Source organism: Scomber japonicus, chromosome 8 (genome assembly GCF_027409825.1).
Source record: "Scomber japonicus isolate fScoJap1 chromosome 8, fScoJap1.pri, whole genome shotgun sequence".
NCBI classification, from domain to species: domain Eukaryota; kingdom Metazoa; phylum Chordata; class Actinopteri; order Scombriformes; family Scombridae; genus Scomber; species Scomber japonicus.
The window spans coordinates 16,117,584-16,189,672 of record NC_070585.1 but is presented as its reverse complement, the minus strand read 5'-3'; the positions used below and the strand labels follow the sequence as shown (position 1 = coordinate 16,189,672).

General features: G+C 41.5%; 3 protein-coding genes across 5 annotated transcripts; 1 reads left to right on the top strand and 2 right to left on the bottom strand.

Annotated features, from left to right (window-relative positions):
* Positions 1-21,747: 21,747 nt before the first annotated feature.
* On the top strand, positions 21,748-28,075 carry fgf18a (fibroblast growth factor 18a). Its single transcript, XM_053323891.1, has 5 exons — positions 21,748-21,779; positions 25,336-25,375; positions 25,577-25,754; positions 27,419-27,525; positions 27,681-28,075. Exons 1-5 carry the CDS (start codon positions 21,748-21,750, stop codon positions 27,951-27,953), a joined length of 630 nt encoding a protein of 209 aa, XP_053179866.1. The 3' UTR covers positions 27,954-28,075.
* A 4,581-nt stretch (positions 28,076-32,656) lies between these two features.
* fbxw11a (F-box and WD repeat domain containing 11a) lies at positions 32,657-48,081 on the bottom strand. Its single transcript, XM_053324029.1, has 13 exons — positions 47,964-48,081; positions 42,707-42,775; positions 41,066-41,285; positions 40,426-40,612; positions 40,053-40,143; positions 39,510-39,647; positions 38,211-38,329; positions 36,372-36,621; positions 35,821-35,939; positions 34,950-35,060; positions 34,769-34,847; positions 34,101-34,265; positions 32,657-33,952 (listed from the first exon to the last, which is right to left on the bottom strand). The coding sequence occupies exons 1-12, from the start codon at positions 48,000-48,002 to the stop codon at positions 34,104-34,106; spliced, it is 1,584 nt and encodes a 527-aa protein (XP_053180004.1). The 5' UTR covers positions 48,003-48,081; the 3' UTR covers positions 32,657-33,952; positions 34,101-34,103.
* A 1,484-nt stretch (positions 48,082-49,565) lies between these two features.
* On the bottom strand, positions 49,566-58,101 carry etf1a (eukaryotic translation termination factor 1a). Of its 3 annotated transcripts, none has more exons than XM_053323898.1 (11): positions 57,972-58,101; positions 57,460-57,570; positions 55,954-56,129; positions 55,091-55,230; positions 54,837-54,975; positions 54,488-54,678; positions 53,064-53,193; positions 52,754-52,927; positions 52,593-52,657; positions 52,359-52,506; positions 49,566-50,312 (listed from the first exon to the last, which is right to left on the bottom strand). In XM_053323898.1, exons 2-11 carry the CDS (start codon positions 57,543-57,545, stop codon positions 50,230-50,232), a joined length of 1,332 nt encoding a protein of 443 aa, XP_053179873.1. In that variant the 5' UTR covers positions 57,546-57,570; positions 57,972-58,101; the 3' UTR covers positions 49,566-50,229. The 3 variants fall into 3 exon arrangements, with proteins under 3 accessions (XP_053179873.1, XP_053179874.1, XP_053179872.1); XM_053323899.1 differs by having other exon boundaries at positions 57,976-58,058; XM_053323897.1 differs by lacking the exon at positions 57,972-58,101 and adding an exon at positions 57,698-57,903.
* Between the last annotated feature and the right edge of the window lie 13,988 nt (positions 58,102-72,089).

The window sequence follows — 72,089 nt, the reverse complement described above, 5'->3', positions numbered from 1 at the left end:
CCCACCCCATTTTGTTGTCTCTCACTCTGTTTATCTCTCCCATTTTATTTTCATAATCTCCTGTTTCCTTCCTCATCCTCCCTGCCTCTCCTGTGCAAGCTTATTGCTGATTGCTGTATCACCCCCCCCCCCCCCCATGATCTATGTGTGAAGAGCAGACTCCAAATGTCACCATGAAAACATGATACCAACTTAGTAGGTCAGCATTGTCCAGAGAAAGGTCAGAGTGTTTCTTGGGCTTGGACAGAGTTTGGCACTGGTTGGATGACGACGTGTGTGAAGTGGCTGAACCAAAGGTAGGGACATTCTTAAAAAGCCTCTCCCCCTGTCTTCCTCCCTCTCTAACTCAGACCTATGTCTTCAGGCTGATACAGCATCTGTGCTTTGTTAAACATATTACTGTTACGCAAGAATCTGGGGCGAAGAACAACACTTGCTAAATATTTTGTTTATTGAAGTTAAAAATGCATTCAATTGCGGTCATGAATTCTGCTTTAGAACCTTCATTCGGATTAATCATGAAAACAAAGCAGCACTGAAAAGGATAATAAACTCAGGGCAGGCACTGGTGGCAAAATCTCCTTTGGTGTGTACCTGACTAGGTTTGGACTTGGGCCAGAACCAGACCAGGAAAGCAGGTCAGGGGGTGCTGTTCTGCAGGAGATCTGTTTGGAGTCTGCTCTGTGTGTGTTGTGTTTAGCACGGTTTAGTCAGTCTCCGATTTACAAACATTTAAGGCCCCGCTGCTGTGCTGTTTCATTTTTCATTTAGTCGCAGCCCAAGGCCATGTCCCAGATTGGAGACTGCTACACAGCACACTGCTGCACTCTGCACCGCACCAAGCCGCTCCCCTCCTCATCGTCTGGTCTGGTCTGAGGAGATGAGGACCCGCCGGTGACCCCAAGCCATGCAACACACACACAGCACACATTCTTCCTATACGCACGCTCACACACACAAACCTGAGCAGAAAGCAGACATATTTCTACTCATGCACACAAACACACACAAGCAAGCCAAGAAAACACAGACAGATAGGCAGACAGAACACACACGCAGACAACATGCGGAACAAGCCGTCTAATGCCACTAATACGAAAAAATCTACAGAGACAGACAGGTATGACACAGCAGCCTAAAAACACAAAGAGAGACATTACACACTCTGCAGAGCACAGTGAAGTGTTTAGTAAGGTCTAACTCTCTCACTCTATTTTCACTGAAACAATTGAACTGCTTTAACTCCATATAATGTAAGTTATATGTAAGATCTCTTCAGAGTTGCTAACATTCTGTGTTTTCCTCAAAAAAGTGTGCTATTATGGTAAAGAGTGGAAGAGGAGGATATGGGAGATACTCAACCTGATTGTCTGGCAACCTTTAACTTCCAGCAATTAATAATATACTATTTATATATTAATAATATAAGCTACTTTAACAGCACAATATTAGTACCAAATACATGACTACAATGGGTGTCATACAAACTAAACATTTTACTTGCCAATATACTGCAGTTTTATGCAAAACAAAGTAGACAAAAGGCTTTGCACACAATTATCAGTTTTAAGCATCCACAAAGCACAGTGTGTGTTATTTCATTGAAACTTCAAAATAAAAGCATCTCTGTATGTTACTCCAAAATGTATTTTCAGAATCATGTCCCTAGTAATGTTTGGTCACCGGTTACCCAGTTTCCTATAAAGTCTCACATTTTCTGTAAGTACTACTTGTAAAATAAAGAGTGTGCAACAGAAGACATAGACAGAGCTGCAATTTTCTCACACATTTCTCGAAATTATGCTTAATTTCCCAACACTCTAAACACAAATGCATAACTGCACATGCATCTTCACAAACTTCAAACTTCCATGTCCAAACCAAATTCTCCACTCAAATCTATTTAATCTTACATTTAAACCAAACTTTGCCTTCAGACATCACATAAAAGCCATCAAATACACACACACACACACACACACACACACACACTACAAAACAGCCATTAATGAGATGAATTCAAAACACTTAAGTAAAAACCTGTTACTGCAATGAATAATGGAGATATGATTTTCCCCCAGAACAATCTCTTCTACATTATGAACACAATATAAAGACACAAAAGACACAAATGTTTAATTCCTCAATGTACTGTAATAAAATAAACTGAAATTGAGAGAAAAAAAGTAAATGTACTGTATGCAAATACATACTCTGTACATATGCAAATGCTAATGATAAAGAACGAAGACTACAGTCAAATAATTTCCATGTATTTACCAGTGTAAACTAATGACAAAAAAGTTTGTACATAAAGAAATAAATCGCATTTATTCTGCCTCAGGTCTTTCTGAGGCTTTCTGAAATTAGTGAACTGACCCACAATAACCCTGTTATGTGTCTATCCCAAGGCTGATTGGTGTGTGAACAATTTTGACTCTGCCTCTGTTTCCACCTGGAGAATTGTGTGTTAATTAGGTTCCAGCTGTGATGACTTGAGTTAATGATATTGAATGCCAGTGCTTTCTAAATGAGCACATGAGTGAATACAGGGGAATAGTGTTTACAGTTTTGGGAAATGGCTCTTTGTCTTTTGAGAGATTGCGTCATGGTTTGGGATGATTAATTAATAGGCCCATTTATAGTGTGTAAGCAATCAAGAAAAACTATAACACTGAGTCACAATGCTTTATTGGCATTAGCCTGTAGCTAACTCAACTAATATTGGTGCAGTACGGTAACTCTGTAGGAATAGACAGAAGCCAACTACAGAAACCTACACAAGTCACATAGAAGTCTCACAAAACACTACTTTTTACTACTTTTTTATGTGGCTTCTATTAAAACAACTACATATGAATGGCCTTATTAAATTGCTTTAAACCAAACAAGTCACAGCTGCGTTGTCACTGCTGTGTGCAGCTCTTGAAAACAACAGGGGGCATGCCTTGCATCTTCTTCTGTGGTTTTAAAAGCAGGCAACAACAAAAAAACTGTCCTGAGAGCAAAGCCTGCACCAGAACTATCCTCACAGGAGGCCTACATGCAGACCTCTCTTGCAGCAGTAGTTGGTGATGTGGACTATCTGAAGTGGTTAGTATTTATAGTTCAAACTTCACTGGACAAAACTCATTCACTTGGTATTATATTAATTTCAGGTGATAGGTGTTGTTAGCTAATTTGTGGTTGCTGCTCAGACATGCTCTTTAATTAAACAACTTTATTACTGTTGGCAAAAATGTATCCCAAATGTAAATCAAGAAATCTGGTCCTTTTTAATAAAGAACAAAGTGTCAGTAACAGTTGAGCTTTATAAGAATGTTCTGTAATCAATCTAAACTTTAATCTTTGAAATTAGTGGGAAGAATATTTACTATTTAATGCCATCTCTCCTCTTTTCCAAGAGTGGATCAAGAGCAGAGTTATTATTGCATATGTGTCATTAAGAGATCATTATTTATAAATTATCCACAGCTTGTCCAACTGATCTAATTGTGACTGTCAAGCATCACTTTCATGAAAATCCTGTAATCAGCAACCTGAGCAGCGCAGAGACACACAGACAGGTTAGCTGTAGCCTCTCAGGTAAACTCTGATGTCATGGTGTAAGATCTATTCATAGGGTCACAAGTTGAATGAAAAATAACACAAACTGAAGATTTTAGATGATTTAAAGACAGGTTTGAGCATCACTGTGGATCTGCCATGAAACTCTTGAGTTGTGTTTCCCAAATCCACAAACTGAAAAGACAGAATCTCAGATGAGGTTTAAAAACCTTCAAGAAGCTAGTTACAGAGCAGCGCTTTACCTATAGGTTTCTATACATTTATTGTGACAGTCTGTAATGTGTTTTTCTTTTTATATTAATTATGGTCTCAGACTTATAGTAAAGTGGCCTATCAATAAAATAAAACATAAAAATCTGAGAAAAAAACAAGATAGAAGTCAAATTTCAGGCAAGTCAGCAAATGTATATTCAGTGACATACACATTTTGCAGAGTCAGCCTCTTTATGAGTGTATGTGTGCGCACATTTACCTATGACAGAGAAAAGAGGATAGAGAGCAAGCACACATACACAATTATTTTGGCCAATCCGACAAAAAATGTCCTTACCAAAGTTACAGCCAAACCTACGCCCTTGACTCTCACACATAAGTATGCAAAGGTGCCAGTTACACATACACATCAACACACCTGATAACCAATCAAATGCATGCTGTACACTCCTCCATGCACACATCCACACATTATAGAGAAACACAAATACACATTTGGATCTGCTCACAACAAAACAGAAATACATGTGCACACATATACAGTAGATACAAGTGTGTGTGCACACACACACACACACACACACCTGTGGTTTCAGGCCAGAGCACAGAGAACTCTAGTCTTTGAGCTGTCTGTCCCACTTAAAGTGAGCGCTGCTTGTGAAGAGGACCTGACAGACAGAGAAAACACACACATACACACACGCGCACACACACACACACTGCAATGAGTACACTGCTGGAGCAGAAGACCTGACTAAGCTGAATTTCCCCCTGCTCCCCTTTCCTATTTTCCATCTGCCTCAGCGTAGGAGAACCTGCGTGGGGAAAAATAATGCCCACCATACACACGCCACTCTTCACTTTAGCTACTCTCACTGTGACACTTGAAACACACACACACTGCTAATCCACTCTGTCAATCTCTACAGTTTCACTCCTTCTGCTTTCTATTTTCAGATTTCTTTCCATGCAGCCTCTCAGTATTCTTTCTCCACTCTTCTTCTTCCAACTTCCCAACTTTAGCCTTATCTCTTTTCGGTACCCTAACTCCTCCACCTCTTCCCCTGCCTTCCTTCATCCCTTTGTCATTTCTGTGGTGCTGTGTGGTTGACCAACAGCCAGGGAGAGACAAGTGCAGGAGTGCCGGCCAAACTTGCCTGCCTCTCCGCCCAAATTACATGGGACAGTCCCAATTACCCTGTGGCCAACCAAAGCATTTCCTGGGTTAGCGCTGGTGACGCGTGCCCCCCCTTTGCTGTGGTTACAGGGGGTGTCATTAGACGCTTGTTTTACTGCAACCCCAAGAACGTGCCCGCCGGCCGCATCCACGCCACAGGAAGTGCAACTGCAACGTTCCAATAACTCTGCCGGGTCTGATGTATGACAAATAGGAGAACGTTAGGGGTAACGTTGGAGCTTGTAGTAAATTCCAGCTGGCCTGGAGGGAGATGCAAAGGGAACGTTGCAGGGAAAATAAGAAATTCTAGACAAGCTGCTGTGATTTCTTGGAAGCAGATAAATGTGAGCTGTACTGTTTTGTGGGATTTAAAACACTGGGATTAAATAAGGAGAGTTTTTTGGACAGGTTATCTCCAATACTATGCAAGGTGTAAAGCACAGATGTGGAGGGAATAAATCATCTACTTTGATTTTGACAGCAGTGGTGGAGGTTGGAAATTAGTAAAAGAGTTTGCAATAAAACACGCAGTCGGTACAAATACAGAAAAAAGAAAAAAAATGAAATATACAGTATATGTTTTTTAGGATATGTTTTTTAGGATATGATTTTCATGCTCACACACTGTATGTGGCTACAGACACATGTTTGTGTGTACAGGTCCATGAGTGAGGGTGCAATTTGCAGAAACATTTACTCAAGTACTGACTTTAAGTACAATTTTGAGGTACTTACACTTAACTTTCCATATTATGCTACTTAACTATGTTAATGCATCAATAATAATACTACATAGACAATGATGTTATGCTTAGAAAGTAGCTTAAGTACATTATGCCTATGTGCCTTTACAAACAGCACCAGTCTAAGGTTTGGACACACCTTTCCATTCCCTCAAATATGAAAGTGGGTCCAAACTTTTGACAGTAAGTAAAACTTTGAAAGCAGGTGTTTATATTGGTAACGGATACTTCTTCAACCACTGCACGTGACACAACGCAGAGTCAACAGTATGTCATAGAAAAAAATGAAAGTAAAAACGTGAGAATTAAAAGCTAACAATGGGGAGTGGGAGTATAGGGGATGGAGTGAAAAAGAGAGAAAGAGATGGATCTCATGGAGGAAAGTAGGCAAGCGGAGAAGGGAAAGAGTAAGCGACTGACGCACAGAGTGGGATGTGGGTTTTGGGGGGGGGGTGGCTGGCAAAAGGCAGAGTGACGTAATAGATGAGAGGAGAGAGGGATTAGCCGAGTGACAGAGATGAAGGGATGCTCTCTGGTGTCACCCGTCCTCACTCTCACTCCGTCCATCATTCATCTGCAACATCATGGGGCTCCGGAGAGTGTGGCAGCTGTGCATGTCAGCTGTGCACAAGTGTACGTGTGTGTAATCAATTTGTTTGCATACATTTCAAAGTCTGTTTATGCACGCGTATTGTATGTATTAATATTCCTTCTGTCAATCTGTCAGCATTAATGTGCACCATGTGTCTGTGTACAAAGTGTGTATTTTTTTGTATGTATGCTGTGTGTGTGCACGTGTATGTGTGTGTGTTTGTATGTGTGTAGTGTGCCTCTACATGCTATGTGTCTACTTCTAGTTGCCCATCTGGTGCTGCTATGCTGTGCTGCTCAGCCAGCTCTCTAATAGCTCCAATAAGCCTGTGGTTTGCCGCCTCATACACACATGCACACATACACACACATATACACAGATATGTACACACTGGCGCATGAATACACACACACACACATACTTACACACTTAACACAAACCTTTACACACATGCTCCTCTCGCTGTTATTCTTCTTCCAAGAGAAAGAGGCCGAAAAATGACCATTTATTTACTTTGAGTTCTAGGGCTGCGGCAACACAGCCTGCCAGTAGACAGAAAAAAAAGAAATAGTCAGAGAGCGAGACAGAGGGAGTAGGAAGGCAAAAGGTAGGCGAACATCAGAGGAGGACAGAGGGAGGAGCGGTGGAGGAACAAGTAAAGAATGAGCCAGAAAGAGCTACAGGTTGAGCGAGAGGGAAAGAGTTTGCTGGTGGATGTGGAGTAGCAAGCTGTGGTTTGGTCCGGTGCAGCGTTTGGTTGTGTTACAGTCTGGCTGTGGCTTATGTGGGTTGGGCTGAAATGAGCAGGGAAACAAACCCAGGCAAAAAAAGTAGATGAATTCGCTCAGAGCACTTGAAAACACATTACAAGTGCTTAATAAACTTATCTTCCAAGGGATTCTTGTCCATGTTGAGGTTGTGTAAGCATCTAATGAGATGAATTAAGGTTCACCTCAAGTATTTCAAATATTTTGAGCCGTATTTATGTTTGTCCATGTCTGCTGGAGGGAGCACTGCCCTGCCAGCCTGCTCCTGGCCCGGCTGTTGGGGCTTCGTTCAGTAGCAGAGTGTCTTTCCAGCTAGTAGGGCCATGCTGGTTCCAGTTCCAACAAACTGAGAACTTATTTACATTTGGGGGAAAAATATGCCTTTTCAAATATGCCTTACAAGTCATTTCTAGCCAAAGAAATATTTCTACACATGTAAACAGGACAAATTGTCAACTTAACTTTGACGTGATTCCCCTGGATGTGGTGGATTATGCTCACATTCAAAGGAAGGTTGTTCCAGTTTATCCAACAAAACAGGTCTCTCTTCAACTAGATGTTTATTTGAATTCCCCTGGGAAAAGCCAGGTGTTGCCAGTGTACACAGGCCTAATGTGGTTTTGGGGAGTTTACCTCAGAGTGCAGACTACAGGTGCTTGTAGGAGTGTGCTGCAGTGCTCGGAAGATAAGATGCTGCTGAGATGGGAGGAGAGCATGTGTCCCACGAGCCCAGAGCAATATAGTCCAAGTCAGCATGGAGATAGAGAAGGCCAGATTCACTGACTGACAGATACTCAAACACACAAACACACACATACACACACACACACACACACACACACACACACACACTGCCTGTCTACTCTAAAGGCCAAGGTTGCCACAGTTACCTGCTCTCTCTGTCTGTTCCTCCCCTGTTCTCTCTTCTGCTCTTTTTCATCCCTCTCTCTCCCTCCCTCGTCTTCTGTTAATCTGTTCCAGAGCATTGTGATCACATGGAAAAAAAACATAGCAAGTGCACATATTTCCCCCTTAGCCAAGAGTGAAAAAAACACACACACAGGGGTAGGGTGGGGTGTGGGGTGAGGGAGGGGGGGTTGTATGATGGGGAGAAAAAAAAGCGAAATAAACTGTTTATTCAAAGGCAGCGCTGAGTCCTTTTGTTGTGGTGGGGACCTGTCTTTTATTAGCAGCCTGAAAAGCCTTCAAAGGCTGGAAAGACAGAGGACATGCCAACAGACGAGTGTATACAAGGCAGGGGAGAGAGGAGGGGGAGGGAAGGAGGGAGGGAGGGGGAGACAGGAGAGAAAGGGGGTCGGGAAAGGGGACAGGGCGAAAAGGTTTTAGAGAGAGGCAAGCGAATAGGGTCTTGGGACATGAATGGGTAGAAAGGTCTCGGGAGGCGGTGATGGAGGGTTGAGAACTTGAGATTGTGCCACTGGCAGTGAGGACACAGAGCTAAGGCCAGCGGAGAAGGAAAAGGGGGGTGCTGGGACAACTCCAGATGGACCATAATATGGGGAAACTGTTCAGGCCTGTTCTCATATGTTTGCAGCTTTTTACACAAGCAGGACTTTCACAGAGCCTTGTTACTGATTTTGTCAGTGTGTATGTGTGCATGTGTGTCTGTTGGGGAGGTTAAGAGGAGAGTGATGTTTTATATCAGATCTTGATAGTTTAAAAAAAGTTCTGACAAAGACTATTTGGTGTGTGTTGCTCTGTACCTAAATGTGCACACAGTTATGAGTGTGTGTTTGTGTGCATAAACTTAAGTGTGTACAGAAGAAGGATGTATTTGGGGATAGTTTGGAGAGACAAAGGAGACATTCCCTCATTGCGTAACTTCATCGCTCTTATCTCTGCTCTCAAAGCAAACTGTCAATGCTGCCTTCCCACCTCTCTGTCTCTCTCTTTCTCCCTCTTTCTCTCTCTCTCTTTCGTTTTCTGGATCATGTCTTGAGGGGCACAACCTTTTCGCTTTCCCTCCCTCTCATCCTGCTTTCCATCTCATCTCCTGAGTATTCAATCTGTTTGTCTACTTTAGAAAAGTGCTGTGAAAGTGATGTGGCCTCTATGATCCAACCTTAACGTGCGCGCGTGTGTGTGTGTATGTATGTGTGTGCGTGTGTGCATGTGTGTGTGCATGTGTGTATGTGCTTAAAATATGCTGATGGTATGAACCATGTGTGTGGGTATGCACATAAAGCAAGCAATCTATTTTAGTGTTTGTGCACCGTGTGTATGCATGTGCACATCTGTGCACTGTGACCACTCTTGAAGGCGAATCAAAGTGCTCTGCTTTCAATAAGAGTCACAATCAGCAAAGTGGCAGCAAGCAATGACATCACTGCAGCTGGGTCCCCAGCTGGAGCACAGAAAGGACTTTGGCAAGTGTGTGTTTTGTGTGTGTGCGTGTGTGTGTGACTCAGTGTATGTGGATGTGTGTGTATAACAGAGTCAAAGACCAGTGTATGCATAGTTTATTTGTAATATGCATATTTCATGCAATTCGTAAACGCTGTGGCAGAGCAAAACTCAAGCAGGTCCATGCCAATGTAGAACCTTTTCTTGCAGAGTTTATGAGTGTGTGTGTGTGTGTGTGTGTGTGTGTGTGTGTCTGAGTGTGTGTGTATGGTGGCTGAGAGCGTAAGTGAGATTTCCAACCTCAGTCGTCCCCATCAGTCTCTCTGCACATTCTGTGCCTTGTTTCTATTGGAGCAGACAGTGCTGCGGTGAGAAAAACAACAGGAATTTCATCTGTCATTGATTAAGCCCATTAACGGTGGTGTCTGATGTCTTTTACACTCATTCCACACACACCGACATGCAGCTGCACTGACAAACACACGAAGTTACACACACACACCCATGCTCCCGCCATACTGCAGGCTACCAAGACTACCATACAGTAACGGACACACCATGGAATATCATCAAGATCCACACGTGTGTGTTAGTGTGTGTGTGTGTGTGTGTGTGTGTGTGTGTGTGTGTGTGTGTGTGTGTGTGTGTGTGTGTGTGTGTGTGTGTGTGTGTGTGTGTGTGTGTGTGTGTGCGTGTGTGTGTGTGTTTGTGTTGGGTGTGAATGGATTTTCACACGCTAAGTCATGCAAGCCGGAAAATACTGATCATAAACTTCCAACCAGCATGAGCAATCGACAACCCCACAGAACAAAACACACACACACACACACACACACACACACACACACACACATACATACACCACACCATGCTACTGGACGCACAAGCTACTGACGGGGTTTACACACACATACACACATCATGCTACTGGACACACAGACTACTGACGCGGTTTACACACATGTATGTGTTCATTTACACACACACACACACACACACACACACACACACACAGTTAACTGCTCACACATACAAGCCACTCTTTCAAACACACACACGACACAGCCGCTGAAAACACACTGCTACTGAGCATACCACGCAACCAGACACTCCAAACTCACTAAACAAATGTCTGATGTTGTCACTCTGGTATTTACCACTCCACCACTGTCATTTTATAAGCCAGCCTCAGTACGTTGAATGTGCAAGCATTGTGATTTTAGCTGCGCGCTGAAAGTGAAGCTCACATAATGTGACAGTTATTGGTTGAAAACAGAGCTGAATGGCTACAGTTCCACTACGTCAACACAGTTTACATCTCTGTTTCACTGCAGAATAAAATGTTTAGTGATCTACTTGAACACCTGATGTGAAGATTTAGTGATATCCCTCACAGTAGACACTGTACTCTGCACAGCCTGTTGTTTAACACAACTCCAAAATCCATCTGGTAAAAACATATCCGTCCAGCCTGTCTCATTCTCAGTCCAAACACTGAGAATCTGATGTAACAAAACCATTTGTCCATTTACAAACGTTCTTAAACTTTCAACTGAATTCTACAGTCATCTTCAGCAGATGTAGTCATGGGGAAAGGTCACTTGATATCATGTGACCTCAGTGTGGAAGCGTGTGATATTAAGTGGAGGGGACATTGCAACACCTGTCTCTGTTAGAACACAATCTTTGTCAATGACAACTATTTCCATGACAACTGCGCAAAGTCCATCCACTGAGGAAGACCATGGTGATGCAGTTGAAAGCTTTGGAAATAACCAGCAAGAGGACATTGAGTTTCGATTTCATGAACTGGGAATATTATCTGTCATACACATTACAGGAAACTGTGTATAAAATGATGTATATGTGTTATGTATTATGTATATTGTTCCACTTGAGCTAATGTTTCGGCCACAGATCTGCATCTTCAGTTAAATATTTTATTCAGAAATGTTTGTACATAGTTTGTTTATAATGCTGAATCATGTTGTGACTTGGTCATAATGTGACCAAAAGAAATTTTAATTTTAGAGGAGTATCAGAATCAGGATATATGTATATATAGAAGAAAATAGTGTTGGATATACAGATTGGTGAAACAAATTGAAGAAAAAACAACATAAAATGTCTTCATAAGGTGTCTGTAAGATTCACAACAAACCTCAAGAACAACCTCAGTGCTCCGTGGCATAGACTCTCTAAACTGGACGGATGAACACTGTTCTTCCAAATGATATTCCCTCATTTAGTGTCTTGATGATAGTGGTGCAGAGTACTGTCTAACATGTTTTTATAATGTTTATATGTTGTTCTTTTTATATTTTGCTTTATTTCTCTATGTTTGCCCACTCCTTGAAATCCCTGTTTTTATTGTACTGTCTGTGTATGTTGTTCCATAAAATCTTGTTTTATTTTTCTATGCTCTCTATCACTCTATGTTGAAATTTGTATGCTGAAACTGCACCTATATTTTATGGTATTGTATTTTGTGACCTACCTTAACTCTGGTTTTGAAAGCCACTAGAGAACTATAATGTACCTACTTACTTATGTCTGTTCAGAATCTCCTGTAGTTGTGTTGAGATCTGGTGACTGTGAAGGCCATCAAATATGATTGACATCATTTTCATACTCATCAAACCATTTAGACAGTCCTCATGCACTGTACGGAGGCACCAGCAGAGTTATTTAATTTGTCACCTATCTGTGGATGGAAAACATCAAATATCAGTTTCATAGTCTTGTTCATACAGATAGGTTTCAGTGATATGCAACATTTAAAAAATTTGCAGGAAATTGTATTTGCTCAAAACAAAATAAATTAAATGAAAATAATTCAGTTGTGTATAGCTTTTCTATTCTTTTCCATTTTTTAAATGTTTTGTCCAATATGTAGTTTTGTGGTTTATAGTCTCTGAAGTTTCCTTTCACTTCAGTCAGCCCAGTTCTCACCAGATCATTAGAGTCTAAAAAAGTTCCTCCATAATAAAAATAATTTTCCTCCAACTGAGCTGAATACAGGCTATTGAGTTGAGGAGAATAATTTAACCAAATGGTTATCCACCAGCTGTCACTACTTGATTCATTCATTTTTTTACTGCAGAAGCAAAAGGGAGTCATGACTTGCATGATATAAAAATAGAGCTTTCAAAACTCACAAATTTATTATGACTGCAGTTTAATCCTCCAACAATCCAACTTTGAGTTTCAAACAGGTCAAAGCCAAACATTATTATCTGTATCATAAAATACACTGAATGTACACTGGCAAAGCCCTTTACAAGTGCTCCAGTTTGTCATCCTCAGCAATAGAATAGAATAGAATAGAATAGTAAAAGTGATCTGCGCACAAAGCATACTGCAGCACAACTGAACAGGAGAGGAGAGTGAAGCCAACAGCAGAGACCTGAGGGAACAGAGCAGTGATGAGGGACAGCTACCAGAGACACCTAGCAGCTCACACTGTGCACAGCAACCCACACACACTAAGACACATGGGCCATAAAAAACACACATGACTATACACATACATATACAGACCAGAGTAGGGGCACGCACGCACACACACACGTGCACAATACTCACAAGTCCCGACACACATAAGTAACCACACAGACAACACACCTGTAGTGCACATGCATACACATCTTTGTTTCAGTACTCAATGAACACATGAACTCTGCTCTGAATTACAGCTTGTAATCATGAATCCATTGTCATCTGCATGTCTCTTCTTATCTTACTCTCTGTGCTTCCCCTCTCCAGCTTTATCCTCCTTCTTCTCCTTTTTCTTCTTCTTTTTCTATCAAATTCCAGGGATCCGTCACATTCCATATTTCCATCACAGGAGACAGCCCTGTGGCCCTACCATTCTCCAGAAGTCCATAGCTCTGTCCAACACACCAGTCTGACTCCAGAATCCTGTCATGTGCTATAATTTAGCTCTTTACAGAAACGCTTTACTTTCTCTCTGACTGTCACTTCCCATATATCACTGTCATTCAGTTCATCTGTCGGGGGTCTGGGAAAAAGGCTACGGGTGAGCGGAGGTGCCATCAGAATCCTGTCCGAATGTTTCTTGAATGTTTCCTACACTCTGTGCACACACACACACACACACACACACACACACACACACACACACACACACACACACACACACACACATATCACCTATGTCTGAATGACAAAGGGCAGAGGAGAAAGGCAGGTGGGTTTGCACAGAGTGAAGGGTTGAAGAGAGTAGGAGAGAGTGACAGAAGCCAACAGAGAGAGTGTGAGTGAGGGGGAAAGAGCGTGAGAGAAAGCGAAAGAATGAGAGGAAAAAGGAGAATAAAACAACAGGCAAAGTGGAGAGAAAAGGAGAGGGAGAAAGCCTCCAGAGTGCTTTTTTTGCTCCAACGGGACAAAAGGTTACAGCATGACGGGGGTAGGTGTCAGGTGATGTGTGACAAGTTCAAATTAAAGATGACATAATGGCGGGGGCCCAGATGGGGTCCAAACTGGGGGTTGACTGAGACTTAGGGTAGGGGCAGACCGTGGCAACCAAGTCGAGCTGGGCCATGCTGGGCTGGGGTAGGCTGGGGCTGGGCAGCAGGGGGCTACCCTGCAGGCTCCTCCATATGGAACGCGTTAGCCTAGCGATTGCTAATGAAATGCAGACTGACGTCAGGCAGACACCCACCCATTGTTTTGCTGCTTAATTTGTTATAATATTTGTCTTACAAATGAGGATTTTGCCAGGACAGAGGAAGAATGAGAGGCTACAGCCCCTCATGAACAGAAGGTGGGCGAAAGGTTTTACAGCAAGAGTCCAATGTTAAGACGTCAAAGAGGGTTTGAGCATTGACAGTGGAAGTAGAGAAAAGCTATGGGACTTAGCATAAGTGCTAACATAAGAAGGGCAAGGCCCTCAGCTGTCTAAGTGGGAGGTATAGTGACCGGAGGACTAACATGGGTGGGTGAGCTGGAAAGGGAGGGACCGCTTTAAGAGGCTGGGAGTATGTGTTAATTGCATATGGAAGTTTTTAGCATAAACAAACCTTTCTGCATTACTCACAACAATTGTTTTAGGAATGCATCATTCAGACTGCTTCTGCAGCTGCCTGCCTGTTTTATGCATCCTCATTTACACTCTTTTAGTAATTGTTTTTCTTTTATTTATAATTCTCTCTCTCTCTCTCTCTCTCTCTCTCTCTCTCTCTCTCTCTCTCTCTCTCTCTCTCTCTCTCTCTCTCTCTCTCTCTGTCTCCCTCTCTCTCTTCATCTTCTTCAAGCCCATTCACCCAGTTTCCAATATACAGAGAAGCCGTCCTAAAATAGGCTCAGTGGAGCAAGTTTAAGAATGCTTTTGTTATTCCAAAGGAGTTGCTGTAATTGACCACCACCTGGGCATCTGGCAGAAGTCACAGTGAGCCAGAGAGCAGGGGATGCAGTGAGAGAGGAAGGAGCTGTGAATGGAAAGAATGAAAGAAATGACAAAATAAAGATGAACAAATGGAGACTGAGTAAAGACAAGAAAGGAGGAGAGATTAATGAAGGTCGGGTCAGGGGTGAATGATGGAAAGTGTATTGCTATGCCCCTGTCTCCCTTTCCCCCTACCCACCTCTCTCTCTCTGTCTCTTGCTCTCTCACTCTGACATGTCAGTTCGAAGGTGCTTTATTGGCGTGAGTAATGATGGGAGGTGTTGCCAGGGTAATTACATAGCACATTAAAGGGTTTTATAAACATTACAGTTCCTCCTTTGCCCGGTGGCAAGGCCAAAGGGGCAGGAAGAGGGAAAAAACAGAATGAGAGAAATGGACACAGTGAGAGGGAGCAGAAGCAGCACAAAGGAGAGTGGGGAGGATGGAAGAGTAAAGGGCAGGAAGACAGAAGGGAGGAGTGTAGAAGAGATGAACAGAAAAGATGACAGGAGTGAAGGTTACCATGCTCAAGGATTCCATCGCTGAGTGCCTGAACATGAAACAGGAAGAAAAAGAAAAAAAAAACATGCCGGATCAGCGTCCAACACAAACCACAGCTGCAATTCACATCACTATGCATAGAGAGCAAAGGATAACTCTCTCTCACATACACACATGTGCACATACTTACACAAATTTGTGCATACCCTTGTTGACACAATCTTTGCATTTGCTCATAAGCATCTACACTATAGCCACACACTCAGCTGTGCCCTGTCTGTCACTGAGGGTCATGACACAATCACTCACCCAAACACACACAACCACAAGGACCATAATTAAACAAACATCCACCCAGTCGCTGAGCATTGCATATTTATGTACAACCTCATTGGTCAAAAGCAATTAGCTCGAACATGCTCTCAGAGCACACAAAGCAGCCTCTGCCAGTCAGTGTCAGACAGCATGCAGTCACTTCTCCTGCAGTAAATCTTCATCACATAGGTCTTTTTTTGTTTGCCCCTTTGTTCTGAAGTTTTCCTGTTTTCCATAGAAATCAATTACTGTCCAGGGATTAATTAATGGGGATGGTCTTGGCTTATTGGCCTCTATAGGAGGTCATGTCATGGCCTCCTTAAGATGTTGATAAATGATCCAGGTATTTAATGATGGAGGCATCCAAGTTTGACATATTTATGTGTGTTACTAACCACTCCACTAATGCAAAGTGTCCAAGCTTCAGCAAGCGGTCTTGCCAGATGAGAGAATACATATATTCATCTATATCAATATCTATAGCTATAGCTATATACATATATATATATATATATACATATATGAAAGCATGTCCGAATGAAGATGATTTTTACATGACAGCAAGTGTAGGCTGAAGAACAAGACTCCCTGGGCACGATTCACTCTGTAAAACCAGGCTTTGGCCTGACAGTGACAAGCTAGATTGCATGAATAATTACCTTGACATGAGTCCAAAGCAGCATCAAACCCTCCAACTTTAAAGTGTCAAAGTAAAGTTATTCCAGTGCTTCAGCTGGGCTATGTATAGAGACAACAGCTGCAATGGATTCCGGGACGCAGAGGAGAGTAAATGTTCATATTCATTGGATTAATCTTGCTAAGGGAGAGAAAGGAGCAGGCTGTGCACCACCAACATCGTCGCTAATAAAAACAATATTTTGCTTTTCTCTTCATCTCAACCGCGGCTCACTATCGCACAAACGGCTCTCCACTAATTAATTCCTGCTCTTACTTAGCTGCAGCTGCCGATTCTCTCATCTTGCAGACGCAGACAAGTGGCGAACAGGTTCTCATTTCAAAGCCCAGCACACTGTACACATTCCATGACTTCGCATGGGCCCCCCTGTCATCAAAGGGCCTTTATTAAGTGTCTCATACATTTACACATTGGGGAACAGTTTAAACTTGGCCCGTGATTAACAGAGCAGGGATATCTATCCCAGAAACCAATGTTAGGCTGACATCTCAACATCTGATGTGAAGTTTGAGGCTCATGTCTGCAGGTATTAATCAAAGCCACAAGCCTCTCTCTCCCTCAAGAGAGCCCACATACACACAGGCCTGTTTCCCCAGTCCCTCCTCCCGTCCAAACATATACAGCCCATACCTTATAGACAAAGCTAATTGGACACAATCCACTGCACTTGACACATCCAAATCTGCACAGTGTGTCACCAGGATGATGGATTGCATTTATACTGTTCAAAGTTTTCAAAGTGGCTAACACTTTAGAGCACACAGCGGGGGGATGATATTGCCTGTCTGCCAACTTGTCTTTGACTAAACCAAAGCATATCTAAACTTGACTCCTTACACACGCCACTACACACACACACACACACACACACACCCATCTCACTGTCATAATGAGTCAACAACTGGCCCGCAGCTCAGACGCTCCAAGCTCTACATTAGGTTCCACTCCTGTCACCCATAACATAGAGTTCAGCACACCATGCCTCTCCTCACGGGTGACCTTGGGGTCAGGCCAGAATATAATGAGAGTGCTGTTTGGGGATTTGTTGGACTGTGATAGAGAAAGGGCAAGCACACGCAATGCACCCTGGGTCTTTGTCTGGGTGCTGATGGTATTGACGAGCACTGATCGATGTTAATTGCTAGACAGAATGGCCATATTGACCAGGCTCCCTGGATGAAGAAGCCTGCAGGCCCAGTCAAAGAGAAAGAGACAGAGATACAGGGAGGAAAAGCTGCTGGGCCCAGACCTACAGCAGCTACTGGGCCCCAGATATATACACACACACGCACACACAGCTCTCATTCACTTTAATGAGTTGAGAGAGGAGCACAAAGGCATAACGTCCATCAATGCCAAGTCTATTCAACACAACAGAGGGTATATGCAAAAAATATGTGTCCTGGTGTGTGTCTCTTTGTGTGTATGTGTGTGCATGTGTGTGCACATGTGCACGTATGATAATGATAATGTGTGTGGCAAAGTTGGTCTGCATGAAAGTACAAAGGTTTTTGAGTGCAGGGAAACGGCAAGGGGACATGTATGTGAGGATGTGTGTGAATATAGGTTTGTGTGTGCGTCTTAGCTAAGGATCAATAGGCAGGAGCTGCAGAGGCAAAGACATGGGCAATCAATATGCTGGCTGCAAACAGAGGGAGGGACAGAGTGAGCAGATAAAAAACAGCCGGGGAGATTAAAGAGACAGATAGGGAGGACAGAAAATGAAAGAGAGAAAGAGTGATGTGACAGAAGGGGTGAGAGAGAAAGAAAAGGCCTCTTCGGTTTTAAATCAGTTTCCCCCCAACTTTGGGTTATTTTTGGGACAATGTGCGTGCAAAGGTAATATTTTGTTTCTTTCTGCCAGCACAAACACCTGCCGATCATTTCGCTCCATCATAAACTTTACATGCAGCAAGTAATCAGTGTAAAATTACAGGACAAAAAAAGTTGTTCAAGCACAGTTTTGTTTTAACAAGTATTGAAAGCTTGAACAACAACCATATATTTTAATGGTCTATGACCCCAGATCTTTCATTTGAACCTTAATGGATGTTCATAGTGCTGAGCCAGATACCTTAACTCTGGTCTCCCAGAAGAATCTCATAAATTGTATGAATTTACAATGGCAGTAAGATAATCTCATCTTTTGGAAAATCTACTACTATCTACAAATCTACTCCTACCATTAAATCAGGCTTTTGTGTATCATATGAATGAAGTTTGGATCTTCTGCCTGCTAGTCTGTCCTCCACTACTGTACCAAGTTGTGCTATAGTCCCTTTTCTGAACCCTTCCATCTGGGCTTAAGAGTACCAGACGGGCCCATACCTCATCACCAGAATGTGGTTCAAATCCCTCTCCACAACATTTACACTCTTGTCCCTTGCAGCAGTGCGGTGAGCGGCGAAAAAGCACCCAGACACAGGTGCAAAGACAGAGAGAGCCAGTGGTAGGAAAGAAGGCCAGAGGCTTGTCTATGGAGCATGACTGGAAAGGCATTCAACCACAGTACCCCTACCCAGCCTAGCTCAACCCTGTCCAGTTGCAGAAGTCTGTGTGTGTGTGTGTGTGTGTGTGTGTGTGTGTGTGTGTGTGTGTGTGTGTGTGTGTGTGTGTGTGTGTGTCAGTGAGTGTGTGTGTGTGTGTGTGAGAGAGAGAGTGAGTGTGTGTGTGATTTGAAAGTACAATGTTGAAAAGAATAAGCCTACACTTGGAGCCAAGATAACTGTCCCTGATGTATGAGGCCAACCCCCTCCCACCTACACACACACATAGACACACACTCATGCACGCACAAATTTACTCTCCTCTATTCTTTCTCTTAGTGTGTGTGTGTGTGTGTGTGTGTGTGTGTGTGTGTGTGTGTGTGTGTGTGTGTGTGTGTTTGTGCGCGCGCGTGTGTGAATGAAAGGTATGGCAGGAGTGTTGTGTTGGCTTGGCTGACCGTCTGCGGTTGTGCGGCAGTGAGAGGGAGTTTTGGGAGCTCAGAGCGGGCGTTGCTGCCGAAATCCCTGAGAAATGTTCGTTTTGGATCCGTATCCGTGCTTACATACCGCCCTCCCGACTGTCTCTCATTCTCTGTTTCATTTTTCCCTCTTAAGGTTTAACTTAAAAGTTATGAAATGGGGAGTCAAAATACATCACTTGAAAGCACAGCGACTCCGTGTGTGTGTGTGTGTGCGCGCGCGCGTGCGTGCGTGTGTGTGTGTGTGTAACTGAGTGAGTGCACTACCCTCCAAACTTCATCCTGAGAACGGGGCCACTGAGGCTGCAGGGGTAAGGTTATCTTTAGGGGAGATAATAGAGGCCAAAAAGTCTTGTTTTTAAGGCAGATGTTAACATGACTAAGGCAGGTGTCTTTGTTTTATAAAAAATCTTTATTATATTTTTTTTTACACTTTCTCTATCGGTTAGAGACATTTTCATCCAGATAAAATTACATAATTCAAGTCGTTCCCTATGCATTTTGCTTTTTTCAAGAATTTCTATAAACACATTAGTTGAAATAAGGCAGAAGAGATAACAATAATAACGACCTGTTGGAAATTTCCCTGATTCGGGGAAATTTTGGAAGTTGGTTTGTATTAACAAGAGACTTTATATCACCTCATTAGCAGTTTTTTTACTTAAAATTGATATTTCTTCGGTGTTAGTTTGGTCGGCATCGCATAGCGACTGACTAATCCCATTTTGATCCAATAAGTGTGCATATGCGTGTGAGTGAAGGAGAGAGAGAGAGAGAGCGGTGGGAGGGGGTGAGGAGAAGAGAGGAGAGGAGGGAGGGAAGGAGGGAGGATTGATCCGCGTCTGTTAAAATCTTGTTCTGGTTTTTCTTGGAGTGAGGTCTGTGCCTGCCGACGCGCCTCTCCTGTGCAGCCCCCCTCAAGAAGAGCTTCTTATGGAAGGAAACCTTGGAATTTTTTGAAAGGGAGAACGCTCTAATACCAGAAAAGTGGATAAAAAACGCACCACTGGGTTGTTTCTGCGTTCTCTCTTGCGTTTTCTCCTCTGGTGTCTGAATGAAACAGGGAGGCAGATATAAAGGGCAGAGGGACGGTGCAGGTTTTGGACTGGGAGTCGATATGTCAGTGTGATTTTGAGTAAACACGTTTCCAGTGGGCCCGTTTAACTTTTATTTCTTCAGAAACTGGCGAGCTCGTCTTCTCTCCTCTTACACCGCGGAGTTCGTTTTTCTCGGAACGAAGAGACTTTCGTGTTTTTTCCCCTTCAGAGAAACTGCTTAAACTTTCTACGTTTAAAAAAATAAATAAAAAGATCGGATTGCATTTTCCCCCTTCAAACATTTTGGAGGTGATGTCATCGTGCTGTGTTTTGGCTGGTATTGTGTCGAGAAGGCGCAGGGAGGACTACTGCAGCCAGGCGGTAACCAGCGGCTGAGGCTGCGGGGAAGTCCGGAAAATCAGGTGCAAAGTGCGGCTGTCATTTCCTCACTGTGTCGCCGGTGGCTGAGTCTGCCACCCAGTCACAGCTGTTCCCATCCTCTCCAGCCACCCCTCCCTCACTCGTCTTTCCTTCTCCTTTATTATCCCTTCCCATTCTCATTCAGCACTCTCCATATACCCCTCTGAGCTGGACCGCTCCGGGACCTTATCACTCTCCCTGTCGGACACTGTTGGTGGGTGTCACCTGAGCCACAGACCCGTTGATCCAGCGTGGGGGCGCAGACATGACCGAGACCGCCTTGCATTACCCTGCGCCCGCAGAGCCCCCGTCTCCAGCTCACTGTTTGCTTCATCAGCCAGCCCAGGTAGCCCACCTCAAACAGTTCCTGATCCTGCACTGCTGGGACTAAACCTTCCTCCTGCTCCTGCGTGTGTTGGGACAAGCACTCTTTTCTTCTGTCATCTTACCTACTACAGAATTCATTTTGGAGACCAGAAGCTTGCTGTTGCGCTAAAACGTTACGCATTGGATTACGCAGAAGATTACGCGCGCGTCGCATCTGTCCACAGGGCCAAGCATCATTGTGAGGGTCAACAAGGTCGATTGGAGTTTGTCATTTGTGAGGCGTGCGCGCGCTTTCACCTGTTCCTCTACTTGTCGGGGACGCGGAGTGTTTAAAGCCCTAACCTCCCCCCCTTTTCTCCCCCGCCCATCCGTCTCTCCACCGGTCTGGACAGCTGTTAGAGGTTGCCCGGCGGTCACAGTGGCACAGTTACTCCGGCCTCAAACCCCACCTTGCCCGCGCCCGCACATCTACCCACGCCGGGGGAACTGGGGTACGCCGCCGCCGATGCCAACGGGAGTGTCCGCTGACTCTTTGACTCTGCACAACATCCAGCGGATTCCAGCACCAGAGGGGAACTCTCCGGACTGTCGGACTGGCTCAGACCGAGCGAGGAGACTGTCTCTGGGCCAAGTTCCATAGTGGAGGGGGGAAGCAATGTGGTCCCTTCTTTCCACGCTGACCGTCTTGTAAGTCACTTTTATCACTTTATTGTGTAATAATCTCATTTTCTTACTCAGGTTCTTTGTCTTTCTTCAGTTTTTAAATTATTTCCATGAAGGGCCTATAGCTATGGATGAAGATGATGGAGAGGAAGGTTGCAGTGTCTAACGATTACATCACTCCTCATCAGTCCCCATAGAAAACATGCCATGGAAGGCCCTGTTTTGATTGGCTGACAGTTCAGGGTCACTGGGTCAGAGTCAGGGCCATGTTACTCATAAAACCTGCCATAAACATCTCCATCACCATCTGCACTTACTTCAGGGATGGCCAAGCTGGCTTAGGGAAGGCCATTTTCCCATCGCCAAAAAAATGTTTTTTTTTCCTATTGAAAATATTTCAAAAGTTGAGTCAAATAACACCGGCTTTATCTAGTGGGATAGGAAAATGATATAGTGCCAAGAGCAAATCTAAGGGAGGAGGATACAGACTCAGGGGGTTTGAGTTTGCCCATTTGAGGTGTGTCTTGTTAAAAGCCAGGGGATTTATTTTTCTTTCTTTGTGTCGGCTGTACTTCTCCCAGATGGCAGTCATCTCCAGATACTTCTCATTCCTCACACAACCTGGACAGGGTGTGTGCTGCTGCTGCTGCTGCTGCTGCTGTTGCTGCTGGTGTCTGCCTGACTTTCTTTCTCTTCTGTGTCTCCCTCATACTCTCTCCACTTACCCACCTAACTGCCTACATCTGTCTTCCTGTCTTGCCTATACCCCATTTTTCCACAGATATTTGCTCAGATAAAAAGTATGAATTAATAACTGATGAATGATGGCGCCCCTGGCAGTATCTGAGGAGGAGCAGTTGGAGTGTTTAGTCTGCTGGTTTTAGTTTAAGTCTACCAGAGCCAATAATCTATCCATTCATTTCCTTCTTGCCTATCGCTTTTACCACAGCCACTTCATCATATCTGCACTTATTCTCAAAACATGTTGTTTTACCAACTTGATGATGAGTCTTCAGTCAATGAGAAAAGCCACGAGCCTTTTGCCACAACAACCTGTTGCTCTTCTCCTAAAGCCACAGCTCCATATCAAGGCTCTCTGCTTCTCTAACCATTGCTCCACCATTGGATCTGTTACTGCTGATACCACTCACACACCCACTAGCCTAACCACTATTCCTCACCAAGGGCCACTGCTGAACATCTGAAACTCTTGCAATGTGCCGAAGCCCACTGCTCCAGTGTTGGCCTACCACTCTAACCACTGCTACACACAGCTGAAACCGCTGCTCTGCACTGAGTCCCACCAGGCCGACCACTCTCACTCCATGCTGGTGCCCAGTCCTCGGTGCTGAGGCCTGCTAGTCTAACCACAGCCTCCATATGGTAGATCTACTGGGACGCAGGTTTATGATGTCAGACCCTTGCTTGTTTTGGCAGCTGGCCAAGGCACACCGGGCTTTCCCTCTCTCCATACCTCCTTCTGTCTTTACTTCCCTGACTTTTACTCTGCGCTCTCTTATTCTCTCATTTTCTCATCCCTCCCCCACCCCCGGCTGATCCTGTCTCCCTCTTTCCTCTCTCCTTCTCTTTCTCTCTGTGGCTGGCATAATATGGAGTGTCTGTGGTTTTTGTGGGAGCGGGGGAATCCAGTGCTGAGGCACTTTTCCTGCAGTGTCCTCGGCGGCAGTGCAGCCTTGGTGTTTTAACAGCTGAGAGTCCTCACAATGCACAGCGCTCAGGTTTTTTCGGCTGCGCAGGCAAAATGTGAGGGCCAACACTCTATTGCATTGCCCAGGATGTCTGCATCTATTAGAACAACTCAACAGCCAACACACCAGCTATGGGAAAGAAAAGATTGGGAAGAGAAGGGCTGAGAGAAAGGAAGCTAGATGTTTGTGATGGTATATATATGTGTGTGTGTGTGTGTGTGTGTGTGTGTGTGAGTCAGGAGGCAGTGACATGTGTTACGATGTGCATGAGTTGAACCCCCTTCCTCTTTCTTTCCCATTATTTATCTTTTTGTCTACTTCTCACGCCAGACCACACTCTGTGGTTACACTACTGTCTCTCATTTTGGCACTTTTTCTTCTCCTTTCTTAGAGGTGTAACCTTAGTCTTTTTTTTAATCCCTCTCTCCTCTTTCTCACATCTGTGCATCTGCCCACTCTTTCTGATTTTATCTCACCTCTTTTATTCTCTGTCAGAATTCTCTGGCTTCATCTCCCCTCTGTTTATTCTTACATCACCTTCCTCTGTCCTGCCTTCTCCCTATCCTTTTGTATACCTCTCAGTCTACCTCTCTCTCCTCCTCACTATCTCCCTGTCTCAGCAACGTGTATGTCTTTGCTTTGGCCCAGCTGTCAGCTGCCTGCTCCTCCTGTACACACACACACACACACACGCTACACACATCTGCACATCTGTGTGCATGCCCATGACAGTGTGGAGGAGTCACCTCGCTAACCCCAAACATAAAGGAAGATGGGAGGCAGGGAGTGATAGTAGAAAGGTAGAGTGGACAGAGAGGCGAGGAAAGAGAGAGAGATAAGGTAGAGGAAAGATAGGGAGGACAACAAGTCAGAGAAAGAGAGAGAGCAGAGAGGGAAGAGGCATGCAGAGAGATAGCAAAGAATGAGGTGGGGAAAGACAAAAGTTGTAGAATTGCTTTTCAGCCCACACACTTAGTTCTGAACTTCTTCAAGTCTGCAGCCACTAATTCAGAGCAGTTCAAGGACTGCCAGAATAGATTTTGCGCAACTCTCTCCCTCCCTTTCTAAAGCTGTAAATAACAATTGATATATCGAAGGTCAAGGTCTAAACTTCAATTAAGCAATGAGATAAAGTGAGAAGAATTTTAATTGTAACTACAACCAGCTGTTTCTGTCATAAATGTCTATAAATATCTAGATAGTCAGGAGGATAAGGTAGAAATAAGTAATAATCCACATAAATTAAACACACACCTATTCTGCATGCTACACCACTATAATTATTCCTCATCTGTTGATTCCTCCATAAATCATTTTTCCACACATTTTGGTAGCTCATGTTCTCACTTATTCATAGCATCTCTAAATGTGACCACAGTCTACCGCTCTCCAAAGCCACATCACAGCAGCGTGTACACCTGTAGTCAAGCCCAGCTGTCTACATATATGCAGCAGCCAAATAAGCCAGCCCATTCCCTTAGATGTCCAAACCAAAACATGTTCTAGTTGTCTCGGCATGTTTGCCATTTCGCCACGGTCCAATCAGGTCATTTGGAGGCCAGATTTTGGTGTGGCGAAAGTCACTGATGGGTCAAAAAATGGGTTTGGACAGAAGGCTGGTAGCGTAACTATAAACACTGCTCTGGGTGTTGTCTGTCTGCCGATCCCTGGACATCTGCCTGTCTGTATGTCAAGTTGCTGTGCCAGCTGCACACCCAGCAGTGTGAGTAATCACCCAATAAGGGACAGACATGTTGAACAGAGAGAACGGCAGAGAAGAAAGAGATGGAAATGATGGTGTCACACTTGACTCTTCCAACATTAAATGTTGCTTACATATTTCTAAACGCATCTGTTTCTACTTTTTCCAGATGTATCCAGATGTTGCTGGTGATGTGCAATCCATTACAGGTAAGAGTCTGCAGGCATGACAATGAATGATTTTACAGTATAAAAGACATGTTGCATATTTGTTGTAGGTGCAAATTTTAAGGCCTGGCCTGTTCATGACTTGGTATGTGTGTGTGTGTGTGTGTGTGTGTTTGTGTGTGTGTGTGTGTGTGTGTGTGTGGCGCGCCAACCTCTGGATGTGTTCATGTGTGTTCTCAGCAGGTACTTGGTGTGGATGGGGTCAACTTCAGTGTGCATGTGGAGAACCAGACACAGGTGCGAGACACCATGAGTCGGCGACACCACCGGGTTTACCAGCTCTACAGTCGCACTAGCGGCAAACACGTCCAGGTGCTGGGACGCAGAATCAGCGCCCGTGGAGAAGATGGAGACAAATATGGTAAGACACACACACACAGAGGTGTGTGGGGAGGCAGTAATACACAGATTAACACTTTGGTACATCTATGTGAATGCATCACTGAGATTCACAAAATTCTGATTTGCACACATGCACACTCACACCATCTAAAGACTACACGTACAAAGACTTGAAGGTTGACCAAGTGCATGCATGAACGGATACAGAATGCAGCTGTGTAGGCACACTCACAAAAGCACACACACATGCCTCCCCAGGCTTTGGCAGAGGGGCAGTGGAGCTTGTCTTGGGAGTACAAAGACCTCATCGACTGGCTGCTGACTCAATGATTCACAAGAGAGCAAAAGAAAGAGAGGGAGAGAGAGAAAGAAGGTGTTAGTGGAAAAAAAAGCGTGAGTTAGACGGAGAAGCCTGGCAGGTAGAGTGTCGGACTGAGTGTTAGAAACTCATCTCCTTCATTGATCCCTGCATTGATTTCTCATCCTCCCTGTTGTCTCCTCTGGATTTAAAACAGCAGGCTTCCTCTCCCGCCCTCCCTCCATCCTTTACACTCCCTCTGTCCATCCCCCACTCCCTCCTCCTCTCCACCTTCTCCATCTGTAATGATGTCTAACCCATTCTTAAACTATGCACAGAATCAATGGGCTAAAGAAAGCCAAGCCATAAAGCTAGAGTTCATATTTCTGTATGAACTCCAGTCGTGGCTCATATTGCATATTCCTTCCATTCACAAACATGTCAGGTTGATAACGTGCCACTTCAAGAAATAAATTAGATGGTAGATGCAGAAGAAGATACCACGCTAAAGACTAAAAGAGACCAACTGTGTCACTGAGGTATTACACCAGGGAACCAATAGCAGAAAGAGAAGAAATACAGCAAAGAAGGGGTTGGTGCATGAAGATATAAACATGAAGCGAAAGAGCAGAAGGGAGACGAGAGGAGAGTTGGGGGAAGAGAGGAAGAGGACAAGCGGGAGGGAGGTATTGATTTCTCTTGACCCCTTTGTTGACTAAGGTCATGTAGGAACCATTTTAGGGATTTATTTTTAAACAGGCACAAGCACTCTCTGAAGATGTGTAGTTAGTGAAGCAATATTGCCTGAAAGGATGAACACGCATGCACCTGCAAACACACAAACACACAGGGCCACACGCACACACCTTAAAACAACAGGGTCGCAGACACTCAATCTGTGTGTTCTCCTGCTGCTCTTACACCCACTGTGCTCTGTCTGTTCGTGGCTGTTATCTTTTTTATGAGGCCCATTTGTGGTCAGCGGCCTCACATCCATGTGTGTGACCAGGCTTATCTTACAACCATCTGTCCAGCCAGAGACATTTACATCTGTGTGTGATTTATCAGCATGTTTAATAGCAGCTATGAATCCTAAAACTGATTCAATGTGAATGCCTTACCTGGTTTAAAAGCCAAATCTGATTTAATGGTGGTAGGTAATCTGAGCAATTAATGTCACTCCATTAATGGAAGCTTGAATGTTGTTTTTTGCTGGCAAGTGATGGCACACAGTATAGAACTAACTGACCTCGAAATTTGGGCTACCCCAATCCTTCTACCTTTAATATGTATGTGGTAAAACCTAATAGACCTGAGAGAACAGCTAAACACAATCACACTGTGGCTCTAATGTCTGTCTGTCCTTCTGTCTGTCCCTTCACAAGCCCAGCTCGTAGTGGAGGCCGATACCTTTGGTAGCCAGGTGAGAATCCGGGGCAAAGAAACCAATTTCTACCTGTGCATGAACCGCAGGGGCAAGCTGGTAGGAAAGGTGAGACTTCTTTTGGTTTATCAAGACATGAACAGAGACAAAAAAAACATCTTGATTGTATTTTCATTCAGTTTCCTGACCAGCCTCTCTTTGTTTCTCCAAATGTGTGTGTGTGTGTGTATGGGTGGGTACCTGTTGTTTCTCTGCTCTCTCAGAAGGCCAGTAATCGAAGCGCCGACTGCGTCTTTGTGGAAAAGGTTCTGGAAAACCACTACACAGCTCTGATGTCAGCGCGCTACACAGGCTGGTATGTGGGCTTCACGAAAAGAGGGCGTCCTCGCCGTGGCCCCCACACACTCCCCAACCAGCAGGACGTACACTTCATGAAGCGCTTCCCACCTGGGGAGCAGCCTGACCTCACCACTCCCTTTCGCTTCACCACCGTAAGCAAGCGGGGCAAGAGGGTACGTGCTACTGGGCCCCGCTAGTAGTGGCTAACACTAGCACCAACTGTCTTGTCATCCAGAGCTTTGACCTGAGCCTGAAAATGGCTAACCTAGTCATCTCTTCCGTCTCACATGACTGAATACCTCCCTTTGTTGGGACAAACATTGACCAGAAACTTGATGAATCATTCATGGGGTTTAGCTTTACACCTACTAATTTGCCACTACAGCCCCCTAGTTAGTGATCATTCTTCTCAGTTTTAGTTCCCTTACTGGACCAACTGGACCATTACTGGTCCATCACTGGAAGCTCTATGGACCTGGTCTGCTTCCCTTCATAGACCAGAAATATTGAAAGGGAACCTGAAGGGCAACCAAACAGAGTCCCCAGCTTATGGCTCCACAAAGGCCTTTATTCCACAACCACAAAAACCACAAGGCCTTCACGTCTCCTGTTCTGGACCAGCTGGACAATGTAAAGTATGGGATTACAACTGGACCATGCAGAGAGAACAAGGGTGGGAAAGACTGACTGAACAAGGGAGTGGGTGCTTATCCTACGGAATAAAGGGAAAACAGGAGGGAGAAGACTGCGGAAAAAACTGTGGAGAGGACAAAGGGATGAAATGATCTGCACCAAACAAATAATGGACTATTGACATGTGACGCACTTATTTTTCCCACCGCTAAATTGGTGGGAACCTGTGAGACTGTCGGATGAATGGATGGATGAATGAGGAAATGATTAAGTGAGTGACTTACTGAATTAATGTATGTTTGTAAGATGAAGAAATATATGTAACAGTGTGTATGGGTTTGTGTGTGTGTGTATTTGTGTGTATGAGTGCGTGCACCAACAACCGTAAGTGAAGCTGGATCACAAGGGACTCTGGAGAGGGACCATACAGTCCCTGCATGAACCCGTGACAACTCACTGCAGGGACTGAAGCTTCAGGAACTGGAATGTATAAAAACCAAGCTGCACCAAAAAACAGCCAGCCAATCACAAAAACCAAACCAATGACTGACCAAAGACAACTGGAGACCTTCTTCATGACTCCTCCGTACGCCCTGCAACCCCCCCCCCCCCCCCCCACCCCCAACCCCGAGGACACAACACCCTCAGCTTATAGGTGCAGAGGATGACAAGCGCAGGGGGGCGACAAGGCGGGGAGGGTGCCTTCTCTATTAGCATTGCTATAGAAACGACCCAGGGGACGATGCTCCCATGCGATACCGTGGATACAGAATGCTGCTACCAGGACATTCAGTGGAACAAACCAAAGTCTCATGCATACACACAGGAGAAAAAATATTAAAGGGAACAATTTATTGAAAGTTATATATATATTATATATATAAAAGAAGACAGAAACCCTAAATAAGCAATCTTACTATGACGGTTACTATAATTATTACGATAAAATTATTTCATTTATTTATTTCAGCTCTGTGTGCAGCAGTCTTTCTTGACTCAGTAAACCTTACAGAAACATTTCCTGTGTGTCTTTGAACTGCTTCTTCACATGCACTCATTTCTGTCACGAATAGAAAAAGATTCACATTCTGAGAGGCTCCAGATATGCTTGGATAGCTTTAGTGCATCAACAGAACATAAATAGGCAATCATTCTGATAATTATTGCCTCAGCATTTAAGTAAAAAATACTACACATTTACGTGTTCTGGCTACTGTAGCGTGATGTTTGAATGGTTTTCTGTTGTATATAATCCTGATTTGATACAACAACAATCTCTACTGATGATGATAATACTAATAATGATATTAATAATAATAATGATTATGATAATATTAATAACATCTCTGGCTCTATCAGATCATTGGGGATGATGTTGCGATCAGTCAGAGAGCAGGAATGATTTTTGGCAATATTGTGTTTTGCATCTAATTTTTAGGTATATAATTCAGAGGATTAAAGAAACCAGACATTATCTACTTATTTTATTTACAAAAAACAAAACAAAAACCTTTTTCATAAAATTAACATGGCATACATATCAACATCCACCCCAGAAAGGGATTTTTCACTATGTTTTGGCTAAATTAATTCATTGAAAAATAAAAAAATCCACAGATTATTTTTCATGAAAATTCTTGTTAGTTGCTGCTCCAACTTGCTTTGCAAATCTGAGAAAACTAAGAGATTTGAAAATTTCCTGAGCAAGTATCAAGGGCCAACATCATGGCAAAAACCTTGCTCTGTTCCTCCTTTCAGCTATGAGAGCTACTGTAGCTATTGGATTTTCCACAGAATGTTCTTTGACACCTGCAGCACTTTTATTCAAACCATCAGATCTCTCATAGAGTCAAGGTGCGAGCAGTTGAATCCCAGAGTACAACGGATTCTCGAACTGTAAGTGGTTAGTATGGGTGAAGTATTCACTGGAGGTCTCAAGATCTGATCTCAATAAATTGCACAAACATATAAATCTAAGATTGACCAGATTCACTCAGGAACCCTCTGAAATTGCCAGAAAAACAGCTGACCACCAATTTTCTTGCAAAAAACAACCGTCAACTTGCAAAGTTATACCCTGAATATACAGTATGAAGGATAAGACAAAACAGAGGAAGGGAAACATGCAGTAGTGAGTTTGAGTTTCATAGTTGCTTCTCCTCTCATCTACCCTGCCCTTATCCCCCGCATCCCTCCCCTTCCTTCCCTATCCTAGCGGGAGGTCACTGAAGAGATGTCGCTGCCAAATGACCCAATCATGCCGGGAGACACAAACAGCTGACTCAGGGGGAAAAAAGGGTTGTACCAGAGGATTCCTATTGCAAGGCAGCAGGAATCTGTGCTGGAGGGGGGTGGTATAAGGAGGAGACAGTGGGGTGGGAGGGAAACAGGGGAGGGGGGTATGGGGGTCGGATAAAGAAGAGCGAGCAAGGGGTGGTGGTGGGGTGAGTTGTTCATTTCTGGAACGTTGCTCCAGTTCTACTCGGGAATGATGGAAATATTCTGCGTAGCCAAACCCAGAGTGGAAGGTGTATGGTAATCATGTCGGGGAAGGAATGCCAAATATGTGCGTGAGAACGGAGCTGTGACCTGAGAGCTGCAGGAATTATGGGCCAAAATCCCACAGACCCAGAGGAAGCACACACACCCATACACACATCATATACTAATGGTGCTCCACCAAGCACAAATCCATCCCACATAACTTATTCCCAGAATTTGAAACATTCTACTATACTGAACTAAACCCAGAAATGTAGAAAACCAACCCCCTCAGCAGAGCAACTTCCCCACTGCTCCTAGTCAAGAGAATACATACTGTACAGTAACCAGACAGATGCATTATAGAGCTCAACAACACTAGTCACAGCTTTGCTATAAATGTACCACTTTAAGCATTTTAAACATACATTCCTCCCTCACAGTTATAGTGTTTACCAGACTGCATGTGATCAACTATAACAGGTTGTTTAGACTCCAAACTTGGCTACCAAACAGTTAGAACCCAAGTCTCATAAACAGATTAGACTGTGGGAGATAGTTAAGTTTATACCCCCACCTGGTGGCTATCCTTTAAAACACTTGCGATATTACCACACAATACAGTTTATGGAACATTTGGTTTTTGTTAAATTACTTTATGCAAGCCAGAACTGTGAAAAGTATCAATTGTAAGTTCTTACAAATCAGAAAATCTTGACAGGTCCGTAGGATCAAAATCCTTGACTGTGAATTTGTAACTTAATTTATACAAAATGGAGTTTACCTTTGTGTGTGTGTGTGTGTATATATATATATATATATATATATATACATACATACATACACACACACACACACACACAAATGACACAAAGGTAAACTCCATTTTGTATAACTGACTTAGTGAAGGCAAACTAGCCTTGAGTTACTTTAATTTATTATAACATCTGAGTGTGAAAACTATGCACACTGTTCATTACTTTAAGGTTTGTGTCTGAGACTGATATATTGGTGATTAACGGTGTGCAGGATTTTGGTTTTTTTTTTCAGTCACAAATAGTGAAAACTAAAACGACTTAAAACCAGCTTTTCATCATACATGTTAGTAATACAAATTTAAAGTCAAACATGTTTCAATTGTAAACATTTTGTCATATCTATTGAAAACAGCTGCGAGCCAAGTTTTTATAGAATATGCTGAGAAAAAAAGGTTTAAAATGACTTACAGTTGTGTTATCCATACTGATACCAGTCTTAATAGATCATTTACACGCTGACTGCTGCTTCATGGTGTCAGTGCACAGAACTCTCACTCTGCTGCAGTGTTCTAAACCTGTGACATCACACACATTCCATCCATTGTTTATAATTGTCATCTCACAGCCAATCAGAATCAAGCTTTAAATTTATCTTAAATGAAATATTCACAAAAATATTTTTAAGCTTTCAATAATATGTCTTTATCTGCTGTAGCTTGCTCAAATGTTATTTTGTCAACTGATGAAACTCCATACTCTGTGGAAAAAAGCTGTTGATGCCTCCAGAAAAAATCGGTTTTTGGTCCAAACCTTTTAAATATTTACTGGTCAACAAACAAAATTACAAATAAATGTTGATATTCTTTAGTTTTGCAGCTGTTGGTCTGAGGTACAGAAGAAACAAACCAAAGCACCCCTGAGTGTTGTACCTACAAGTCAGAAGTGAGAGGGGCAGCATAGCACAAATCCACCCACATGTACACACACATACAGACATGAACAGACAGACAATTAGACACTCATTCATGTTACAGTTGGCTCAACACTCCACCACTGTCAAGTACTTTATTCACAATAAGGTCATTTTCTTCTTTAAAAAATCATTTTTAATATACAACACAATTTTTGACAAGACAACTCTGTTTACAGCTAAATTTGAGCTCTTGAGTTCCAGCTTCTCTCATAACCAAAGCAAGCACGTAGATGATGGGGGAGAGAAAGATGGAGTGAAAGGGACAGATGAACAAGGGTTGAAGTTAGAGTAAAGAATGAGGAAAAAGACAGTAAAGAGGGGAAGAGAAAGAGGACTACGCTTAGTATGATTTTTGTACTAAGAACCAAAATACTCAAATAAAATTAGAAAATAACAGTAATAAAAAACAGTAAGAAAGTAAGAGTTAAAGAGAAAAAAAAAGCTGAGGTGTACCGGGATGCTGTATCCAAGGCAACCTCACATGCATGTCTGTCTGTCTGTTTGACGCGTCTGCTCTGTTCTGCCGTTTCACAAGTCCACATACACAAACACACGCTCACGCAAACTTGAGTGTGTGCGCCCCCATATTCCAAGCGAGTGTGCATCTCTGGGGGTTAGAGGGGAGGGAGCGACGGGGGAGTGGGGGTGAAGAGAGAGACAGGGAGGAGTGAGAGGGAGTGAGAGGGAGTGGGGACGGATGCAAGTCATCCCCAACACAGTTCTCCCTCAGTCACTCCCTCCATCTCCCATCCTTCCCTCCTTTCCTAGAGCTGAGTAAAGAGTCTCTGTCTCCCACATCACAGCTCTGGTCATCCTCTGTCCAACTGTGCCACTATGTGAGTTTGTGTGTGTATTAATTTTTTAATATTTATATATATTTATATATATATATTCATATATAAATATATATAAATAAAACCTGTTTTGGCAGGGGTTGAAAACTGAGGAGCAGAGGCTGCTTTAGTTTGTATAAAGGGGACAAAGGGGAGCTTGTGACTTATAAGGTCTACATTAATACTGTCATTAGTGTACTTTACAAAACATAAATTAGTAGTAGAAGGTGAACTTCTTGGGAGAGTTGCGTTGGTTCTGTAGTAGGGCATCCTCATCAGTGTTGACCTGTGTGTGCGTGTCTGTGTGTGCATGTCGTGGGACTGGCGGGAAATGGGGCACAAGCTTAAGAGTCTGTCAGAACGGGCAGGGAAGTGGAGGTGGCAAGGGCGGGGGCGGGAGGTGGACAGAGAGATGACGAGGAGGAAGGAGAAGAGATGGGCTCCTTTCCATGATGGATGCACCCATCAGCCAATCAGCCCTGGGCTCCTCCAATAGAGGGTGTGGTGGGTGGCGCCACCTGTGAACAAGAAAGAAGCGTGCAATCACACACTGAGCATTAACATACTGACTTCATATGATTCATCAGCCTACACACACACACACACACACACACACACACACACACACACAATCATGATATATACACATTTGTAGAGTCTGTGTACCTGCTATCTAGAAATGTAAGTGTAGGTGCGGGAGGGAGACCGTCCCTCTGACTGGCCATTGGTCGAGACGTTCAGGAAGTCCCAGATCAGAATGGTGTCGTCATGAGAACTGCTGATGATCTGGAATTCATCAAACTGCAGACGAAACACGCGGCCAGAGTGCTCCTGAAAACACACAATGAATCAGGAAATCATGTCCACATGTTTGCATACAGTCAGACCATGGACTGTAATAAGACTATCTACACATTTTTTTTAAATTTTTAGGTGGGTTTCTGATATTTTGTCCACCCAATTTATATCACCAAATTATTTTTCTTAAACCACAAACTACAGCCTCCAAAATGACCATGAAAGTGAATTAACACCTCTCTAAAAACAGCTTCAATAAAAATGTAATATTAGAGGATTAATGTATAATTATTAATTTATATTAAAGTAATAATTTATTGCTGTTGTGTTAATTCTTTATATTCATCTCAATGACATATCTTCACCATTAAGAAACACATTAGAAGAGGTGAAATCAATCATAAAAACTCTTATGTGGAAAGAAAAAGACACTGTTTTTCACAAAGCAGTTAGAAATTACACACACTACGCATTTAGAAAACACACTTGAGCATTAGCCTCATCTGTTGCCACTTGGCACCAGTGAGGATACTCACCACTAGAGTGCGCAGACATAGTGTGCTGGCAGGGGCTCGTGGGTCTAGGGCTGCCTGGAGGTCCCACACCTTGATCTTACTGAAGAGAGAGAAACACAACACCACACAAAATCAGAATCAAATTGTGTCTCTGTGCATATGAGTGAGACTGTGTGTGTGTGTGTGTGTGTATGAAACTCACCCGTCGTAAGCCCCGCTGACAATCCTCTTGTTGTCAAAGCGAATGCAGCGCACCAGCTCCTCGTGACCTTCCAGCACTCGCAAACATGCCCCACACTCTATGTCCCATAACCTACAGAAATGGAAGCATTAGTAAATAAACACAGAGATATACAGTCGCTCCACTGTTCAGACAGTTTTAAGTGGTCAAACATTATTTCAATGACACTTAAGAGCAGGATAGTTTTTGTCATGATGGGAAATGTTTTTCAGCCTCTAGATAAGAGAGCCACTTTTATGTTTAAATGTTAATTTCCAGTCTTCCTAAATGTAGTGATTCATGTACTTAACTGTGTTTTATCTGTATTCTGACATCCTAGTTGGCACAAGATACATGGATTTGGTAAATTCAGATTCAAACTCTTTTTCTCAGTGGCAGAGAGTAGCAGTGTACAAAATATTCAGCAGGCAGCTTCTCACTTTTAGTTTCCTTGGCCGTCACTTCAAACTAAAAAACATCAACGCCAACAGATCATATCAGCTGTCCCTAATGAAAGTTAACCCTGAATGACTTGTTGACAGGCCAAAATTTTAAATAGTCTGTTGTGGGGTTTGTGTTCTCTCTTCAAGCAGGTGTGTTGGTACTCAGCCAAAGTGATCATATCTGGTGGATAAGTTATAATAGTATGATACATCTCTTTTCTGGCATTATATTGTACATCTAGCTGTTTGTTTTGTGTCAGTGAATCAAATATTATAAAAAATATATATATAAAAATGATTGGGACATGCCTAAAATATGACCTAACATATTCATCATGAACCTCTAATAGATAGCTTACAGCTTTTGTGTATAACAACTTTGTGGTTGAAATAAGATGGCATAAACGTACCGGATTGTGTTGTCAGATGAGCCGCTGACAACCAGGCGATCCCGGTACTGTAGACAGGCAATGCCTCGCTTATGACCATTTAGGGTGCGCACAAACTCACAGGTACTGGTGCTCCATACCTGCGGGACGACAACACGGAAAACTTGGTGAAACAATAATGGCGAGAAAAGTTAACATGCTGAAACCACTAAGACTTATGAGGCTGTTCAACAGATAAAAGATGACATTTTTACAGTCTTTGAGTGCATCTTGTACAAATAATTGGATCACACTACGAGTTGAACATCGTTGGGCCAATGTCTTTTTAGAACAGTTAATATAGGGAAGTAGAGGGTTCCTGGTTTGAATTCTGGATTTGCAGTAGAAATATGGATTGAGAAATCTAATGAGAAACACTGTCTAGTCTGTTAAACTACCACAGCAGGCTGGGTAAATATGAAAAAAGCCTGTCTGCTCCAAACTTTATTAGAGAAATAACATTTAATAAAACTATACCCTGCAGTAACTGTCAGAAATGTTTCTCTAGCGATCGCGCTCTTAGATTTTGTTACCTTGATGGTGCGGTCCCCTGAGGCGGACACGATATATTTGTCGTCAAAGTCGACCACATTGACAGCAGCGCGGTGTCCTACCAGGACACGACGTAAGCTGATGTCAGTCGGAGAGGCCATGTCCCAGACAGCAATTGAGCGGTCCTTGGAACAGGTGACCATCAGGCCGTTGGCAAAGCGTAGGTGAAGGACTGCCTCATTGTGGTGGATCAATGTGTTCAGTACCTCACCCGTTGTCACCTCCCACACCCTGCAGAGGAAGACAGAGATGGAGGGGAAACAGGAGGATACAGGCAGATTGAGAAAACAGAAGTAAGGAGAGATGACAGAGTGGTCGAATGATGAGGGCAAAGGTGGAATGGAGCAGGAGTGAAAAATGGGCATGTGGAATGAGAGGAGAGGGACAAAGGGAAGAAATGACAAAAGGGTGAGAAAAGTGGAAAAAGATAGCAGGAAGGGGTGAAGTAGGAAAGAAAAATTAGATGGGGACAACGGGAAGAGCGGTCAGAAACGAAAGAAAATAAGGTTGAAGACGAAGAGTGGAAAAGATATGTAATGGGAGCAAAGGAAAAAGGAAAACAATGGAGACATGAGAGAGAATTATGTTTATTAGTTTTACAATGGAGAATAACTACACACACACACACACACACACGGCTGTGAAGAACATGTTACTGAGCTGCACTGCTGAGTATTGCAAGTTAAATACAGAACAGTCTGGAAAAGCTGACAGCCAAACCTACAAACAAAGTGCCTGTCACGCTGTTTCTAAGGAAGTGAAGTCACACTTTCCTTGATATCTCCCAGAAAGTACGGCTGAAGTGTGAAGTAATAAGAGAATTAATGTTGGGCTTCTGGATGCAGTAGCCAAGCAAGTGTCAACAGACACAGACGCACACACAGGACAGGTCTTTAAAATGTCTGTTATGCAACATACGCCACTACCTCTTGAAATGATAGTTATTCTAAATACGAAGCAAAAAACTTCAATACTCTTAAACAGCAGCTGTCAGTTGCGCTGTGACAGACCGCAACGTAAACTTTTATTGGTCAGGTTTGTGAAGGCAGTTACTGTACACAGTAAGCTAATGTGAGATGGTGGATGGTACCTCTCCCAGGACAGCACCATATTGTACTGTGACCTTCAGTATAATGTTTGTTAGAAGCGCTTGCTGTAATACATTTGATATGTTTCAAAGAAATCTGTCCAAATGTTCATATTTCAAATATAGCATTTTTTGGACTGTACTTCACTTTTTGGACACATACATTTTGCATACATTTCTACTCTGACAGATCTAAAGTGATGTTTTCAACCCAAGAGGAAATATGACAAATATCCTACAAGGTAATCTGCAGACTAACAGAAGCTGCAGTGGTTTGGACTTATGGTAAATGTAATGTAAATGTAAATGTAAAGCAGTCAGGGTATGTGTGAGGATTTTTTTCTCAATATGTTGTCAAGGTTAACAAAGGTTTTACACTGTGTTCAGCTGGGGAAGAAGAAGTATGAGATTCTTTACTTAAGTAAAAATGCCAATTCAGCAATGTAAAAACACTCCATTACAAATAAAAGTACAGAAGTATTAGCAGCAACATATATTTAAAAGTATTACAGTAAAAGTACTGGTTTCATCCCTCTGACTGATATAATATGACATAATTACATTAAAACAAACCAAACAGAGGGTAAATATTTTGTACTCCACTAGATGTACTTTAATTACATTACTTTCCACCATTGGTGTTCAAACTACATTTTTAAATTTTGCTGACACAGTTTTGGGTGCTATTCAAAACACACAGTGTGTTGTATCTGTAAGACGATGCGTTTCATACCTGACAGTTGAGTCAGAAGACCCAGTGACGATGACCCTCTCATCATACTGCAGGCACAACACTGAGCCTGTGTGACCAGTCAGTATCTTCAGACACTCCAGAGACTGTTTATCCCAGATCTATGAGCAGAAAAGACAGGAGGAGGGAGAAAGATAAGTGAAGCAGAAAGCCGGAGACATATGGACAGAGTGGGACACAGAAGAAGAAGGAGAAGAAGTAGAATAAGTACGTGGTTAAGAAAAGGTTGCAGATTTGGGTCATGCTAAGAATGGCATTTTCTCACTGCAGTGTTCATGAACTGTTCATGCCCCATTTCCCCCTCTGCTGTGCTGAGCTCTGTGTACCTTAGAGCCATTCAGTCCTTCCCTGGGTGTGCGTCAGCCTCCTCCAGAACAATAAGAAGACAAATCCACTCTTCTCCTCCCTCTACCCTCCCCTCCTCTCCTCTTCATCATCTTCTCCTCTCCTCCCAGGCCAGACAGATAAATGGAACACACAACGGGTCTGGAGCTGAGCCTTTTTATCCTATAATTCACTTGTGTTCTGTCTCAGTGTCTGCTGGTTTAGCCCAGCGCCACAGACAATAAGATGATGAGCCATACTGAGCCCAAGAAAAGATTCAATTCATAAAATGCTCTAATGCAGGTAGGGAGAAACAACCACACACACAGAGCATGCATGTCGTGTTATATGTAGCCAACACTTTTGGCTCGCTTTACTGCTGGTTCTTAGCACAAGTCGGATCAATCTTAATTACTGCTACATGTCAGTTTGGGCCAATAGGACAGACTGAAACAAGAAGACAGTATGTTTTCGCTGCCTCAGCAACAGGAAAAAACAACTTCATAAATATATATTTGACAATGTCAAATTCCAGTATACTAATGTATATATATATATATGTTACCAGTAAGAGATCTGGTAATCAATCATTGTTTGCACACAATGATACATGATGGTTTACAAATAAAATTGGAGTTCTGTTAACTATTTCTAACTAAAAATGATGGGTTCTGATGTTATTCTAGGCAACAAGTTTTTGATTTTCAGGAGCTGATCTACTTGATGAAATGACTATTACAATCTAATGAAATTATACCTTTCACAATAAATAAATAAATAAATACAGCCTTTTATTATTTTTTGACATCAAAACCTGCCAACATGTCCACTGGACACACCTCTGAGGTGGCGTTGAATCAGACAGGTTAAAAAGGAATGCCAATGGGTGGCAGAGCACAGTAGCAATGAACTCAAGTCATCATATTAGCGAACTCAGACATGTAAAAACCCACATACCTTGATGGAATTGTCCCTAAGGCCACTGATGATCTTGTCATCATCGTACTGGAGACAGTAAACCCCTTTACTATTTTCTGAGCGACACTGAATCCTCTGCAAGTTGTGTCTGCCACATCGCCAGTTAGCCTCAATAGTCTGGAGGGAAGAGGGAGAAACAATGAGAAAGAAATACACAAACACAAGAGGCCTCCTAAGCCTGAAAGAGAAGCACTGTATTTTAACAGGGAGAAGATGGAGGTAAATATTATGTAATGCAACGTTATTGCTACGTATTATAACATGAAAAAATTAACCAGCAGAATATTTAATCATATTAGACCATTTTAATGCCATTCAATCAGCCATGTGTAGACCTGTATTATGTCAGTTTTTAAGTGGGAGTCCTGATTATAGTATAGCGAGTTTTTGACATACAATAATACGGTCCCTGCCATTACAAACGAAGAAGAAGTCATCTCTGAGGCACAATGAAAGCAAAACAAAACTACTAAAATCTCATAATGTTCAGTTAATACTGAAATTTGTTTAGCGTTCACTTACCTCTATGTCTTGGATGATCTTGGGATAAAGGGAGTGATAGTAGGAGTTGGGCGGGACTTCTGCTGTGCGATTCTTGAACAGATATTTCTCCCTGAGGGAAGAAAAATATTATTAGTGACAGCTGCTTTGTGTGCACTGGGTTTTTCCCCTCACCTGCAATAGACACTTAAGACTAATACAACCAGCCTTCTTCCCTCTCTTAGTCTGACTTTCCTTTATATTACAGTACCAGTCAGACTTCTGGACACAACTTTAATGAGAAAACCAACACCAAAAACTGGAGGAAAACTGACAACAAACCCAGTAAACCTCTACAATTTGAGTGCCACCCCTGTGTGTGTGTTTGCGTGTAAACACGTGGGTCCATTCTTACCACTGGTGTCTCTCGGACAGGCCTTTCCACAGTGGGTCAGTGCGGACCATGCGTTCGATGAGCTTCTTCCACAGCATACCCTCAGAGATAACCCTTTGCCATTCCTTACACACTAGCTCTGCCGAGCACAGCGAGCGTGCATCTAGGAAAGACAGGATATTCTCCGCTATGTGATCCAAGCCTTGGGCTGTAGGGAGGAAGAGAAAGGGGTGAGGAAGCATTTGCCACAAAGTTAAAAGGAGTTCATCTCTTTTTTTTCTGTGCCTAGGGCTCATTATTTTCAATAAATCCAGAAAAGTTTTGGTGTCTATTTAATATTTTAAAATGTCTAAAAAGCAGATTAAAAAAATAAAATACAAAAATCAGTTTAGAAATATTTGTAGCATCAGCAGTTTTTTTTCTATGCTCACTACAAGAGGGAATTGTTTACTATAAACTACAATATTCATCATCATCTTTGAGCACCAAACAACTTTGGTAAAAACTAGATGCAAATCACTTTGAATTGATTTGCTCCTTTAAAAGCAAACAATACAATAACGTTTAACATGTTTCTGTGTAAATTATTAAAAAAAAAGTCATGCAGATCAGCTCACACTGGATTTGTTGCCACTAACAGCATTCACATCTGTATTTGTACCTGGGAGCGCGGTGATGAAGTCCCTCTGCAGCATGGGTTTGAGGTAGGAGTTAATGTGGCCGTGCTGGTAGTGGCACATACGGGAGATCAAGCGCTCGACAAACTCCACCTGATCGGCCTCTGACCACTGGTCAAACAGGACGATGCAGTGTTCCTTCTCCTTCTCATAGTTCCCCTCTGACGGACGCTTGCGGGACCCCACAACAGGACCGTTACTAAGCTGTAAAGAGCAGGGGTAGAACAACAGATTTATTAAAACATGCAAAATAAATACATTATGTTAGAGAGTCATTTAAGAGATTAATGAAATGACGCACAACGATTAATATGTTCAACTTCACATTTGGCAGGTGTATTTCTTAAGGAGGAAAAGCTGTGTTGAATTTGGTGCAGTTTTGACAAGCGACACGTTTAATATTAATAAACTAAAAATTAACAAGTTAACAGCGAGCCGTTCCGCTCTGCAGCTGTGGGGTGGGGCTTCAGGGCTGACAAGCCGGGACAAATGTAGTCGGAGAAATCACATGGCGTGGTCTAAAGAGAGAAAAGTAGACTGCGAACAGAGCTAATCAAGAATGGACAGACTCTTACATCTTCATTCTTCCTATGGGCAGTTTGTTATTCATTTGTGATTTTGGAGGGGAGGAGCAAAATAATCGATAATAGCTAGATAGCTTCTCTAGCCTTTATGGTACACACACACGTGGAGGTGAGATGGGAGAAACACATTTGGAGAAATTAATCCATCCATTCTTAATCAAGAATGGATGGACTCTTGCATGTTCCTTCTTTCTACAGGCAGTTTAAAAGTAGTTTGTCTCATAAGCTGCGAGATTGTGGTGATTGTGAAGCACTACAGACAAAATTTTACTTGAAATGAGAAAAGAACATTTATTTACTATTAGAATATTAGCTATGTATAACATCTGTGTATAATAGAATACACACCTCAAATCAACTGTATTCATTTTTCTATACGTTGAGGCCGCAATAGTGGAGGCCAAGCAATCAGCCCATTCAGGCACAGTATGGAGGGGCTAGTTAACTGAAATCAAGATCAGTCATTGGTGCATTCTGTTTAATTATCTGGATGTTACATGTATGTCACCTGTGATAGCATTTTTTTCTGGAGCAGAAGGGAAAATATCAGACGATGGCATAACTTCTTGAGTGGGTGCCTAATTGAAATCTGCTGAGTCACTGCATCACTACAATGAAATCCAAAATGATGTCAAATATTTAAAAAAATATTTTATTTCAAATCTTGCAACCACAGATAAGTAAGTGTGGGAATAAGAACAAATGCTTTGAATTAAATGTTCATGTCTATAGCATTAGTCTACATCAGTGTAGAGAGAGTTTTACTTAAATAAAGACCTGAATGGAACATGCGGATATTCACACACTAAATATCCATATTGACTGCCCTCAAATGGTTGTCTTGGCTGGGGGGGTTTGAATAAAAAGGTATACAATTGATAAACTGTGTGTCTCTACAACACAAAATATCCATATTCAAGATTTAAAATATATTTAGAGTGGTGCACATCCCACAATTTCCCCCCATTTTTTCGCTCATGGATCAACTACACACAAACTCATCACCCACACAAAAATAAGGACAAGCGCACAAACACACACCTTGAGAACTGTGTTCTTCTTTGGCGACAGATCATCCACGAGGTTCTGTGACTCCATCCCTGATGTGTTCTGTGGAAAAAGGACAAAACAAACATGTGGGTGTGGGTTAGTGTTATATTCTCTTTGTGTGTGTGTTAAAGGCACTGTGAGAGCCAGGGCAGCGGTGTGGATAGCGCTGGACACAAGAGTGCCACAAACACAGCCAAGGAAGGGTAACCATCATGACTTCTGAGGCGTGCGCGCACAAACAGCCACTCACTCACTTACTCACACACACACACACACACTCTCACATACTAACTCACACACTCACACACACACACACACACACACACAAACAGAGCACTGCAACAAAAGGAATCTATCTGCTTGCTTGTCTGTGATATGGGCTAAGTAGTCTGGACAGGAAATTAAACTGCAGCATCTTGGGTATGTCACTGGCAGCAGCTCAAGCATGAATGTAATGAAACTAAAATGAGATAGCAGCCTTACTGCATATATAGAGGATAGAAAAAACTGGGAGGTAATCAGATCCCGCCTATTTCTAGCATGACTGAAGTCTTACAATGATTCCAGTCACATTAAAAGTCCACTGCAAACATGCTAGAGTAACATGAATCCTTCCAACAACAAAAGGGGTAAAGCACAAATTACTTATTGACAACAATAGAGTGGGAGCTGTGCTCTTAACACTTCATTAATAATTTATATAGTTATCATTGTAATCTTCCAAATTTATCTAATACACTTGATAAGTAGTAGGTTCCTCATAGTGTGTATACTGTTCTTCTGGCAGCAAAAGTATTCTTACATTCATTATTATATACATAACATCAACACAGAAACCTGCTGTCCTTTTAGGGGGCTCAGTGTCTACTTGTTTCGGTGACTGAGAATTAGGCTTTACGCCGATCTGATCGGCTATATCGGATCGGCCGATATTTTGCATTTTATGCAATTTGTGAGATCATCTGTAATGTCTTAATTCGCCGATCTGATCAATGTCGTCATGTTGAAACTTTTTGCAGATGCTCCCGTTGCATAGATTGCAGATGGCTTGTGTTTTATCTGTTCATTTACTCCGAAGAAGTTCCACACCACCGACATGTTTGTTTGAATCCGACAGTTAGTTTTGAGCCCTGTCATGATGTGACAAACAATAAAGTTTTTTGAATCTTGGATCATTAGCTGTCGGATTCACACAAACATGTCGGTGGTGTGGGCAGACAGATACAACACAAGCTATTTGCAATCTGTGTAACACTAAAGTACCTCGTGGGGAAGCATCTGCAAAATGTTTCAACACCACAAATTTACCTGGATAGGGAACACGAGGAGGAGCATGCCGAGTTTAAGAAGACGTGATCGGGTCGGTGATCGGTTTATTTTAACTCACTGATCGGTGATCTGCCCCAAAAATCCTGATCGTGTAAAGCTTACTGAGAATACACTAGACCAATGATATAAGGAGGCTATCATGAATTAACATACTGTTCCCATACTTTCAAGCATACACTACAAACTCTCGGAGCATAACTACCCATGAAACACACCTAAAAGGCACAAACACATTATTACCATTTGTCTCAGATACTTTCACTGACAAATTTGGGGAAATAGGATACATAGCCTTCACCTGGGGAAGGGTGAATGCTATTGCATGCATGAGTTTGTGTAGGTGATGACTGAGCCAAGGTCAGTCTTTGAAAATGGCTGCGTAGGCAAAAAAGCCAGAATAGAGGCCTGTCTGTCTATATATTGTAATACTTTGTCTGTTGGTGCTTCTCCAGAGGTCAAAGAGTTGCAGTTGGTTGGTTTATATCTGCAGCGTGTCTGACAAAACAAGATTATTAATCTATCCATATTAATAAAACCCAAAGGATCCCTCTCAAATTTGGATTGGAGTAAGAGCTCTTCCAGGTTTTGCTCCCAGCAGTTGTCCAGCTAACTTGGTAAAGCTGCCTCGTGGATATTGGCCAAAACCAACATATAACATCTCAGTGGTTGCCACTGACACAACCACACAAACAAACAAACAAACAAACAAACAAACAAGGTCAGGTACCAAGACCAAAGCAGACAGGACAGGAGGCCAGGATGGGCTTGCTGGTGTTGATGATCATGCAGAGCAGGAAAAACAAGGAAGGAAGGAGAGATTAAAACAGACAGACCAGATTTGACCAGGCAGGCAGGCAAGCAAGCATGTAGCCTCTCAGAGCTTGAAGGAAGACCCCCCACCTCGGCCCTCACACCTCCAGGTAGAAGGGGAGACAACATTACTCCTCAGTGCTGGGTTATTCTCTGGTACCCCCTCAATCCTTCCTCCACTCACAATGTTATAAGGAAATGATCTATTCAAACTCATCTGATGGTAAAACTTTTCATTACCAGGACACAATCACAGCTTTCGGTGTTCTGAGGCCTAATTTAGTTGCAGGAACTGTGATTTGACATGATTACAAAGAAGTCAATTATAGTTTAGAAAGCTGCAATTCTGTTTAAAGCAGAGAGAGCTGGAGGACGCACCAGAGAAGAACTTGAGAGCAGTGTGCTTCCAACAGGGAGGAAAGGACAACGGAAGGTGAGGAGGTAGGAGGGTGAGGGGGGTGAGTGGATGCTGTCCACACAGAGGTGGCATGAGGAGTCGTGTGGAGTGGGCGAAGGAAAGTGAAAGATGTGGAGATGGCGAGGGAGGAGGGAGGGAGAGGAGGAGCAGCAGAATTAAGAGGAGATAGGCAGAACCTGGTTGTGAGCCCGGGTGGAGGGGATGCTCTGCAGGCACCTGAGTGCACACAAACTCTCAGCCACCGAGGAGCAGCCCAGCCAGAGAGAGCGAGGCACAGAGCACTGTGTGAAAGAGAGAGAGGAAGGGAGGAAGGGAGGAGGAGAACGAAGTGGACAGGGTGAGGGAGGAAGAGAAAGGGAAGAGCGAGAGACCAGAGATGGGTAGTAAAGGAAAAGAGGAGGGTGGGGGCGTTAATGAGGGAAGTTGGGAGGAGGATACCAAAGGAGATGATTGAATGGATGGATTAATGAATTGACATATGGATGGAAGTGTTGTGAAGTTTGTATGCAGGAATAGAATAGTTGGTGTGGGAAAGTGTAAGAATACAAAAATAATGGATAAATAATAAGTGAGGTTTGGTGGGGATTCATGAGGATGTGGTGTGTAACCATTAAAGGTGAGGGGAGAAAAGAGGGGAGGTGGGGGAATAGTGAGGGGAAAAACCAGTATTAGAGCTACACACACATTGGCACAGTGAGCGCAGGAACACACACTCCTTCACACACAAGATACAGACTGATAAACATACACACAGAAGCAATATTAGACATGAACTGGGTGGGGATAGGTAGAGGAGAGGGAGGGGCAATGGGATTAATTGTCAATCATTGACACTCTTGTTTTGACCAAAACCCCACCCACTGTTCTGCCATCCCCACTCTCATGAGTGGTTAGTGAAATAACACTGGGACAAAAAATTAAATTAAATAAAACAAACAGACACAACCCAGACGGGAATCAAACTTTTCTGTGAGCTTTCAAGATTTCTGACCCAAAATGCTTCACAAGTATATAATCTTTCCTCAATTTTAATATGTGTGATCTTTCTTCAGTGCAAAGAAGTAGATTAGGTCTAGAAGTTCATGGCTACACAGAGATACATACAGTATGTGCCCTTATCAGATGAATAACTTATGTACCGTTTCAAGATGTACATCTTACCCTGTGGCAGTGTCAGCACTTTGGGTACATTCAAATATTATGTATTTACAAACATTTATATATTATCTATTGTGCTTATGTATTTGAACCTAAAGGCCACAATACAGATCAAACAAACATTTGAAGAGCATTGCATTTATTACCGTTTATTCGTGTTTCTCACTTCACAGTAATCCACTGACTTTCTCCTTTAGTAAATTTGACTCTATATTGACATTTAGTTACTCTCAGTGATGATTATTCATGGTCTATAAACACATATTGTGATTGTGGATATGGCCGTTTAGCAACAATTGCGTTAGATACAAACTTATCGCTCAGTCACGCTGGATACGTATGTTCCAGGATATCAACTAAACAATCTAAAACAATGTTTTGTTTTCCGAGGCCTAATTAGCTATCTTAATATTGTATGGCAGTACACTTTATTTGTGTGTTAAACTGAAGAATTATATATATATATATATGTGTGTGTGTGTGTGTGTGTGTGGTTTGAATACCGACCAAACTAATAATACTAATAATAGTTAATAAAAACTATTAACTATAACAACTGTATATAGACGAGCGCCTCGTCTTAATTGACATCTTTCTTTACCACCACTCTGACCCCTGTAATGTTAATATTAGCCATTCGTAAGCCAACATTAGCCTAGCTGGCTAGCTTGTCGCGATAGCTGATAATTGAACAAGAAACCCAAGTCACCTACTCATCAAATATAACCGCCTATAAACGAAAACATCTATATAAGTAACACTTTGTGTTTATGCTAAGCAAAAGCTCTTTTAATATCCTGACCAGCTGACTGTTTTGATATGGAAGTGGTTGTCAAGTTAGCGTTATACCATGCTAGCTATTTAGCTAATTGCTAAATCGCTAATCGCGGTACTGCTATGTGAATGAAAAAGCAATACACTTCCTTCTACGCACTTTAAAAATATAAACAGACGAGCGGCACATTGTTAAGATTTTAGCTACACTCCGGCGTGTTGTGGAAGCTCCTCGACCGCTCCACATATCTATTACCGTGTAGGTCTGTCTTCACATAAACTACATAAAATAACATTCCCGTAAATTGACGTGGTTCATCGCTTGGTAGCCAGTGTTAGCTGGACGGCTAGGTATCAGACAGGGCCCAGTGAAGGTGGCGCAGCGTCACCGCAGTGAGCGCTGCTCCGAGAATCATCGGCTGTCTTCGGCCGACGACTACACATCAGCCTCTGGTTTACCCTGATGTTTACCGGATTTAGCCAAAAGAACACATGATTTACATTTATCAGATGTCGATGTCTAGGTCTTGTTTATCAATCCAGTCAATATCCGGAGCATTCTTAGCTAAATGTATCGATCATTTCAGGCCCTCCCTCTGATTTCTGGCCCCCCCCCCCCTCCTTTCTCCTCCACCTCTCCCGACAAGCCGCTTTCAGCTCATCCGGCCGTCGAATCGAGCCTCGCCGCTTCCCTCAATATAAATGTGATACTGAACACCTCGAGTGTCCAGGATGCCACATCGAAAAGAAAAATCTTACCATCAGTTCCAACGTTTTGTCCTCCATCTCCGGCTCCATGTTGACGATCCCCCCCGAAACTCGCTCTGAAAATGGAAACCCAGCCCTGCGTCGGCGGCCCGCAAATGCAGAGACGTCATTCACTTCGCTCAACCACACAGCTTTGGTAGGGCTGTGTCAAAGGGGTGGGTGGGGGATGGGTACGCCCATGCAATGAAAACAAGGCACTGATTGGACGGATTTTGTCAAAGGGGGCGTGGTTCTACTGCTTTGCCTTTTATTGATTGGCTTACCGTGGTACCAAGGCTTCCCCGGTGACTCCCCCAAACAAAAGGGCAAATGGATGAAGATGCTGTTGCTATCCTGAAGAGGAATACACTAAGGCAAAATCAATCATCCGCATAGCTTTGCCATGAGATGCTGCAGGATGTTGGGTAATTTAGAATGTCATGTGTGATTTATGGCAATAGTAATTTAGATTAAGCTCCCCCCCAAAAACCTAGCTGTTTAAGTTATAATGCATGGGTGTCAGATTTGGTGTTCACATAGCTTTATGACGATGAGCTAAATAAAATTTTTAAGAACATTTTGGGTCACATTTTCATCAATTAAATATTCAACATACTCCATTGAGGATTATGAATGGTTAAAATAATGTGGTAACCAAAACCAAAACAAATCTCTTACAGCAGGGGGTCCCAATTAAGACTTATCCAGTTGAAGTAAAACCTGGAACAACCTCAAATCTGGAGCCTGTTCCAGACTCAGCAAAGTAATCCTGACAACTAAGTAAACCAGGCACAGCTTAATTTATTGTCATTCTTAGTCTTAAATCACCTTTGTTGACCCTTTCTATGAATCCAATAGGTATTTTAAAAATACCTGACAGGTAATCGACTGCATTTATTTAAATGACTCACCATATATACACTATCTAAGTTAAGTTTCACTGTGCAGGTTTGTTTTACTTCAACCATACTTAGTGCCTACTCAAGTCAAGCTCCTTTCTGCAATATCACTTTGTTAGTTTGTCCTGTGAAATAACTTTTTTTAAAGAAAAAATGAATGTGTTTTTGTGTATTAGACAATGGGCATTCATTATTAGATCCCTGTAAAATTCAGTGTATGATTACAAACCAATCCCTTTTCTTTAGGCTTATTTCCTAATGGAGGCAGGTGAATGCCAAACATCTTCTTTCAGATGACTAAACTATCACATTTCAACACGTGTGTGGGAATGCACTGCCAAATTCATAATATACTGATGATGTGAATGGATTTATCTATGGATGAACAAATGTATTAATAAACGCAATTCTATGCAAGGAGGGGGAGGGTCCTAATGATTACCTATATCCAAAAGATTTTGGTACCTCTGCTTTCTGCTATTAAAATTTTCAACATGAGATTTATCTGGAGGAACGGATTAGATATCTGGAACCACCTAAAGGCAGTAATGTATGCTTCACCCACACTTGCACACACCTGTTACAATGACAATAATAATACTAAAACACTAATAATAATTCATTTGATGTCAGCGAAGCAGAGAAAAAGTCAGCCTTTCCAGAAGAGGACAGACACGGCACAGGATTGAGACCACAGCAGATGAAGAGGTAGCAATGGTTTTCAGCAGTTCAAATTTAATACTTTGTCCCCCTTTCTCTACAGAAACCCAGGTAAAAAAAATCCCCCACTCTCATAAAATACAACAGCAGCAGTTACCAGTAAAAAAATGAAATGCAAAAAAAAAAAAAAAAAAAAAAAAAAAGAAAGCATAGAAGGGAGAAGAGAGAGAGAGAGGGTAGGGACATGATGAGGCAAGAAAGGAAAATATATTTTCTATATGTGAGGAGTGAGTCCAAAGTTCATCTTCAGACCGGGTTAAGGGCAACGAGGAATCTGGGAACTTGCTGTTGTGTTCATTCAAAATGGAGGGGAGGAGGGGAAAAAAAGAACAAAAATGAGTCGAGTCCAATCCAGCTAGGGGAAGGAACCAGCACTCTAAGGCAGGGATTTATTCAGGAAGGGCTTTCTCCCTCTCTGGATGAAAGAAAATCTCACTCCTCTTCAGCCTGTGTGATGTATTTTGTTGTGTGTACAGATGAAATGTATGTGCAAGTTTGTGTATGCAACAGGTAAATTGGAAGTTGTGTCTGTCATATATATGGATCAACACAGTTGCACCTCTCACTTGCTGCAAGAGAGGTGGCATTTTTCTTTCCTTATTTTCTTCATTCATTCCTTTGCTTTTCTTTTTTTTCTCCCAATATCAGTCCCCGACTACCTAGTAGTCATCCAAATCAAAGAACTCATCGTCCTCTCCTTGGTACTCCATGCCTTGGAAATCCACCCTGTACCGCAAGATACCTGAGGAACACAAAGACGATAGATTAACAAGAGTAATGTGACGGCTGGCCAGCTTATGTCAAATTTTGTTAGATCGTGACAGCATTAAAAGGAAGAATTTGTATTAAGGTTGGTCTAATCCCCATTAGGTATCAGGGTTGGAGCTTTAGTAGCTAAAAAGCCTGAATTCTTGAAATCCTTTTTTAAGTGCTACTTACCTAATTAAAAAGGACTAACTACATAACATTTTCTTTTTGGAAATAGGACTCTTTGATTCTTTTATATTACTTTGTTTCTTTTAAAATTGTACTGCTATTCAAGTTTATTTAACCAGCTCTACATTTTAGACCCTCCATGATTGCACATTGTCCTGTGAAATGTGCTTTATTTTATATGACCAGAGTCCTTAAAGAATCTGCACTAGTAAGGACTCTATAACACTAATACTTATTTGACAGTAATAAAGCTTTTCTGGTAGCAGGGAACTATTGTGAATACATAACCACTGAATAATAATTAAGAAAAAAAAAAATCTGCTGGGTCCAAGACTCAGTGGAGCACCAACCCGCAGATACAAAGACACACGCCAGATAAGTTTTACAAGCCTACACATCGGCTAGCATCGTTAGCGTGTAGGGGTGTGAAGAGATCTCGTGAGACTAAAACGTGACCATTTTTCTCTTCGAAGTGAATATTGTCTCGCGAAACTATAATTAAGGGGCACAAAAAAAAAAAAAAAAAAAAAAAAAGACGATCGGTTTTCTATCGCTCATTTGCACGTCATGTCTTCTTTTTATAATGTCACGTGTGGATCATTAACCTTGTTGCAGCTTCTACCTGCTGAGAAGATCTCAGTCAGAAGTAGGAGATGAGGAGAGGAGCAGCAGTAAGTTAACCTCAGGTCTCTACACTGAGAGCCTGAGGCAGGAGGAGCGGGGGATTTGAGAGCAGCTATGGAAGCCTAATGATGCAAAAAGTAAAATGAGTCACACTACCAAATTATAACACAATTTATATGTTGTTCTACTTGTGTATTATGTGATACAGGATTTGTGCAATTTACTTTTATTTCTGTGTTTTTTTTATTAGCAATATATCATAATTTGTGATAATTGGATTCTTTATTTAATTTATATATTAGAATTGTTTCTACTCTTTATAATTTACTTTTTAGTATTTGTGATTGTATCAAACTTTTTGTATTTATGATTGTTATTTCCATTAATACCAAAATTATCCATCTATAAAATATATGGGGAAACCTTTTACAGTGCTGCATATGATAATCATATATTTAGAAAGTAGAACTGAAGTGATTCATTACAAGATAATTAGTTAAAACATTTCAAAATGCATCTGCATTATTTCCATTTTGTGAATTTCAAATAAAAGAACAGTCATGTATTTCCTCATTGACGTTTTCTTAAAAATATAGTATAAAATCTAATAAAATCTCGTCTTGTGAACCCAATATCGTGTCTCGTCTCGTGAGCTGAGTGTATCGTCACACCCCTATTAGCGCGCTTAACCATGTTAGCATGGTTGTGCTGTGCTGTTTGTAGCCAATAGACTATATGAAAATAAAGTGCAGTCACAGTGTTTCTGGTTTAATAGCAACATGCTGGACAGGTGACAGGTACGTTTACTATGTGAGCTCTGAAAGATATCAGCTGACAGACTGTTAGCCTACAATGCTAATTCTATGTAAAAAATGGATGAGACTATATGTTTACAGACATCCGTAGATAGAAACAGATGAAAGAGCAGAGGCAGTTAACAGAGTAGTAGAATAGTATTATATTAATTAAAACTAAGAATAACCTTTACTCTAATGTTGCTATACCATGTCATGTGATATGCTACAAATATTATTAGGACCTTTATTGAAAATTCCAGATGAACATTACGGACTGAGACCGACTATTCCTGTAATAAATTGGCCACCGTTTTTTGATTGACCAAACATGGCCCAGCCACATATTAAGTTTTGATTTCTTGCTCTTAACTTCATACCATACAAGGGTATAGTAGAAGTGTTATGACCTCTACTCTAATAAGTGTGCTCACCTCCGATGCCTCCAAAGCCCTTGACGAACTGGGATCCTTCCTGGCTCTTGTCTGTGACTATCTCCAGCGTGGCTCCAAACTTCTTGTAGTTGTTAGCAAACCACTCTAGCAGTGGCATGCTCTCAATCAGCTCATGTTCCTGCCCCGTCTGTAAACACAAAGTCAGACATGATTGGTAATGGGTCCAACTTAAATTAATATGTTTGGGGACTGCCTTATTAGTGTGGCCCTCACCTCCTTGTCTGTGAAGTGAGATTTGTCTTTCTCCTGCTCTGGCGTTAAGTACAAAGTTTTCTCATCTGAAAACCAAATAGACACATTGATATTTAGTCTTTACAACATAATATTGTTTCATTTCTAAGCAAAGGTAAATATGGCGTATGTGGTTTGTTTACCATTTTCCGCTCCGTTGCTCTCTGCCCCATGCACACGAAGAATGTAACGCATGGTGTCTAAGTTCTCATAAACTATGAGGATCTCCACCGCTCCCATCTCCAGGGCTTTGAGTGTGTCGTCCACACCAAAACAATATTTCCCTGTGTCCTGACTGATTTCATCAAAGTACCGCCCTGTAGTGAGACAGACAGAAATTTAGTAAAGCGGAATACATATTTAACTGAAAGCAATCGCAACAAAAGCATTTGTTTCTTTTGCTCTCATGGGTGAGACCTATAAGTGCCTCTCCACTGTGTTATCACCACCTACCTATGAGCTTCTTCTCCTGGATGAACTTGACATTAGAGAGAACCTCTGCGGAGAGCTCGATAGCCTGATTGAAACCATTTTCTCCACCGTATGAGATATCCACCAGCTTCAGAACCTTGGCCTGTAACCTCTGTTAAAAAAAACACACACAAAAAAAACATGCAAACTAGTTAAAGATAGAGCTGCAACAATAAGTTGATTCCTCAACTGATAGAAACTCAATCAGCAACTATTTTGATAAGCAACCAATCTTTTTAATACATTCTGAAGTGAAAAGTCAAAACATCCTCTAGTTTAAGCTCCTGAAAGATGAAAATGTGTGGCCATATCTGCTCTTAACAGCATAGTAAATGTATCAAATTATGCTGTGGCATGTATAAAAAGAGACCGTTGATTCTGATTTGTATCAAGATGGAAAGAGGAAAATATCTAAGTGACTTTAGAGAGTAAATTGTTGAGGCACGGATGGCAGGAGCTTCAATAGAAACAATGACTTAAGTGGCACCTGCTTTCAGATCTACAGAAAGGACATCAGTAAATAGTGTCAGAAATTGTGGAGTGTACATAAGTGCAATATGTAAGGAAAAACAGAAGAGGAACTCCTCCTCAGGTGACTGAGAATGTCAATGCAGGACGTGATCAGACTGTGTCTGCAAGAACAGTCTGTCCACAATTACATAGAGAGGGATATTATAATAGGGTTGCAGTGCATAAACCCCTAATTACAAAGATGAATGCACATTCGAGAGTTCAGTGGTGCAAAGACCATAGGCACTGGTCTACAGAGATGTAGAAAAAAGTGATATGATCAGTTGAGTCATCTTTCACCATATTTTCAACAAGTGGGCGAGGGCATGTGTGGTGAACACCAAGATAACAGTACAGGCCTTGATGTTCTCCTACAGTGAGGTCTGGCGGCTATGTTATGCTGCGGGGGGCATTTTGTATTTTGTCAAAGTATGAAGCTATATACTTCTAAGTATACTCAGTATATCTGCGGTGTTATAAGGGCTTTAAAAGAGAGTCAAGGAAAGTAGTCTCCATTAGGGTTTCGCTGTATATTGAATATAAACAGGTTAAAGGGCCTTTTAGCATTTAGACTAATCGTCTAAGGTGTGAGAAAAACCCAGATGACACAAGAAACCATGTTGTATTTGCCAAATGCAGAAATGATGAGACAAATCTTTACATACATGTTGCTAACAGAGGAATTCATTATAATAAGCTGTATTAATAGTGTATTATGTGTTTAGGGTCAACAGGTTAACAATATGTCTATATTACAAAATCTGCCTTATTTTAGTATGTATTTCCCACAGTTTCAAGTGTTAGTATAAAAAAAAATCTAAATTGTTTACTTATCTAGTCTCCAAATTGTTCAGTAAATACTTGATTAAAACTACTCATCATCAGAACACACTTACTGGGTCAAACATGTCAGACTGACTGAGCTCAGTCTTGAAGTCGGCAGAACCAGCCAGGACCATTCCCGCCACATTAACTTTGTCGTTGGACACAAACAGCTGGACAGCCGTCTCAGCCACTTTTCTCACATAGTTGTGTCTCTTCTCCATTCTAAGACGAGCGAAACGCAGAGCAGACTGTCCTCCTCTGCCTGAGGGAAAGAAAGATAAAAGAAGCAACGATTAGGATGTTTTTAACTGGCAAAACTAATAGAAACAAACTAATAGAGTACTATTTAATCAGTTGTCTACAGTGCAATGTAGTTGAAAATATCAAATCCAGTGTTGTGTGAGGATCATGGGTAATTACCGTGCTTCTTAGGTAGGTCCACAGTAAACTTGTGCAGCACCTCCCTGGTGTTCCCCTGCAGTGTGCCAAACAGCGCCCCACTACCGTCGATCACAATAAAGCCGAACTTACTGTCATCGGAGAGCAGGGCTGTCAATGCCTGTGTTTAGGAGAATGAGGACAGGATTTGCGAAGAGAACGGATGAAGAGAAGGAAGTCATGTGCCATTCTCTAAAAGAAGTATACAAACACACAAACCAAGTAAATGCTCTCACCTCAGTGTGGAACTTGTTGTCGCAGAGGTAAAGGGAGGTGTTGATTGGCTTAAAAGGCTCAAAGTCGATATTGACTTTCTTCTCCTTACCTTCCTCTGTCACAATGGTGCCACAGTACACAACCAACCCATTAGGTGGAACTGACAGGAAAGGAAACGCAGCGATCATAAAATTAGACACATATCAAGTTGAAAATTATCAAAAAAAGTACAGAAAATATCAACAAAGTAGAATCTTAGAGGACAATCCACTTTTGGTTTGTTTTTAACAGTATTCACAGGGAGATTTGAGAGTATCAAGTCTTACGCCATGCTTATGGTTACCTAATTAGCAATTACATATTAAAACCAGCACATATTGAGCCAGTTCATTAATACTCTATTATTAGTAGTCAAGTCCATTTTATACAAATAAAATGGACTTGACTACTAATCATAACAGATGTTTTCTCAGGGCACTTTTCATACAGAGCAGGTCTAGACCACAAGCTTTCCAATATTATTTACTGAGACCCAACATTCCTCTTTGAGCAAGCACTAAAGTAGGAAAAAGTAATACATGCCATGTTTCACATAGAAGAAGAGCATTGCTACAAAATGCTGTTTTATCCATTTGCTTTACATGGATGTAAAATATAAAAAGAAAAAAAAGAATAAATGTGGGAAAAGACTGAACAATTCAGTCAACCTACTGTTTAGAAATTCAACACTAGATCTGACTATCTGGCATTTATTGAAAACATGAGGCTTGTTTTACACTGAAGACATCCTGATAAGACTGAGTACTGTCCAGCTGCCCCAGAAAACAAAAGTCCCACAGGAAAGTCAGCAGGGTCTTATCGGAGTTGTCATTGTAATACATACCCTTGTTATAGAGTTTTAGTCTTTGCTGTACAGAGGTGATGGCCCCGAGTACAGAGAGCCTGTTGACTCTGCTTTTGATGTTGGAAGCAGTACCAAACTCATCAGCCAACATCTTGGCCACTCTGGAAATCTGGTCCTTGGGGGGGATGATCAGTGAGATCATACTGGTGCCATTACTATAGAGACAGAGAGGGTAAAATGTTGTTACTTGGATACACACTTTATGATACATGCACATTTAGTAACAACACACTACCAAACTTAGTTTATCACAACTAGTGTGTAATAGGCTTTACAACATAGTAGCAGTATTCATATCTACATCAAAAGTACACTGACATGACAGGTGTTGTCCACATCAACTCTAATCAATGTTGATTATTTGAATGTTAACCTGTTCATTTTATTGCTGCAAATATATTTCTACCTCTCACTCTATCCCATTTAGTAAACGTAAAACCTTCCACGGCAAAACATCACCTTGACAAGGTCTGAAAGGTTGGGGGGTGGGTTTCCAATTACACAATACAAAATTACTGTCCTTGAAGCCAAGGACTGAGTTTAAGTTCCACATTGTTGTCTTTCTATTCACTACTGCTGAAAAGGCAGCAGCAGGCTGACACTGCACACATACATACAAAACACAGTGGCAGGTAGAAGCAGTTGGATGAATATGGGGCAAATGGTCAACTATGTGTGTGACATGGCAGGCAGTGGAGCAAGTACGGCAAATTTTTGCGCAGGTGGCAAGCTGTCGCAAAGCATGTTATTAGCTGAAATTGAAACACTCCCATTTAGCGTCGTGTTTTATAATTCAGAAAGAGCCTTAGTGCCCCAATCGGCAAACAAATGCTTTTGAATTATTATTCTGTAGCTACTCAAGCTTTAATGTAACGCTAAGCAGCCCGACTGTCAAAAGATAACGTAACCAACTTAATGAACTCTGTAGGGAGACACCGAGCTGTCACATAACCTACATGTAAACAGGCCAGGCAGGCGTCATACGAAATTGAGAAATTCGTCTATCACAGCATGTGGAAGAGAGGCAGCAAGCTAGCCGGCCTTTCTTTCCCATCAGCGTGTGCTCTTGTTAAAGACACCCATGGCGGCCTCTTTACAGAGATGACGTCTATTAGCGGGTCCCATTAGCTTCACGGCTAACACAACCGTTACTAACTTCATGCCGTTCGTGGGACGCCAGGCAACATTTCCCACACCATCACAGATTGCACATGAACCTAGGTAAAATCAGAACACACATTCTGTGAGATTACCACATTGTTTCTCACACTGAATGCGACAGCAGTCAGGGTTAACTGCATTAGCAAGTTAGCAGCCACAGCTACAGTAAGCTAAGTTAGCATTCTATGCTAGGCTAACCACTCCCAAATTCGGCCCCACTTAAACGTTCACCAGCTGTTGCCGCGGTCCACCTAAACATCATCACCCGAAAGTCATATACCGTAGGACAGTGTGTCCGGTTGAAAGCTCAAATCGACCACTTACCCGCGGGCAGCTTCCAAACTTTTAATCAGCTTCTTGATTTTCCATATCTCCACGTTCCTGTCCGCCGCACTGGGGTCGTCCGCCATCTTTCAGCTGTAATCGCTTCAGCACCTGAAAAGACGTGAAAAAGAGAGCAAAACATATGCCGTAAATCGGTTAGTGACTAGACTGATCGATAATCGCAATCCCAAATGGGTTAACAAAAAATGTCGTCATAGCTATAGCTGGGACTAAATACCTCTCCGAACTAATGGCGGGGTGTCCGTTACGGCACCTGACCAGTAACTGGCAGCTGCCCTGACCGCGAAGAAGCGGTTCTTCCCGGGCTGCCTCTGTCAGGACAGACCGCGGAGATTAACAGGCCTACAGCCTGCCAGGCCCTAGCGTCCACCCTGTTCTTATCTAATACGACCTACTTTCCCCCCGTTCCCCTGGAAACCAGATGAAAACCGACCGTCAACTTTTTTGTGGGTATTGAATTTATATGAGCATACACGGTGCCGGTACCGTACCTGCCTCGGACAACGCCGCTCCGCTCCGCTCTCGGTCTGCTTTGCTACGTCGAGTCGGTGGTCCGAGGAGTGACGTTGACTTCCCAACCGGTGTCTCTCTCCGCCGCACGCCGCGCGTGGTGCAATCGACTAGGCTCACGTGGGCTAGGTGGTTAGGATTGTTGGCGTTCACTTCCTGGAAACCACATAGAAACCAATGACGACTCTCGGCTGGTACGTCAATCATAACATCCTAAACAACGATTGGCCAAAAAACTGAAAACGTCATCGAAACTGAGAGGGCGTCCGTCACCGTGGGTTATGGGATCTGTAGTTGATGTTATGAGGCTTTATAGACTAAAAGTGAACCAATGGATTGACTAGTAGTACAATAACTTTATAGCGTCACTTTTCTGTTCATTCGTTTAGCTAAAGACAGTAGAGCTCAGATATTCTAAGATACTCTAAAATAAGATCTATCTTTATTGATCCCCCATGGGAGAAATTCTAATTGACACAACAATACAGTAGAAAAAAGTAGCAGCGTAAAGGTGAAAGGAAAGTGATCAAATAAATAAAACAAAATACTATACACAGTAAACAATCTGTGTAACTAAATCTGCAATATAATGTTCCTGAGAGTACATATCCTACATGTGTGCAATGTTCCTGGAATTTACATAATAAGGTGCGATGTTCCTGGGATTTACATAGTGAGGACATTTATGAAATATGTTGAATTATACTTCTTGAAGTCAGGTTTAGATGACGTTATTGCTCTTTATTTTAAAATGTGTTCTAAAATATTTGGTGTGAAGGGCGACATCTAGTGGCTTCTCTTAGAGCTTGTACTTATCAACCTGTCTTTTCTACGGGGTCCAAGGGCCACACCATTGACTGTAGGCAATATAAATATATTCATATTTAGTATAGAAGCAATATAAATATAATAATATTTGTATACTCAATGGGTCACGTTAAGAGGAGAAAAATCTGAAATTTTGAGAAAAGTCATGATATAACAATAATTAAGTGGTAATGACAAAAATGTAGTAATTTTATGAGAATATACCTACTGTTAACATATAATATCTATCTACTATTTTAGGGGGGAAATGTCAGAAGTGCAGGGATGTTTAAAGGATAGGTTCACTGATATATGTAGGTTCAGCTGTGGTTGTTTTAAAGTGCTATATAAATAAAGTTGAGTTGAGTTGAGTTGATATTGAACCCACATCTTATTAAAATGTTTTGCTGTGCTTAGCACTATCTTACTGGTAACTTAAGTTTGGAAAAACTAAACTCTCCTTCTCTGGGTCTAAAAACACAGCCAACTGATGACATTTGGATAAGCTATGACACTGTGATTACGTCTGCAGAAATGTTTTGATTACACTTTGTGTGCTTCTTAAAATTGAAAGGACATGTCTGCCTTAAAATAACAGTCAGGTGTTCAAATGCACATTTAAACAGCTTTTTCAGCTAATTCTGACTCTCACAAGATTTCTTCATATTGCACATGCAATGTAAGTGATAGAGCTCAAAATCCATACGCCTCCTTCTGTGTTTAAAAATGCAGTTAAACGTTTATTTGAACCTAATATGAAACTTCATCTGTCTAAATTAGTCAAATCAAATATAGCTCTCAACATTATAGTCTTTTTAGTGCCAAAGTCCCTATTTTTGTTATTATATTTCCACTGCATCTCAACAGGGAAATATTATCTGAGGAAACACAAGAGGGAATTTGATGCTAAGAAGACTCTACGTGGGTGGATATCTACTTGATATGAATAACTCAGACTTTTGAAGCCCCATAAGCTTAAGATACACTGTTAAATGCATTTTGCAAGACATGACTGTGTGAACACACTGTGGATTTTGGCCTCTATCACTTACACTGAAAGCTAATTTGAAGAGGAACGTTGAATAGCCAGAATGCAAAGATGATTACAGATCACAGCAAAGAAAACCTCTTTCAGTGTTCATTTTGGCACCTGACTGCTGTTTTTAAAAAATGTGGACCTATCCTTTAACTCTGCTACCCAACTGCAGTATTGTACTGGCAGAGATGTGTTTGGCTTGTCATTCTTAGTTTGTCACTTACTGTAGAGAAAAGAGAGATAGCAGAATGTGAAACTGGCACAGTTTAAGTTTTTCTTTTGATGATGATTTAAGTCCACAGATGCCCCATAAAAGGTAATTGGATTTACTTTTTATTCACCTTTGTACAGATAATATTTCTAATGAACATCAGACACCTATCCAAAAGTGCCAGTGAAGACGCTGCTCAGTCTGATTTCAGGTTTAACTGCCACAATTTGCGATACAACAGGTATCATGTAAATAACACATGCATAGATGCTGTCCTTTGTTCACCCAAATCAGCAAGGTTTAGATCCCTTTACCCTACCAGTTTCAGTATAATAATGCTTCTAAACTGATGATGGGCTTGTTTGAAGCCGGAGAAAGGTCACCTGTCCAATTAGTGTAACTAGTGGTAAATCTTTTCTAAAAAAACAGATCTAGCTGGTTTTACAAGGCAGGTGAAACAGTACTCCAGTGAGTTTCTGTTTGAGATTGATGATGCAGAAGCAAATTGTTGGGTGAGATGCTGGATAAGATGCTGGGTAAACTATGTGTAAGCCCAAGATTGTCGTGTGGGCAGATTGTGAGTACAGTGTGGATTTTAATCTGGGTTAGAGGTCATTCTTCAACATAGCAATCAACTACTTAATCTTCCACAGGTGCAGAAGGTTAAATTAAGTGAAAGATCTCAGCCTGTGCTTTTCTTTTTTAGACATTTGGGGTTTTTTTTAAGGAGGGGATAAAAGATAGAAAAGAAACAGAAAGACTGCAACCTCACATTAGACAACATTTTCAACTAATCATTGTTCACTGTTAATGCTACTTTATGTTATTTCATGTTGTCAAAAGTATATGCTAAATTCTGTGGATTGTGGTTGTAGTCCTATCTGTCTTTGATCACCACATTATTAGCAAATTTAAGAAGAAAATGTGGATGACAGCTATTGCATTATTATTATTGCTATTGCATATTTCCATTTTGAATGATTTTTCATTCAAGTGGGCCTGCTAAAGGCATATTTATTGACCAGAACCAACACTGGAACTGCTTTGGTGGAAAAGGTGTAATAGAGAGGTAAAACAACACTGGAGCCTATGCAGTTTTAAACCACTAGATGACAGCATTGGCTAGTGGACAAACAAATTGGCGTCTGCCGTGTCATCGATAGTTTTATTAGTAGACGAACTAGAGGAACTTCTGGGTTTTTTTTGTATTGCTCAATGGGACACTCAGAAGTCAAGTCTTGCTGTGTATTTGCTCTTCTAATTGTAGCATGCAATTTGTTAGACTTTATTAAGTTGCCATATGCTGAATATTAGTTAACGTCTTCAGTGAATTGTGATGGTTTCTATCAGAACAAACATCTGTTTGTGCATAAAACATCAAGCTCGGGGATTATTCCCATTGTATTAGCCATCTCTGGTGAGAGTGGAATTTCTGTCAGTATTTGGCATTTTTTGGATGGCTACATCATAGAGAAGAGTGATATAGCAGTTTTGTGCAACTGACTGCCTCCAAAATTGTCCAGTGCTAGCATCAGAGCCAATTCATCACCATCTGTCGACCATCAGAGCTGTAATGATCTGTCGCTTGGAAATGGATGGCACTCGCTGTGCTGTGGACAGGAGCTGTCATGGTCATGGCTGTTATTCCTCATTTCACCTGGTCGTCACACATGAACATTCATATGAGGAGAGAATGGTGACAGAATGTTGAATCCTCAGCATACGAAACTGAGGAATCTGTTATTAGCAATAATGAGGATAACCAATATAAGGGCACCTTTTGTTGGCTCAGTTATTAGTTCAAATTAATTCTCATGATGCAAACAGTTAAAGCCTTGTCAAGTTGTGTGAATTTGATTAGTATTCTGTTTTCAAGAGCATTTAAAGAGCTTCAAATATACATTGAAACAACAATGTTTTAATGCTATTAAACATTTTTAAATTCAACTCCCATCATGATTGACTTATCAAGGGATAATTGTTTTCCAATTACCACAACTTTAATAAAATTAAATCAAAATCAATATACAATCAAAACTGTAACCTTTTAATCAAATACTGAATGCTGGTACTTTGTAGAGATGTGCAGATCATCTGTGTCTTCTACTGTTCCTGTCTACCTGTTTGGTCTTTTCTTGTGCTGCTGTAATGCTAAATGTCCCTTCCTGAGATTCGATCTTATCTTGTCTTATCTTATTGAAACCATATTTGGGTTTGGGCATCACTTTAAATACCATCATGGCTTTTCAAAACTACTGAAAAAGTCTTTAACGAATGATGAATGGACAGCTCTGTGGGTGAATTATTGCTGTCAGGTACACAACTTAGTCAATTTGATGGATTTGTATGTAATTGTTTCCCATTTACTCATATATAGCCACCAGCATGATGAGTTCAGTAAATGTACAGGTGTAGCCAATAGCTGCCCTCTCCATATTGTATAAACAGTGACCTATATTATCCTATTTATGATAAGGAGTGACTAATAGTCTCTGTTTTCACAGTGTCCAGTCAAAGAGTAAAGGAAAAGCACTGTGTGTGTGTGAGAGTGTGTGTGTGGTGCAGCATGTTGAAGAGTTATGGAGAGCATGACCCAAAACAGATGCCGTCAGGTTCAGAGGACTCTATTTTCTCATCAGTGGCCATCTGCTTAAGTAGAGTTGAGGTGAGAGAGGGGTGAGTGAAGGTGAAACGAGTGACTCAGGGGTATTCAAGGACACCTTGGCACCGCAAAGAAATTTGAGTTGGGTACAAGCTATGAAAGAGAGAGTAAGGATGCACCCAAATGAGCCACTTCTAGATACAATCAGGCAATTACATCATCACATGAGGTTGTGAAACTTCTTGGTTGTCTATTAGAGAGGGGACCAAACATCACTGACCCTGTAAAAGTTAGTCAAAAAGACACAAATAAAAATACATCAGCATGAAACAAATCAAAGCTCTCGATCAAAGCACCCATCTCTGTGACTCTGATAACCTTGCTGTCATGAAAGAACTAATGCTTTGATGCTTACCCTCCCATGAAAACTTAATTTGCTCCTTGGTGTGGGTAGTGCAGCTCTCAACAAGGATGAGGAAACCTTTGAACTCCTCAGAGGGAATTAAGCAGCACTTATTCTCTGCTGACTAGCTAATCTGTGACTCAGTATGTGTCTGTCTCTCATGCCCTCTTTCTTGGTACTGCATAGTGAAAGAGAGGATCATAATCGTCAGCACTTCAATAGCTTGCTTATGACTTCCAATCTTCTTAGGATGCACTGTAAGGGTCTGGGAATGCACAACTGCTGCTGTCTGCCAGCCATCTGCTGCACTGCTGTGAGTTTTTAGTTCTGGGACAAGTAAAAAGATTTGGGTTCACAGTGGCATGGGTGTTCTGGCGTGTGAATGCTGTTTTATTTAGCAAATCCCAGAGTTGACATTCCTGTCACAACATTGGCTCTCTTACTGCTCTCCACAGAGGCAGGAGGAGATTTACGGATCTGCGTCCTAATATTAAGTGGATTAATCAGGAATGGAGAGTCGAGGTTGTCATAAATATAAATGAGGCCTTTTGAGGCACAGGGCAAGGCATACTTCATGTCCACACAGTGTAGGCTATTAGGAGTTTATCAGCGCAGTGGATTAAGACCAATAACCTCAATTTAGAGGCCAGGACACACAGTCAATCTTAATGATGCATTGAAAAGGGGTTAAACCCAAAGGTAATATGGACCAGCTGGCTTGCCTACACCACTGACTGACCCAGGGCATAATCCAATTGTCTTTCACGCCTCAGGGAGCAGAGAGTTCAGTGTATTTTGCAGTTGAAGTTTAGACTTAAAAACTCCCTTTGCCTTATTTTCTGTTACTGTAATGTAGAGTAATAAATATGCAAAGAATAGCAGAATTTCTTGAGAAAACAATGTGCTACCTGTCAACATTAGCTGGGAGGATAGTGCTGTGTCGCAGTCAATACATGCAGCTGATAAAACCTGGATGCCACCCATCACTCCCCAAGGAGAGATTAGCAGATGGTCCCATCAATCTCACAGTTTTCCCAGGACATGATGGTATATCCTTTCTGCAAACAGTCTATATTGGAGAATGCAAATTAATGTACACATTTGTACACAGAAAAAACACGTGTGTATGCAAAAATATACCAAATGCAGCTGTTCAGAAACATCTGTTCCATCAATGCCTGCCACATGCATAAACAGCACAGTACCCCATCTAATGACTGTGTTCCTTTAGCTCTTAGCACAATTAGTGTAATGTACTAAGGTGGAGGAAAATACTTTAAATTCCATTGTCAGTACTTGTTTAAGATGAATACCAACCACATTCATTTATGGTACTGTAATCTGTGGTCACCAGAGACATAGAAGTTTTCATACCACTGAGCCCAGTGCATGTATGTATAATCCATACCATCACTCATGCAGCTTAGCTTTAGACCAGTCTGAAATCATTACTGTATATGAGAGCCACCACCACGATTACCTCACAGATAGACTGATAAGGAGAGGAAGATGGGAAGAGGGGATGAAACAGGGGAGAAAAGATAGTGGAAAATTGATTTTCTTCGAGTTGCATTAATCAAATTGACTACAGAAAGGGCATTATCAGTTCAATGGATTTAATACAGCGTATTAAATGGAGACAAAGGCGTGTCTGCTGAGGCGAGCTTTGTTTGAAGGATGATGATGGCAACGATCAAAAGTCAATGCCATTTGGGTAACATGCATGAGTCTCAATATGAATGATTTCTCCAAAATACTCTTCAATGCATTACTCACATTCACCATAACATAAATAAACAAACGTGTTATATTTTTAAAACGCAATTTATACTGCAGCTGTGTTTCTGCAGGAATGTGTACCATGAATAGGTCTCACATGTGTATGTGAGAGCATAATTTGTGTGTGTGTGCAGGCAGTACTGTCAGTTGCATATGTGTGTCTGCTGCTGGCACATGTAGACTGCCGCTGCTGAAATGAGGACATTGAACAGAAAGCATGGAAAAGGACAGACTTAAATTTATTCAAACTGTCACAGCTGTCACAGTAAAACCAAAACGTTTTCAGCTTGTAACATCACCATTTCATTGGAATTTCAAAATAGTGAAAAATAAAAACAAAAAACATATTCACTATGCTTGCAGGAAGAGACAAAGAACTCTACACTGCAGAGAGGACAGTGAATTTCAAAGCTTAGTTAATGTAAATGCAATTTGACAATGTCACATGTATTATATCTACCTGGATATAAACTGTGCAATCCATGGACAAATACTTTGTTTAAAAAAAACCCCCAAACAAATCTGTTAAATGTTTTTGTGTGTGTAACAGAGTAAATGTGTGCATCTGTGTAGTGAGCATCATTTCATAGCCAAAGGGGAAGACAGCAGCCAAGCAGGAAATGGTAGTTTACTGACGATAGGGCAACAGTGAAGATCAGTCTGACTGAGAAGCTGAGAGGTGACAAAATGGGATGTAACAGTGCGAAATGAGCTCATGCCCATTTGCCGTATTCATCTCTGAGTAAAATCAATACTGTCCATTTAAATATACAAAAAAGACAAATCGATGGACTCAAGCCAGTAAAAGAGGTGGACCTTGTAATAGATGTCAGTGATCCGTGGTTGCAGATGAGGATTGAGTGAAGAAAAGAGTGAAAGCTCCGGACGAAAGAACAAAAAAAGGTAGACATAGATGGAAAAGGGATGATCATACAATATCAATGTGAGTAGTGGTATATAATTTTTGTTTAAAACAAGTATCAGCAGTGTAATAGAAATTTTGCAGAACTTTAATAATTGACATGAGAAGCAAACAGCAAACCTGCTGATTGACAATGATGTTTGTTTACAGCTATTTTAGGTTCACCATCACTAATAAATAATCTTCTCATAAAGAAACAATGTCAGTATAGTTCCCATAAAAACACAGAAATGTTTATGATTTATATGATTTATGTGTATTTTTGTAGGTTTTAAGGCTGTTTGTGTAGAACTTCAGCAACAAGACTTCTATCTAATCCACTCTATATAACATTCCAATGTTACTAATTGTGAGATAATGATTCTTAACAACCAAAGAACACATTTATACAGAATGTGTTTTCCACTCTCCAATGAAAGCATGCACCGTGACCTCAAAGATAGTTTGTTTATCAGAGTGGAGTGAGATTAAACACTAGTGTACTTGTACTGCATTAGATTTTCCAAGCTTAACTAATCTTCCTTTTCAAAGCCAACAAATAAACAGCTATTTGTTATTTCCCGCTTTTTCAAGTTTTTTTTATTTTTTAAAGAGGTCAACTGGTGGATGACTGATTTTTTTTGGGTTACATGTTTTTACAAATCAATACATTTGCAAAATGCTTTCCTGATGGCCGCCATCAAGGCGATGGCCTGCTGATTGGAAACAACTTGAACTGATTGATAGGCACAGTTTGATCCTTCAATGATACTTAAAGATGTGGATAGAAGGAGCTGGGAATTGAACCAGTAACCTTGGGATTAAAGACAACCCTCTGAGCAACAGAAGAAGAAAGAAGATCATATGTAGCACAGTGAAATGTCAGCTACAAAAACAAACAAAAATAAACAACTTAAATCTATGTTTTAGGACTTTTTCCAACATTCAAAATCACCAATAAGAGTTCCTCCGAGTCCTGCAGTGTAGATGTATTGACACTAGAGAACCCTAAAAGGAGCCTAGTTGTGAGATACAGATGAGAGGAGATGGAGAACATAACCAAGATCTGACCTTCCTGGAACAAACATACAATATTTATGGCAGTACATAAGATAGCATTTCTGACCTCACAGACTGAGGCCAGAAGCCCTGACTGTGATGCACAGACACAGAGAGAATAAGATGAAAGGATGAGGTGTAAAAACTGCAACAAATAGGAAGCAGAGTGAGAAATAGGTGACAGAGAGGAGAAAGTCTGTTACATCACATTGTGGGTTTCAGGAGGGCTGAGAAATAAAAGACAGCAATTCTGTTGGAATCTGTTTTGCAATTGTGGAAAGAGACAGACAAACAATGACAAGGTTGAGGAGGCACTTGACACACTTGCTAAATGGCTGAGAATTGATCAGCCAAGTACCAGCCAAGTGGAGTTTCTCACAGATCCACAATTCCTTATCAGTTTCAGTTGGTAAGATACAGTACATGTTTTAGTCAATTTTATTGATTTTAAAGATTTTATTGGTATGCCATTATCGATTCTGCTTAAGGTCAGATTCTTTATAGATTTTCTTATTGATTGTGTTAGGGTTAGGGTTATGTTATGTTATGTTAGGTGTTATTAATACAATAGGACATTAAGCTTCAGTAACAGACCTGCTGCTTAGTTGGGAAGCAGTGGCACTCGTGTGTAGTGTTAAAAACATGTCATTCCTGGAATTTGGAACCAGTTCTCAATTGGAACCGGTCCTCAGTTCCCATCCCTAGCCATATATGTATATTTAAATGATCAGTACTCAATACGATTTTTTTGTTGATAAGTTTGTGGACCTGCTGAGACAAAATCAGACCAAAATCAGGGGACATAGGTGATTGGTTGGCTAATGGGAGAGTAGATGGAAGGAGCAACTAAACAGAGTCAGGTTCATCGTCCTTCAACACTGCCTCTGTGTTCCTTTCTTATGTTGTGATGGCTACTTCTCCTGGTAGACAAGCCTAAGAGCTAATATATTTGGGAGTTTGAGTTAAATGGCAAAAAGAGCACCACATATAAAGCGATAGAGAAAATAACATGAGGACTAAACACAATTCAACATAAAAACACCACAAATCTAAACCTCTCTGACAAAGGAAGTGATTATATTGGATTGAATGATAAAGTCAAATATTCCTGCTATTTTGTTGACTTGATAGAGAAAAATGCTCTCCGAGTTAGAAAGCACAGCTTTTCTGTTAGTAAAAGACTTAAACATGGGCATGCTTCTACACAAGCTTACACTCAAGATCCAACTGTGGATAGATGTTATTTTTAAATTAATACTGAATCAAATGGCTCCCTGTAATGTGAACATGTTAATACTGCAGTCTTATGCAATTTCAGCTCCTGGTTTTGGTTTAGTGTTCCTGCCACCATCCACAATTTAAATCTGCTACTCCCAGCACAACTGCTCACACCACACAAGTGAATGCAACCTACTGTATACAGCATGACACTGTGGAGAGCCAAAGTAAACATATGGTTGGCAGAGAAAAGTTCACTGACTAAGCCAGATTTTTTTTAAAGCCAGACCAAGCATGGGCAAATGTTGGATTTGCCATCAGGAGGTGAGAAAGCAGGTAAAATTGATATGATATTGTTTTTAGGATGTTCATGAAGTTTGTGAATGTGCAAGTAATGTTAGAACTGTGGTTGCTAACATATTAACCAGATCTTGATACATGAATTTACAGTATACTGTATTTAAATGAACTTAAATTAAGTCTTCCTTCTCTAATGGTCAGAAAATTGCTTAAAACAGCTTAAATAGTTAGTGACCTGTGTGCCACCCACACGTCCCTCCATGATGTCTCGATAGAAGACAGTACACTTGTAACTGTGATGTTCACAATTTTTTAGTCTAATGCTGAAAGAGTTCTGAGGGGTGTCTCCAGCAGTCCAAATTACATAGGTGGAGAGATGGCAGTCTCATAGCACACAACCTGGATCAAAGAGCTAATTCTGAGACACACAATTTGCAAAGGGTAGGACTGGAGAACTCCCAGTATACAACACTGGATGTGTGGTGATATGTAGTTTTGAATGCATAAGTGGTTTGTTTGTTCAGTTTCCAGTGACTAGTAGAAATTTGAATAATACATTAACACAATTTACATAATCAGTCCCAAGTATGACAGAAACAAGTATCTTTGAACCAACCTGTCAGTTTTATTCATCTTCATTATCAAACTCATAAAATGCAAACAGATGTTTCATTTAGTTGAAGTAAGTGTTTGTATGTGTGTGCGTGCTGTGCTGTGGTTACCTTGTTTTCTGGAACTGCCAATCTTGTTGCCCATATTTAGTCACATTCAAAGATGGACCAGTTCTGCCATGGGTTGGCTTACTAGCAGTCCTTAGTGCAATGACGAATATAGGAAGCTAGAGATGGAATGAAGGAGGACAGAAAACACAGGAAGGATTTGAGAATATTAAATAGTGAAAAAGACAGAAAGCAGAATCAAACATGCCTCCAGTCAGGATATATCTAAAGTCACATCTGCTCTAGTTGTGATCAAAGACATCATAATCCACAGATATCACTGTGTAGGCTGCTGGACATCAGCCATGCATCTGCTTAAAGGCAGTCACCTTCAGTAACAACACATTTATATACACACACACACACACACACACACACACACACGCCCACACACACACACACACACACACAAACAGACCACTTCTCAAGCTGTGTGTTGCTGTAAAGAGAAGGAGAGACTAATATGCTAAAAGATGAATGACTGTGTAGGGGATGTCAAATGAGCCTGAGCCTTTATTGTACTGTAGGTGTAGGTTAGCATCCAAAGTGGGCATATTGTGGCCTTCTACAAGGGCGAGTGATTGACAGATGTCTCAAAATTAAACTGACAAGTGGCTCTTCATTTGACTTTGAGTCTAAATCCTACTTTTTTTTACTTTGGCAAGACAATACTACAAACACAGGAAGACACAATTCTACTTAATAGCAAACACACTTTCATTTTCTTAGCCTGTCACTTTTTTCTCATTAATGATTTTTCTGCTTAACCCAACATTATTACATTCATGAATCAAGTAATTCAGTCCCTTCATTAATCAAAGTATTATATGTATTCACCAACTACCAAAGTTTATAAAGACTCTCTATTCTTTCGCACACCTGCTTATCTTGCTAGCTCTCTCCTCCTCTCCTCTGATTTCCATGTTGTACTTCTTTCCCTTTTCACCATCATTCTTTCTGCATGAGGCTGCAGCACAACCACTGACAATGTCCTATTTTTGGATGCTTTTTGGGTGTGGAAATGAGTGTTAGTTAAAGTTTGTGACTGCAAACCTTACTGTTCAATACACTTTGATTCTCTTTAAATTTCCCTCCCTCTTAACTCCTCCCTGCATCCTCTCAACTCCCCCCCAGCTTAATCATTTGCTCTATCAGACTCCATCAGGTTGAAAAAAACTCCCCTCACCCCCAGGCTTCTGGACACAGTAACACTCCTTGTTGGACAGTTTGCTGTCCTTGGGTGTCCCAGGAGTTACACAGGAACTTTGTGCACAGCTCATACGCAGTAATAAACTAGGTAGATAGTGCCCAGCTCCAATTGGTCCAGCAGGAAGTCAAAGTTAATCTATTAGGCATGGGCAAAATGCTGTTGTGAAAATCTAGATACCAGTCACTGAGAGAGATATCATTTTGATGTTGATGAAATGTGTGTATGAATTTGCACTGATAATATCCTGAAAATCAATATCTTGTTTTGTGTTGTGGGCATTTTAAAATAAAACCAAACTTCCAAGATCGGATCACAGATATATGGATATTAAATCTATTAAAATTATGGCATAATGTCCTTTATCGGGATCACTACTTTAGTTTAACAGCCAATGGCACAGGTACAAAATTGTTTTTTCAGTCTTGCATCCATATGTTCTTTTGTTGCCTTAAAGAGATGCAGAAGGATGTGGCTGGAACAATCACAGAGATTATCTTGATGACACAGTTTGGAGAAATTGCATAACTTTCATGCTGAAACCAGGTCAAAGACACGTGCTGGAAGATGAAGTTGTGTTTTGAGCTGTTTTCATGGTTGCCAACTGACTGTACCACTGTTTAAAAGTGCATACTTTCCACATAGGGGTATGAGTACAAAATGGACTTACAAGACAAAGTGTACCTGTGTACCTAATGTACCTGTGTGGCATTTTGCAGCCACAATAAGCTTTTGTGATTAAATAGGGACAGCTTTGTGCTACCTTTTTCTTATGGTTCACATTGTACTATGTGCCCCTCAGTTAATCACCATGCCATGTATTGTATATATTGTATATATTATATGTTTTGTGTCTTGTGCCATGTACCACTGACTCACCTGAACAGAGCCCAGAGAGCAAAATAATGCAACAGCAGCATTTCCTTATTCTTCTTTTTTGACTGTACATGCAAATGTGAAGGTGCATGCATTAGTTTGGTGTTCATATAATGAAACTTTTAAAACAGAATACAGTACATTACACCAAACAGAGCAGCAGCTATGTTAAAATAACCTAATTCCAACTGGGATAAGCAAGCGTCTTTGTAACATGGGCTCTCAACAGATAAAGTAACCTACATATACGTGAGGTGTCTGTTCTGCCTTGGTCCTTGGTTCTGTGACATTTTATGACATCCTGGGAAATCCTGTGACACTCGAACAGATGTTTACTTAGGTTAAAGATTAAAGTTAACCATAAAGGACAGGCCAGAGGCTATTTCTCCAGACTGACCATTTATTAAAACTAGACATAAATGATGGGCCAGAGGCTGTCTTTCCAGACTGACCATTTGTTTAGAAGGTGTCTTTTTTAGGAACTATATATAGTGTTGTAAGAATTGGAGTGGGCAGAGAGCTCAGATCAGCATTTGGATGTTTTGACACTGTTCTCTTTTGTAATAAAACCTTAAAAATATACAAGTGAGACATGTCAGCGGTGGTTATCCTTCTTCATCAACACATCAAGAATCTACCTATTAAATTACACTTCATACGAAATCTCTCTTGGACATACAAATCTTTCTGAGTCATTCTGTCTCTCAGAAAATGTATTGCATCACTCTTTTTCCCTCAGCCCCCTTTTCCCTGCTCCTTCCAATTGTGTGTTCACATGAATTGCAGGAGTGTTCCAATTCAAAAGCTTTGCTCTGTGGAGTGACTGTTCAGACCTCTCCTTTACCTAAAAACTAAGATTTTTTTGCCACCACTCTCGGCATCAAATGTAAAGAGTAAATAGAAGAATGTGTGAATAGTAGATGGCAGTAGTACAAAATAAACTGCAGTAATAGGTGAAGAGGCAAAAAAGCTTCCCCAGTC

Coding starts and splice junctions, on each gene's coding strand:
- fgf18a (XM_053323891.1), top strand. CDS start 21,748: ATGTGGTCCCTTCTTTCCACGCTGACCGTCTT. Junction 25,376..25,576: donor TGATGTGCAATCCATTACAG/GTAAGAGTCTGC, acceptor TGTTCTCAGCAG/GTACTTGGTGTGGATGGGGT. Junction 27,526..27,680: donor GGGGCAAGCTGGTAGGAAAG/GTGAGACTTCTT, acceptor CTGCTCTCTCAG/AAGGCCAGTAATCGAAGCGC.
- fbxw11a (XM_053324029.1), bottom strand. CDS start 48,002: ATGGAGCCGGAGATGGAGGACAAAACGTTGGAACTGATG. Junction 42,776..47,963: donor ACAAAACGTTGGAACTGATG/GTAAGATTTTTC, acceptor CTTTTTCCACAG/AACACATCAGGGATGGAGTC. Junction 40,613..41,065: donor CTTCATCACCGCGCTCCCAG/GTACAAATACAG, acceptor TCCTCCCTACAG/CCCAAGGCTTGGATCACATA.
- etf1a (XM_053323898.1), bottom strand. CDS start 57,545: ATGGCGGACGACCCCAGTGCGGCGGACAGGAACGTGGAGATATGGAAA. Junction 53,194..54,487: donor AGTCTGACATGTTTGACCCA/GTAAGTGTGTTC, acceptor TTTTTTTAACAG/AGGTTACAGGCCAAGGTTCT. Junction 52,928..53,063: donor CCAGGAGAAGAAGCTCATAG/GTAGGTGGTGAT, acceptor GTCTCACTACAG/GGCGGTACTTTGATGAAATC.